General features: G+C 37.2%; 9 protein-coding genes and 3 pseudogenes across 15 annotated transcripts; 6 read left to right on the forward strand and 6 right to left on the reverse strand.

Moving 5' to 3' along the window:
- Positions 1-11,123: 11,123 nt before the first annotated feature.
- On the reverse strand, positions 11,124-12,295 carry LOC116134748 (annotated as a pseudogene).
- A 510-nt stretch (positions 12,296-12,805) lies between these two features.
- LOC116134749 lies at positions 12,806-13,612 on the forward strand. The gene is made up of 2 exons (XM_031420407.1): positions 12,806-13,291; positions 13,337-13,612. Exons 1-2 carry the CDS (start codon positions 12,806-12,808, stop codon positions 13,610-13,612), a joined length of 762 nt encoding a protein of 253 aa, XP_031276267.1.
- A 2,025-nt stretch (positions 13,613-15,637) lies between these two features.
- LOC116134750 lies at positions 15,638-16,739 on the reverse strand (annotated as a pseudogene).
- Positions 16,740-17,511: 772 nt separating this feature from the next.
- Positions 17,512-18,379, forward strand: LOC116134751. Its single transcript, XM_031420408.1, has 2 exons — positions 17,512-17,926; positions 18,027-18,379. Exons 1-2 carry the CDS (start codon positions 17,512-17,514, stop codon positions 18,377-18,379), a joined length of 768 nt encoding a protein of 255 aa, XP_031276268.1.
- Positions 18,380-22,479: 4,100 nt separating this feature from the next.
- Positions 22,480-23,537, forward strand: LOC116134713. The gene is made up of 2 exons (XM_031420375.1): positions 22,480-22,519; positions 22,821-23,537. The coding sequence occupies exons 1-2, from the start codon at positions 22,507-22,509 to the stop codon at positions 23,408-23,410; spliced, it is 603 nt and encodes a 200-aa protein (XP_031276235.1). The 5' UTR covers positions 22,480-22,506; the 3' UTR covers positions 23,411-23,537.
- Positions 23,538-25,076: 1,539 nt separating this feature from the next.
- Positions 25,077-28,399, forward strand: LOC116134791 (protein QUIRKY-like). Its single transcript, XM_031420436.1, has one exon. The coding sequence runs from the start codon at positions 25,132-25,134 to the stop codon at positions 28,210-28,212; it is 3,081 nt and encodes a 1,026-aa protein (XP_031276296.1). The 5' UTR covers positions 25,077-25,131; the 3' UTR covers positions 28,213-28,399.
- Positions 28,400-30,972: 2,573 nt separating this feature from the next.
- Positions 30,973-34,949, forward strand: LOC116134752 (mitochondrial outer membrane protein porin of 34 kDa-like). Its single transcript, XM_031420409.1, has 7 exons — positions 30,973-31,275; positions 32,939-32,999; positions 33,113-33,199; positions 33,342-33,403; positions 33,531-33,781; positions 33,906-34,091; positions 34,874-34,949. The coding sequence occupies exons 1-7, from the start codon at positions 30,973-30,975 to the stop codon at positions 34,947-34,949; spliced, it is 1,026 nt and encodes a 341-aa protein (XP_031276269.1).
- Positions 34,950-35,043: 94 nt separating this feature from the next.
- LOC116134753 lies at positions 35,044-37,859 on the reverse strand (annotated as a pseudogene).
- Positions 37,860-37,969: 110 nt separating this feature from the next.
- LOC116134809 (hypersensitive-induced response protein-like protein 1) lies at positions 37,970-41,954 on the reverse strand. 7 transcript variants are annotated; one of them, XM_031420456.1, is made up of 6 exons: positions 41,898-41,954; positions 39,816-40,014; positions 39,530-39,650; positions 39,319-39,410; positions 39,088-39,184; positions 37,970-38,430 (listed from the first exon to the last, which is right to left on the reverse strand). In XM_031420456.1, exons 2-6 carry the CDS (start codon positions 40,002-40,004, stop codon positions 38,072-38,074), a joined length of 858 nt encoding a protein of 285 aa, XP_031276316.1. In that variant the 5' UTR covers positions 40,005-40,014; positions 41,898-41,954; the 3' UTR covers positions 37,970-38,071. The 7 variants fall into 7 exon arrangements, with proteins under 7 accessions (XP_031276316.1, XP_031276319.1, XP_031276317.1 ...); XM_031420459.1 differs by having other exon boundaries at positions 39,816-40,004; positions 41,898-41,938; XM_031420457.1 differs by lacking the exon at positions 41,898-41,954 and adding an exon at positions 41,257-41,353.
- Positions 41,955-50,922: 8,968 nt separating this feature from the next.
- Positions 50,923-51,873, forward strand: LOC116134795. Its single transcript, XM_031420440.1, has 2 exons — positions 50,923-51,160; positions 51,252-51,873. The coding sequence occupies exons 1-2, from the start codon at positions 51,008-51,010 to the stop codon at positions 51,693-51,695; spliced, it is 597 nt and encodes a 198-aa protein (XP_031276300.1). The 5' UTR covers positions 50,923-51,007; the 3' UTR covers positions 51,696-51,873.
- Positions 51,874-52,461: 588 nt separating this feature from the next.
- LOC116134813 (protein NRT1/ PTR FAMILY 4.6-like) lies at positions 52,462-55,906 on the reverse strand. Its single transcript, XM_031420465.1, has 5 exons — positions 55,775-55,906; positions 55,555-55,660; positions 55,134-55,351; positions 53,765-54,205; positions 52,462-53,665 (listed from the first exon to the last, which is right to left on the reverse strand). The coding sequence occupies exons 1-5, from the start codon at positions 55,775-55,777 to the stop codon at positions 52,694-52,696; spliced, it is 1,740 nt and encodes a 579-aa protein (XP_031276325.1). The 5' UTR covers positions 55,778-55,906; the 3' UTR covers positions 52,462-52,693.
- A 4,910-nt stretch (positions 55,907-60,816) lies between these two features.
- LOC116134755 lies at positions 60,817-61,499 on the reverse strand. Its single transcript, XM_031420410.1, has 2 exons — positions 61,226-61,499; positions 60,817-61,106 (listed from the first exon to the last, which is right to left on the reverse strand). The coding sequence occupies exons 1-2, from the start codon at positions 61,497-61,499 to the stop codon at positions 60,817-60,819; spliced, it is 564 nt and encodes a 187-aa protein (XP_031276270.1).
- Between the last annotated feature and the right edge of the window lie 8,673 nt (positions 61,500-70,172).

The raw sequence follows: 70,172 nt of genomic DNA on the forward strand, positions 1-70,172 counted from the left end.
CGTAGTTATCGAAATCGCGGTAAAGGGTGTGTGAATGAAGGACCTTCTAACCCACCAAGTCTACGCCCCCTCCCTTGGATGAGCTAGAATCCGAGAAATTTACAGCAAGTTATGGCTGAAACTCAGGGGAGAGTTGTACCCCCGTTCAGGTACCGCCATTTACGCCTGTCGAAGAGGGCAACCGGTACCTCCCCCAATACGAACAGAGTTGAACCGATTTACGGTCTCTCTAGTCAGCATCAACCCTCAGAGTTTAAGGGTACTACAGATCCAGTGATAGCAGAAGAGTGGCTTGGGTCAGTAGAGCGAGCCGCGGGTTTATTTCCTATGTCAGACCGGGAAAGATCCGGTATGCGAGTTTCTTGTTTCGGGTGATGCCCGAATTTGGTGGGAATAATGGAAGAACTCTCATGATGCGACAGTAATGACATGGGAAGAGTTTAGGCAAGAGTTTGAGGCTGAGTATAGATCAGAAGACCAAGTTCATGAGAAGGTCCAAGAATTTATCAGTCTTCAGCAAGGGACTAGCGCTGTGAAAGAGTACTCAGTGAAGTTCAACGCTCTTGCAAGGTTTGCACCGGGAATAGTTAGCACTCCGCCCTTGAGAAGGGATAAGTTTGTGCATGGATTGAAGCGAGATAGCCCGGGATATATATGACAGACTCCAACCCTCCTCGGAATCCAGTGAGGCCTTGAGGCGGGCAATGAAGGCGGAGATTTTTGAGAATAAAATCTTCCCCTTAGGTCCTCGACGGGAGGACCAAAGGAGCTACCCTCTACTCCCCAAAGAGAAAAGCATGAGGGGGTAAAAGGCAAAGAAATGAAGAATCAGAAGAAAGAAGTTTCAGTATAAACAGAATAGAAAAGAGTGGAAGAATAAACACCTCGGACGGAGGGGTTTCCTCCTTGCCCTAAGTGTGGAAGAATCACCCGGGAGAATGTCTGAGGGATCAGAGAGTATCTATAGGTGCCGACAGCCAGGGCACATGATGAGGGATTGTAAAGCTCTTCTTCCACCAACCATTCAGGGTTCAGGGGGCACTGCGAATGCCAGAGTTTTCTGTGGCACAAGGGAAGCAGAGGCCAGCCCATCAGCCGTTACTGGTCATTATTATTTCATGCAGTCCCTTTATATGCTTTAATTGATTCGGGTGCTACCCATTCGTTTATATCTATGGGATGCTTGAGATTAGGTTTGAAACCTACTAGAGCGACTCAGCTCATTAGATAGAACTACCCGATGGGGTTAGTGTTGTGACTCAAGAGATTTTGTTAGAGAGTCCTTAGTGATCCAGGGTAGAGGTTAACAGTTGACTTAATAGTTTTTGTAGTCCCGATTTTGATGTGATTCTGGGTATGGACTTCCTAGGAGGTATGGATAGAGATTGACTGTCGGAAAAAGAAGGCGAGGTTTAACCTTGATTGGGAGATATTTTAGTTTTGGAGAAGCCATCAGTTGAGCATGCTGATTAGTAATGTGAAAGCCAGGAAGATGTTGAGAAGGGGTGTTCGGGTTATATTGCCCATGTAGTGCAGATGGTGATGTTCCACAGTTAGAGATTCAAGGGTGCCAGTAGTTCGAGACTTCCTAGATGTGTTTCGGAAGAGTTACCGGGTTTGCCTCCGAAAGGAGGTAGAATTTAGTATCGAACTAGCACCAGGACCAGCACCAATATCTAAAGCCCTTTATCGAATGGCCCCAGCTGAGCTCCAAGAATTAAAGAAGCAACTCCAAGAGCTTTAGATAAGGCTTCATCTGACCAAGTCATTCCCCTTGGGGAGCTCCAATCCTGTTTGTAAAAAGAAGGATGGATCACTAAGGATGTGTATCGATTATAGGGAGTTGAATAAAGTTACAGTGAAGAATAAGTACTCGCTACCCCGATAGATGACCTCTTTGATTAGTTGAAAGGGTGCACAGTGTTCTCCAAAATTTATTTGAGGTCCGGGTACCATCAGGTAAGAGTGGCTGGAGCAAGATGTGGCTAAAACGGCCTTCCGTACCAGGTACGGGCATTATGAATTTGTAGTAATGCCTTTTGGCTTGACTAATGCCCCAGCATTTTTTATGGACTTGATGAACAGGGTATTTCATGAGTACTTGGATCAGTTTATTGTTGTCTTCATCGACGACATTCTGATTTACTCAAAGTCAAGAGAAGAACATGAGAACACTTGGATTAGTATTGCAACGGCTGAGAGAAAAGAAGTTGTGTGCTAAGTTTTCCAAGTGTAGTTTTGGCTGAATCAAGTGATATTCTTGGGTCATACCGTGTCGAAGGAAGGATTTCGGTAGATCCAAGTAAAGTGCAGGCCATCCTGGAATGGCAGAAGCCGAGAACAGTGAAAGAATCAGGAGCTTCTTAGGCTTAGCAGGTTACACCGGCGATTTGTATCGGGATTCGCCCAGTTGGCTAAACCGTTGACAGCCCTTACTAACAGAAGACTTCTTTTATCTGGTCACCGCATGTGAAGAAAGCTTTCAAGAGTTGAAGAAGAGGTTAACATCAGCTCCTGTACTAGTGTTACCGCAGGAGGGTGTAGATTATGACATTTTTACAGACGCCTCTTTGCAGGGACTTGGAGCTATGTTGTGCAGTTAGGTAGGTTATAGCTTATGCTTCTCGTCAATTGAAGAGTACGAGACCAGATACCCTACACATGACCTAGAATTAGCAGCTGTGGTCTTGCTTTAAAAATATGGAGGCATTACCTTATGTTGTGAAGAGTAATATCTACACCGACCATAAGAGTCTAAAGTACTTCTTCACCAAAAGGAGTTGAATATGAGGCAGAGAAGGTGGTTAGAGCTGGTCAAGGATTATGATTGTGAGATCAAGTACCAACCAGGGAAAGCCAATGGTAGCCGAGTCTTGAGTAGAAAAGCTCATGTTTTCCGGCTTACCAGACAGAAAGTTATAGAAGAATTGTCTAAGGAACAGATTGAGGTGGTTCCGGGAAGAGTTGCCAGCCTAGAGGTACAGTCTTCTTTACTGGAGGAAATTAGAGAAAAGCAAATGGCTGATAGTGGTGTCAAATAGTTCAGCAAGTACATGAGGGCAAGACACAGAGTTCTTTGTGAAGATGGTGTCCTCTATTTCAGAAATCGGTTGTGCATTCCTCAAATGAGGAGTTGAAACAAAAATCCTCATAGAGGCTCATGACACACCATACACCGCTCATCCGGGAGCACCCAAGATGTATCAGATATCAAGAAAGGCTATTGGTGGTCAGGTATGAAGAAAGACATCGCCGAGTTTGTGCTAAATGTCTAACTTGTCAGCAGGTGAAAGCGAACATCAACGGCCGTCAGGGTTGCTTCAGCCATTGAGTGTTCCAGAATGGAAATGGGAGAGCATTTCAATGGATTTTATCACGGGTCTTCCCAGAGTGCAGAAAGATATAATGCAATATGGGTGATTGTGGATAGGTTAACCAAGTCAGCCCTTTTCTCCCAGTAAAGGAAAGTACCACTACAATCAGTTGGCTCGATTTACCTCAAGGAGATAGTCAATTGCATGGTTGCCCAAGACTAAGTATCAGATAGAGATTCCAGATTTGTTTCAGCCTTCTGGACAAGTTTACAGAGGTTTGGGTACCCGTTTAGCATTCAGTACTGCCTATCATCCTCAGACAGATGGCCAAACCGAGAGAACGAATCAGTGCTCGAGGATATGTTAGAGCCTGTTGCTGGATTATAGAGTATCCTGGCATGAGATGTTACCCTTAGTGGAATTTGCCTACAACATAGTATCAGTCTACAATTAGAATGGCGCCTTATGAGGCTTTGTATGGTAGACGATGTAGGTCTCCGCTTCATTGGATAAGTAGGCGAAAGAGATGAGTTGAGTACCGCTCTTGGGCCAGAGATGACTCAGAAACTAGTAGATATGGAGGTTAACAAAATAGAATGAAACAAGCCCAAGATCGACAGAAGAGTTATGCCGACTTGAAGAGGAAAGAGGTAGAATTCCAAGTGGGCGATAAAGTTTTTCTGAAAGTTTCCCCTTACAAGCGAGTCTGCGCTTCAGAAGCAAAGGAAGTTAGCGCCGAGGTATGTAGGTCCTTTTGAGATCTTGCAACGAGTAGGAAAAGTGGCTTATAGATTGCACACTACCACCTAGCATGGACAGGGGGCACGATGTCTTCCATGTCTCGATGCTACGAAATGTAGTGATCCCCTCCACATCTTGGCGTAGAAGACGTTGAAGTAACAGAGAATCTAGTATATGAAAACTCCAGTTTCAAATTTTAGATCGAAGGTTAAAGAGCTTCGGAACAAGAGTGTTCCGCTAGTGAAAGTCCTTTGGAGGAATCATAAAGTGGAAGAAGCCACTTGGGAAGTAGAACGGGACATGCAGAATCGTTTCCCAGAGTTATTTGTTTGAATTTCGGGGACGAAATTCTTTTAAGGGGGGAAAATTGTAACGCCCCGCTTGGGTACGTTGTTATTGTTTCCTCTTTCGCCCTTATCGGTTGGTTTTTGTTATTATTGTTTGTTTGAGTGTTATATTGAATGTTGCCCTGAAATTGGTTGAAAATAGAAGAATTTGAGTGTACCAAGCTTCGCCGGGGCGAAGAAGAATCTTCGCCGCGGCGAAGTGGGTTAACCAAGGGTGAAACTCTCTGGACAGTTTCGCCGCGGCGACAAAGGTTTCTTCGCCGCGGCGACGGCCGAATTTCATGTTGGTTGAGTTTTAGACTTTTCTTCCCTAAGGACAATTTGACCTTTCTACCCCTAATTAGCAGGAAAAGTGGGGAGTTAATTGTAAGGATTTTTCATGGAGAAGTGTTGATATGGGGGTGAGTTTGTAATGAATCAAAGGATTAGATGGAATTCCCAAAAGAGTAAGGCAAAATGGGAATGATTGTATTTATATTTCATTAAAGGAATTAGAATCAAGAAACCCTCATTCTTCTCCAAAAACGCAACCCTCCATTCTTCTCCTCTCAACTTCTCTTTTCTTTTGATCAAGGATTTCCAAGGGATTTTGAAGTGATTTGGGTATAGAAACACCCTAAGGCTTCCTAAGGTAAGGATTTCTCCTTAAGTTGTGTGGTTTGTAGATTTAGTTCATTTTGGTTTTTGAGGTTTTCATTCTTTTGGTTAAGAGTAGAGGAATAGTCAAGAAACCAAGTGGAAGAAGATTTGGTGAAGTCTCTCCATAGCAAGTAAGTAAAACCCAACCCAAGTTGAGATTTATGAAATTTCTTTATTAGGGTTTTGATAGACTTGATGTATGTATGTGATATACAGTAATATGGCATGTATGAAGGATTAATAGAGATTTCTATGCTTTGTGAATGTTATTACTTTGCAAATATGAGAATGGGTTGTTGGATTGGCAAGGTAGTTGAGATGGATTTGAAGGGTGTTATGGAACCCTTTTTGGAGTGTTTTATTTGACAGGTTATTATGGCTTTGGTAAGGGGTTTTTCCCCATTTTGGATGGTTAGGAAAAGTTTTAGATTCATGACTATGATAGAGTCTTATAGTGCACATGAGTTGTTTGATGAAATGCCTAATAGGGTTTGAGTGTGAGTAATGAACCTTAATTCTTGCAACATTGCATGTTGGCATTTCACAGTGCATTAGTAGAGATAAATCATCCATGTGCATTGCTATATGCATTGAAAAGTGACCTAAGAAGAGTAGGAAACTTTGTGTATAGAAATACCCTATGAGTAGAGAGCTTAGTGGGTAAAATTACTCTAAGGGTAGAGAGCATTGAAAAATGCTATAATAGAATGAGTTAGAAGAGTAGTTAAGTTGGGATGATGCTTTGTGATCATCACCCGACCGTTATGGAATCAGTTGAGCTTTGTGATCATCATCCGAATAGCCTTAGAGAGATGGGTCGATGCTTAGTGATCGTCACCCAATGAGTAATAGGAATGGGTAGATGCTTTGTGACCACTACCCGATTAGTTAAGAGATATGTAGGTTGATGCTTTGTGATCATCATCCAACGGCTAGTAGAACGGGCTGATGCTTTGTGATCATCACCCGATAGTGACTAGAGACGGTAAATGCTTGGTGATCATAACCCAAAATTCATGAGGACGGGTAGGTGCTAGGTGATCTCCACCCGATAGTTAGGAGGAACCGAGTTGGTGCCTTGTGATCCTCACTCGGTAGTCACTAAGAAAGGGTTGGTTCTGTGTGAATTCCACCCGATAGCCATATAGATGAGATGGTGCTGTGTGAACGCCATCCGGCCGTACCTCCGGTAAGATGAGGCCATGATGTTATTAGAAACAGAATAGAAAACGAATTAGAAAAGGAAAGAATTAAGAGTCACACACGGGACACGTTAGAGAGTTTTACTACTGAGCATTATTTGTGCTCACCCCGTTATTTTCCTTTGTGGATGCAGGTTCTAGTGTGATGCGGTTGGAGGGCGTCGCGCGCGAGGAGCAATAGCTAACACTGTTCCCCTATTTTGTCTTTTAAAATGCACTTTTGTAAACAGTAACCTTTGTGTATAAAAGACATGTGAATTGTAATGAAAAGAAACTTTTGGGGCGCCCAATTTTCCATTGTTAATTGCATGCATTGTACTAGTTTTCAGTAGGTGTTACACTTAGGATAGACAATAAGGATATTATCAAAATAACAACTATGCCAACTATGGCAAGTTGAGTTAAACATACCTAAAGGAATGTGGGATAGTATCAAAACTCACCTCTCAGTATATACCCTAGCATAATGGTGTGTTTGAAAGGATGAATATGATCTTACATGAAATGGTTAGGTCCATGATGAGTTGCCCACATCATTATGAGGTTATGCCCTAGAGACTGCGACTCATGTACTAAACCGTGTGCTGTCAAAGTCTGTAGATAAGACTCCATATGAACTATGGAGTTGGCAAAAGCCCAAATTGTCTTATTTAAGGATTTGGGGTTGTGAAGGTTTTGTCAAGAAATTGACTTCGAACAAGTTGGGCTTGAAATCTGACAAATGCATTTTTGTAGGGTATCCTAGGGAGACCAAAGGGTATAATTTCTAACAACTAGAAGAGCGCAAAATTTTTGTCGCTCATACTGGTTTCTTCTTAAATGGAATTTTTCCTAAGAAGTACTAGTGAGAGAAAAGTAGAACACAATGAAGTTCTAGAACCACAAAATGAATTAGACAAAGGATGGGAGGATGTGCCATAGAAAGTGGTTTAACATCGTGAGGAGGTCACTCCACAATCAGTGGATCAAAGTGAACCACCTCAAGTAGCACAGGAGCTATGTAGGTCTTAAAGAGTACGTCATGAGCCCGAGAGATATAGTTTTCTTATGATTCAACATGGCAACGTATTAGTCTACCAAGACAATGAATCCAGGACCTATGAAGACACTATATCAGATCCGGATTCCGCTAAATGGCTTGAAGCCATGAAATCTGAGATGGACTTCATGTATCAGAACCAGTTATGGTTTCTAGTGGATCCACCTTAACGGGTTAAAACCTATAGGGTGTAAATAGGTCTTCAAGAAGAAGACTGACATGGATGGCAAGGTGCATACCTATAAGGCACAACTTGTTGCCAAAGGTTTCAAACAAATTCATGGTATTAACCATGAAGAAACCTTTTCATCGGTTGCCATGATTAAATCCATCTAGATTGTGCTTATGATTGCTGCATATCATGACTATGAAATTTGGGAAATGGATGTCAAAATAGCTTTCCTGAATGAAAACCTTGAAAAGGATGTGTATATGACACAAACTGATGGTTTCATGCTTAATGGACAAGCTGATAAGGTATGCAAGTTGTAGAGGTCCATTTATGGACTCAAGCAAGCTTCAAGGAGCTAGAACATTCGTTTTGATGAAGCCGTAAAAGAATTCGATTTTATAAGAATGAAGATGAGCCTTATGTTTACAAGAAAGTAAGTGGGAGGGCAGTGGCATTCTTGGTATTATATGTTGACGACATACTTCTCATCGGGAGTGATATACCGAACTTACAGTTGGTAAAGACTTGGTTATCCAAGTGCTTCTCCATGAAAAACTTAGGAAAAACAGCCTACATCCTCGGAATAAAGATCTCTATTGATCGATCGCGTAGGTTGTTTGGCCTAAGTCAGAGTACATACATATACAAGGTACTGAAGAGATTCAGTATGGAAGAATCCAAGAAGGGATTTCTTCCAATGCCAGATGGTATCTATCTCTCCAAGGATATGTGTCCTAAAACACACGATGAGAGAGATAAAATGAAGAGGATCCCATATGCGTCAGCAATTGGATCCATCATGTATGCCATATTGTATGCTCGGGTTGATGGCTCATATGCATTAAGCACTTGCAAAAGATATCAATCAGATCCAAGTGAGCAATGTGATGTTGTGTACTCAGATTGATGTCTTATGTGCATTAAGCACTTGTAGAAGATATCAATCAGATCCTAGTGAGCGACACTGGATGGGTGTCAAGAACGTCCCTAAGTACTTGAAAAAGGACTAAGGATATGTTCTTGTTTTATGAAGGGAAAAATAAGCTCACTATAAGAGGATACTGTGATGCCAGTTCCCAAATGGATAAAGATGATTTTCGCTTGCAATCCGGGTTTATATTTTGTCTCAATAGAGCTGTAGTGAGCTAGAAGAGCTTGAAGCAAAGTATTGTAGTGGATTCTATGACTAATGCTAAGTATATCACATTATCTAATGTAGCCGTGTAGGTAGCTTGGATCAAGAAGTTCAATAATGAACTTGATGTGGTTCCAAGCATTACTGATCTGGTAAAGTTCTACTACGACAACAATGGAGCCATTGCTGTGGCTAATGAACCACGGTCTCACCAGTGATCCAAACACTTACTTAGTTGATTCAATCTGATTTAAGAAATAGATTAGAAAAGGGGATGTGCAGATTTGTAGAATACCTACTAACCCACAGTTAAAGTTTTTGTTGCAGTAGAAGCTTGATGGGCACTTAGGGTCATTCGATGTTGAGTACATGAATGATTGGCTATAGTGCAAGTGGGAGATGGTTAGATTAGGTGCCCAGGAGCTAATTAATTATTGTAGAATTGACTCTCTAAAATAATGTTTATTAATCAATAAAAGGCAATTTTCTTCTATATCATGTAAATCATAATTATGTGTATTGATATATGTCCTTAGGATGGTAGAACCGTGACGAGGGTATCAAGTGTTTCGAATCTTGATAGTGAGAACCCTATGATCACATATGGTGGCCATTCTAGAAATGTCTGTAGCTTCAGTATTATTCTGACCAAGGACACAGATAATACGGTAAGACTATCATAGTGTTGAACGACCCTGTCAAAAGACAGCGACTGATATCCCTTGTCAAGGTTGTTTGCCGACAACTTGTATGACACATGGGTGCTTGTTGTAGGCAAGTTCATTGGACAAACCCACCAGAGGATTCCATGTGGATGGTAACCCTAGTGTCTATGGAATAAATCCTCTAACGAATGGTAGTGCATGTGATCCTTAGACTTGTGCACCGATTGGTGTAGTTTGACACTAGCCCAACGCAGTTCTATTCAGAGATATCAATATGATAGTGATTGGCTACATCGAGGAGTGTATCAAGACTATGGTGGATCAAAAAAGGATTCATCACTCTCGGGTACGGGAGAAGTTATCTCATGGTGCAATTCAGTGAATGGCAATGACATTAAAGTTGTAGCCATAGTGGGATTGAGTTGTTGCTCTATTCAAATTACTATTCCAGTCATTAGTCTAGTAATTGAGTACAAAGATATCAAAGATAACTGAGGTTGACACTATTTTTGTACCTTAGCCTCAGTGAGATAACAGATGATGAAAGGATTGGATTGGATGGTAACCATATCATTGATAGGCAAGCTGTTTCGCTGAATCCGAATCTATCGGGTGGCCATGATGCCTTGTAGAGGCCAATCTTGGTATGTGTTTAGTGAGACGATTGATTGGTGTCAATTGCGAGACTACTCACTGTCGATGTGATGAGGAGCCTTCGAGTCACATGCATAGAAGACAGATTAAGGATAAATTGGTGAGAAAGGGTATTTTCGTCATTTGTGATGAAAGGGTATTTTTGTCATTTATGATGAAAAGGATATTTTCGTCTTTTGAGATGAAAGGGCATTTTGGTAATTTCACAATACAATTAAATTTGCTGAGGTTGTTGCCTATATTTAATTTCATATTGAAATTAAAATTAGTGAGATTATTTATTTAAATATATTCATATATTTAAATATTATATATATTATTTACTATTAATATTTGATGATATTAATATTAGTGAAGATAACATATATGAAATATGAAATTCATATTTGAATTTGAATAAGATGTCATGTGGATTATTACCTTGTTTGATAATGAGGATTTACTGTTCTAGTCATGGAATAAATTTATTCTTAACTAGATTAAGGTTTTAATTTTTGTTGCATATAAAAGGCAGCTTAAAATTAGAATAAAATGAGAGAACACATTAATTAAATCAAAGCCACTCACCTCACTCTCTCTCACGTTTTTCACTTGGTGGAGAAGAGATTTTTTCTTGAAGAAAAATTTTGCATCCTTTTTGCTAGTATGTCTTGGTAGCACTTGAGACCGCAAGTCGATCGCCATCCTATCTTCGTGTGGATACCGAGAGTTCACTCTTATTTTAGAGTAAGAGCAATTTGTATCAATTGAGGGAGCCTCCAAACGCTAGTATGAAATCTGGAAATTTTATATTCAATATCATTTCATATGTAAATAACGTAAATCGAGTATAAGGTTCTTGGGTTCAATGTTGTTGTTGGGGATTTTTTTTTTTTCTGTTTTCCGCTGCGTAAACCCCATTAGCGACTAACAAGATTCACGTTATCGTCAAGCATATGTTGGTAAATGAAGAGAGTTGGATGGCGGGTTGTGTCATGGCAACCAATTAAGTTTACAAGAGTTTTAAAATTACATGGTACTTATGCTTGAATAATTAAATAAATATATATTGTAGACTTGTAAACAAAATTTTTGCTCGTCATTTATAATGATCAAATCCTGTACTTCCCAATGCAGTTCAAATTTCTATAGGTAAAAATGTACGGTCGTATTGTGCAAAATTCTGCACTTCCCAAATTTCTTGAAATAAATTACAAGAAATATACCTTCATCTGATTATGAGGTATTACATTGATTAATAGACCGCAATTGTTTCTTCATAATATCTTCAAGAAGAAACCTACTGTTAAGGTGAGATGATCCCCTTCTTCTATTACTGATTTTGCTATCTTTCCAAGCTCTTTTGCTCTTTGTCTTCTCTCTTCTCCTTCTTTTCCTTTATCCATTGTCCTTTCCACATCATTCTTAACATCTTCTCACTTCACCAAAACTCCAATCTCTTTTTTCTCTCCCCACTTCATCGGATATTCTGCCCTAACCCTGACGCCAATTTTTAGTACTAGGATGACAAGTTTCTCGTTACAAAATTGGTCCCCGAAAAGTGACCAGGTTACCAATGGCAGGCCAGTGCACATGCCTTCTAGCGTTGAGTTCCAACCGCAATATGTTAAGAACCCACCAATTAAAGGGTGTGACAATATTAGAACTTGTGGTGCCCAACCCCTTATCACAAGTCCTCTCCTTTTATCCTCTCCTCAAAACCATCCTCTACCATCCATTTTTGTAACTCTTTGGATATATATCCTCCTCTTATGACCCAAATGAATGGCTTATTTGATGCTTCTAATCATATCCCAAGTTCTATCAACTATGCAGGAACTATATTGCAAAGGCTTCCAAGGCAAATGTAAATTACAGAGTTGGTATCTTGTGAATTTAGCCACTTCAGACATTGGGCATCATCAATGGCTGCTTTGTTACCTGGGTAAACCTTATCCAAGTAGTCTTTACTGCATAATGAAACTGGCCCGACGCACCAGACCTTGTTGTCTTTTACCTTACTGTATTCTTTAACATAAGCTAACTCTAATTCCTCGAAACTATTCACAATCACCCCATATGTAGCTCCATCAGCTTCAAGCATCATTTCCTCCACAAATTCTTTTAGATTTGGATCTATAGAATTTATCTACGGTTTAGTAAATTCAACTTTATCAGGCATATCTGACACAACAAAGTACTGTGTCTCTAAGGAGACACTCTCCATAACCTTGGAAACCTTTAACATTGTGGAAGGATAGAAGACGGAAGCAACATACTCCATGGAAACTAATCCTTGGAATATTAAATTTTCTAGCAATATGTGCTGTATACGGCAAGCACATATCACAGATTATGCAGCTTGGCTGTGGTTTTAGCTCCACAAACAATGTTTCTATTGGCTCTTTTAGTGTTCAAAGTAGTGATATTTTGCTTGAAACAATTATTTTGATTATGCTGGAGCTGGAAACTAGCAGCAAAATGGCAGAATTTGAAGTTGTGAAACTGGTCTGGAGCAGTTCACCATAGTTGGTCTGTAGGCATGCTGAAGTGATAGTTTTTGGTGAATTCACCTTGCATTTGGCTACCAACTTTATATCAACTTAATGTGATGTAATTAGAGTTGCTAAGGATGTATGGTTAAGATGTTATTTTGGACTAAAATATGTTTTATGTTAGGTACAACAATAAGTCTGCATGTATAAAACCCTGCTGTATTTTTTGTTGAATATATGAAAAATAAAAGTCCTTCTTCTCTCTTATCTTTTCCTTCCTTTTTCTCTCCCGTATAACCATCCTTACATGCTCAAATAACCAACAAGTGGTATCAGAGCCTCACTTTGATCTTAAGGGGCCTGCAAAAACCTTCATTTTGGCACTCACTCAGTCAGTCCTCACCACACCAAAAACCAAGCTTCATGGCAGCAAGTTCAGCCTCACTATTACCTCTAACCTTCAATAGGGAACAATACCATATGTGGGTTGTTAAGATGAAGGCTTACTTGAGAGGTCAGAGTCTATGGCAGTACATAGAAGAAGAGAAGCAGTCGCCACAGTTGGGGCCAAATCCAACCTTGAATCAAATAAGAATCCATGAAGAGGAGACTATTAAAGCTCTAAGAGCTCTATCCCACATACATGCAGTTGTTACGGATCAAGTCTTCACAAGGATAATGGCTTGTGAGACAGCAAATGAAGCTTGGGACAAACTTAAGGAAGAATTTGGAGGAAGTAGCCAAACCAAAAACATGCAAGTCTTGAACCTAAGGAGAGAGTTTGAGACATTGAAAATGCAAGAGGCTGAAGTGGTTAAGGAGTATGTAGATAGATTAATGAATATGGTTAACAAGATAAGGTTGCTAAGGGAAGAGATAACTAATAAAAGAATTGTAGAGAAGGTATTGGTAAGCCTACCTAAGAGGTTTGAATAAAAAATCTCCTCTTTGGAGGATTCCAAAGACTTGTCTCAAATTACCTTAACTGAACTTGTTCATGCACTTCGAGCTCAAGAGCAAAGAAGAAAGTTGAGGCAGGAGGACAGTGGCAAAGTTGCATTGGTTGTCCAGCAAAAGAGCAAGCCAACTCAGGGAGGAAACAAGAGGTTTATTGGAGATAAGAGAGGAAAGGAAAGAGCAAGCAGTCAGTGGAACAAACCAATAGGTTTCAGGAGTTTTGCACCATGTTCTCACTACAAAAAGAAGAACCATGCAGAGAGCAAGTGCTAGTTCAGACCATGTTCAATGTAGGGCATGTAAACAATTTGGCCACATTGAAAAGGTCTGGAAAAACAAACCACACCAGCTAGCACAGCAAACACAGATGGCTGAGGATATACAACAAACTACAGAATCAGAGCAGTTGTTTGTGGCATCCTGCTATGCAGTTCCGTTCAATGCTAGAGCTTGGCTGATTGATTGTGGATGTACAAATCATATGACAGTTGATCTGGAGAATTTTGTGAAGCTGGACCAAGCATACCAATCAAGTGTAAAGGTGGGGAATGGTGATTTTGTAAAGGTTAAAGGCAGAGGAGATGTGGCTCTGCAGACCTTGATAGTTACAAAAATCATTTCTACTGTGTTGTTTGTTCTTAAAATCAATAAAAATCTGCTTAGTATAGGACAAATGCTTGAAAGAAATTACATCCTACACTTTGAAAACAAATCCTACACAATATTAGATAATGAAGGAAATGTGATGATGCATGTTAAAACGGTGGGGAAGAGTTTCCCAGTTGAACTCAAAAAATAAGAATTTCAAGCTATGACAGTGAATTCAAATGACACAGACCTATGGCATAAAAGGTATGGTCATTATCACTTTGCTGGCCTTAGGCAAATGAAGCTTAAAAATATGGTGCATACCTTACCTGAAATGAAAGAGAAAGAGAGCTTGTGTAGAGTATGCCAAATAGGGAAGCTTAGCAAACCTGTCTTTCCAACAAACTAGGCCTGGAGAGCCACTGAAAAGCTCTAATTGGTACACACTGATGTGTGTGGACCAATGCAAACCCCATCCCTAAGTGGATCCAAATACTTTACCTTGTTTATTGATGATTATTCAAGAATAACTTGGATGTATTTTTTAAACAAAAGGGAGAAGTTGCCGCTGTGTTTAGGAGGTTTAAAGCTCAAGTTGAAAACCAAGCTGGTGTAAGGATAAAGGCTGTGAGAAGTGCTAATGGGGTGAATATACTTCATGGGAATTTGGCTCTACATGTAGGGATGCAGGAATATGGCATCAGTATAGTTGTCCTTACACTCCTCAACAACATGGAGTGAGTGAAAGGAAGAATAGGACAGTAATGGAGATGTCAAGGTGCATGCTAACTGAAAAAATCTGCCAAAGGAGTTATGGGCAGAATCTGTGAACTCTAGTGTGTATTTGTTGAATAGACTTCCAACCAAGGCTTTAAAAGATCTAACTCCATTTGAACATGGTATGGAGTCAAACCTCAAGTAGACCATCTTAGAATCTTTAGGAGTATATGTTATGTCCTCACACCAGCCATCAAAAGATCAAAGCTTGATGACAAAGCAAAGGCTGGAATTCTGGTTGGTTATAACCTCCAATCCAAGGCCTACAGAGTCTATATTCCAGAGTCAAAAAAGGTTGTGGTTTCAAGGGATGTAAAGGTTGATGAGAGGTCAATGTGGAATTAAGAGGAGAAGAAAATTCAGGATGATACACGGCCATAACAAAGAGAGCAAGTTGCTAACCAAGTTGATGGGGCAGATTCTGATACAGAAGAAGAAGACGTATCAGTAAGAGGAACCAGACCTTTTGCAGAGATTTATGGGAGATGCAATGTTGCAATGCTTGAACCAACATCCTATTGTGAAGCAGCCAAGTTAGAGGAATGAAGGATTGCTATGTAGGAAGAGTTTCCATGATAGAAAAGAATGGAACATGGAAGCTTGTAGACAGACCTGCCGAGAGAAAGGTGATCCAGGTAAAGTGGATCTTCAAGAAAAAATTGAACCCTGATGGTTCAGTTTTGGAGCACAAAGCTAGGTTAGTTGTAAACCCCGTGTTATTATTCCAATGCCTTAAGGTATGAAATTTACTTTTCAAGTAATTTTCTTTTTTTGAATGGAAGGATAAAATGGTCAATTTACATGTATTTCGAGATGTGGCCATTATTAAGTGTAAGGGGTGATGTCATTGAAGAGAAATGCGGGTAGAATGGTCATAAAGTTGATTGATATGGTTAAATGGCGTAAACAGTAACCAAGGGTATAGTGGTCTTTTCATACAAANCAATTCCATGACTTCCACACACTCTCAGGTGCATATTCCCTCTTCGTTATCTGTTTAGCAGCTTCTGTCAGAGGAGCAATGATACGGTTCCCCTGGCTTAATATTGTAGGATGTTGGCTACCACCAATTGCATACATAAGCCAATGACTGTAGTCGCTATTCACAACATGAACAAAACCCCATCTGCATCTCGGCATTCTTTGCAGTAATCCCTGCCCAAAGTGAAAGGTTATGGATGATAATATTTTTAGCATACTGGATAGTAATTTGAGCACCATTGTGAATATGAATATGAGCACCACGTGCATTCAATGGTCTTATTATCCGATATAATAAGTTCTTGGCTTAGCCTTAGCCTAATGATCATGTCATGAGCGAAAATGATCCACAGGGGCTTGTCTTGGATGACTGCATGGCGCAGAGTGCCTGGTTTGGGGTTGACAAGGTCATCATTGGCGTGGTTGGTTACGATAGAAGTCTCCAGCTTTGCCTCCGGTGGTGCCACGCCCAAAACCTAGCGCGCAATCAGCTAGCTTATTGGTTCTTAGCCCAGTTTGGCTCACATCTCCAGCACCGATCGATTGGGTTTGTGGCTAAGCATATCCCGTCCGTTTTTCTAAGGGTCCTTTTCAGATTCCTCCTCATGATTGTCCCACCTTCGAAAGACCTATGGATTGTAACAATGAGAGTCAAATGAGATATAAAACAAACTAAAGAGTCTAAATTGGAAGCAATATCCTTTAACATACACAGAAAACAAATGATTGTGAGACCAAGAATTTGCATGCAAATGTATTTATAGATATCATAGTACTAAAGATAACTTGGACTGTAAAAATAGCATGGAGAGATGATCGTGAATGAAAGTGACGAGAGAATTAATGAACATACTCGTGAGTCGTGAACGTGGTGGTTGAGATGTAGGATGACCTCGTGAGGATTTGGGTTATAGGCCTCTTGTGCAGCCTTCTTGGCTTCTTCAGCTCGCTTCTGCCACACCTCATCGAAATCGTTGATTTCAGCCTTTAGGGTCGGAAATATGACGAACAAACTAAATAAAGTCAATAATCCTGCAGCATTATCAGATCCCATACTGTAACTATTTAAGTTCCTCTTCCCAGCTTCATCGATCTTATTATTGTTATTTTTTTTCAATATAAAAAATAAAAATTTCTTTATATTATCTACAATTGTTGCTAAAGTCCAAAGTGTACTTAGTTCAAATCACCCTACGTGATGAGAGTTTACGCAACCTGTGCCATTGCATGAAGAGAGAATTGTTCAAAGTAGTGATATTTTGCTTGAAACAAATATTTTGATTATGCTGGAGCTGGAAACTGGCGATAGAAGGGCAGAATTTGAAGTTGTGAAGCTGGCCTGGAGCAGTTCACCGTAGCTGGTCTGTAGGCATGCTGAAGTGATAGTTTTTGGTGAATTCAGCTTGCATTTGGCTGCCAACTTTATATCAACTTAATGTGATGTAATTAGAGTTGCTAAGGATGTATGGTTAAGATGTGATTTTGGATTAAAATATGTTTTATGTTAGGTACAACAGTAAGTCTGCAATGTATAAAACTCTGCTGTATTTTTGTTGAATGATATGAAATATACAAGTCCTTCTTCTCTCTTATCTTTTTCCTTCCCTTTTTCTCTCCCGTATAACCATCCTTACATGCTCAAATAACCAACAAGTGGTATCAGAGCACCATTTTGATCTTAAGGGGCCTGCAAAAAAAAACCTTCACTTTGGCACTCACTGAGTCAGTCCTCACCACACCAAAAACCAAGCTTCATAGCAGCAAATTCAACCTCACTCTTACCTCCAACCTTCAATTAGGAACAATACCATATGTGGGTTGTTAAGATGAAGGGTTACTTGAGAGGTCAGAGTCTATGGCAGTACATAGAAGAAGAGAAGCAGCCGCCACAGTTGGGGCCATATCCAACCTTGAATCAAATAAGAATCCATGAAGAGGAGACTGCTAAAGCTCCAAGAGCTCTGTCCCATATACATGCAACTGTTACGGATCAAGTCTTCACAAGGATAATGGCTTGTGAGATAGCAAAGGAAGCTTGGGACAAACTTAAGGAAGAGTTTGGAGGAAGTAGCCAAACCAGAAACATGCAAGTCTTGAACCTAAGGAGAGAGTTTGAGACATTGAAAATGCAAGAGGCTGAAGTGGTTAAGGAGTATGTAGATAGATTAATAAATGTGGTTAACAAGATAAGGTTGCTAAGGGAAGAGATAATTGATAAAAAGAATTGTAGAGAAGGTATTGGTAAGCTTACCCCAGAGGTTTGAATCAAAAATCTCCTCTTTGGAGGATTCCAAAGACTTGTCTCAAATTACCTTAACTGAACTTGTTCATGCACTTCAAGCTCAAGAGCAAAGAAGAAAGCTGAGACATGAGGACAGTGGTGAAGCTGCATTGGTTGTCCAACAAAAGAGCAAGCCAACTCAAGAAGGAAACAAGAGGTTTATTGGAGATAAGAGAGGAAAGGAAACAGCAAGCAATCAGTGGAACAAACCAGCTGGTTTTAGGAGTTTTGCACCATGTTCTCACTGCAAAAAGAAGAACCATGTAGAGAGTAAGTGCTGGTTCAGACCAAATGTTCAATGTAGGGCATGTAAACAATTCAGTCACATTGAAAAGGTCTGCCAAAACAAACCACACCAGCCAGCACAGCAAGCACAGATGGCTGAGGATCTACAACAAACTACAGAATCATAGCAGTTGTTTGTGGCATCCTACTATGCAGTTCAATTCAATGCTGGAGCTTGGCTGATTGATAGTGGATGTACAAATCATATGACACCTGATCTGGAGAACTTTGTGAAGCTGGACCAAGCATAATATTAGATAATGAGGGAAATGTGATGATGTATGTTAAAATGGTGGGGACGAGCTTCCCAATTGAACTCAAAAAATCATAATTTCAAGCTATGACAGTGAATTCAGATGACACAAACCTATGGCATAAAAGGTATGGTCATTATCACTATGTTGGCCTTAGGCAAATGAAGCTTAAAAATATGGTGCATACCTTACCCAAAATGGAAGAGAAAAAGAGTTTGTGTAGAGTATGCCAAATAGGGAAGCTTAGCAATCCAACAAACCAGGCCTGGAGAGCTACTGAAAAGCTCCAATTGGTACACATTGATGTGTGTGGACCAATGCAGACCCCATCCCTAAGTGGATCCCAATACTTTACCTTGTTTATTGATGATTATTCAAGAATGACTTGGGTGTACTTTTTTAAAACAAAAAGGAGAAGTTGCTGTTGTGTTTAGGAGATTTAAAGCTCAAGTTGAAAACCAAGCTGGTGTAAGGATAAAGGCTGTGAGAAGTGACAATGGGGGTGAATATACTTCATAGGAATTTGAATCTATATGCAAGGATGCAGGAATATGGCATCAGTATAGCTGTCCTTACACTCCTCAACAAAATGGAATGAGTGAAAGGAAGAATAGGACAGTGATGGAGATGTCAAGATGCATGCTAACTGAAAAAAAAAATCTGCCAAATGAGTTATGGGCAGAATTTGTGAACTCTAGTGTGTATTTGTTGAATAGGCTTCCAACCAAGGCTTTAAAAGATCAAACTCCATTTGAAGCATAGTATGGAATCAAGCCTCAAGTGGACCATCTTAGAATCTTTGGGAGTATATATTATGTCCTCATACTAGCCATCAAAAGATCAAAGCTTGATGACAAAGCAAAGGCTGAAATTTTGGTTGGTTATAGCCTCCAGTCCAAGGCATACAAAGTCTATATTCCGAAGTCTAAGAAGGTTGTGATTTCAAGGGATGTAAAGGTTGAGGTCATTGTGGAACTGGGAGGAGAAGAAAATTCAGGATGATACACGGCCATAGCAAAGAGAGAAAGTTGCTGACCAAGTTGATGGGGCAGATTTTGATACAAAAGAAAAAGTATCAGTTAGGGGAATTAGATCTCTTACTAAGATCTATGGGAGATGCAATGTTGCAATGCTTGAACCAACATCTTATTATGAAGCAGCCAAGTTAGAGGAATGGATGATTGCTATGCATAAGGGGTTGTCCATGATAGAAAAGAATGGAACGTGGAAGCTTATGGACAAACCTGTTGAAAGAAAAGTGATCCAGGTAAAGTGGATCTTCAAGAAAAAATTGAACCCTGATGTTTCAGTTCTGAAGCACAAAGCTAGGCTAGTTGTGAAAGACTTTGCACAACAACATGGTGTAGACTTTCAAGACACATTTGCACCTATTGCTAGGCATGATACAATCAGGTTAGTCCTTGCTTTGGCAATTCAATTCAAGTGGAAAGTTTACCAAATGGATGTCAAGTTAGCCTTCTTGAATGGTTGGCTGGATGAAAAGATATTTATTGAACAACCTGAGGGACACGAAGTCAAGGGGAAAGACGACAAGGTCTATTTGCTGAGGAAGGTCTTATATGACCTAAAACAAGCTCCAAGAGCTTGATACAGCAGAATCAATGACTACCTGGTCAGCCTAGGTTATGCAAGGAGTCTAAATGAGCATACTTTTTATGTGAAGAAAGTCAATGAAGATGTGATCATGGTTTCCTTGTATGTAGATGATTTGCTGGTGACAGGAAACAATGCTATTCAAGTTGAAGAGTTTAAGAAGGCAATGCACAAAAAGTTTGAGATGACTGACTTGGGAGAAATGACCTATTTTCTTGGAATGAAAATCTATCAATCTCAAGATGTCATTTTTATATGTCAAAGGAGATATGCTAATGAGATGCTGAAGAAGTTTGGGATGGATGAATGTAAGTCGGTTGGCACACCTTTAGTGCAAAATCAAAGGTTGTGCAAAGAGGACGGAGCAGCCCCGGTGGATGAAACAAATTATAGAAGGTTGACTAGGAGTTTGCTATATTTGACAGCAACAAGACCTGATCTAATGTTTCCCACTAGTCTCCTATCAAGATTTATGAGCAAACCAAGTGAGGAGCATCTTAAAGCAACCAAGAGAGTGCTGAGGTTCATCAGAGGAACAACAGATCATGGAATCTGGTTCAGGAAGTCTGAAAATTTCATATTGGTAAGCTATGCAGACAGTGATTGGGGAGGTTCTTGTGATGACATGCGAAGCACATCAGGGTATGTTTTCCTGCTGAATTATGGAGCTTTTAGCTAGTCTTCCAAGAAGCAAGAAACAGTGGCTCAATCCACTGCAGAGGCTAAATACATATCAGCTGCTGCTACAGTAAATCAAGCCATATGGTTGAGGAATATGTTGAATGATATGGAGGTAAAACAGTGTAAGCCTACTGAAATTTGTTGTGATAATCAATCGGCTATTGCTATGGCAAAGAATCCAGTCATGCATGGGAACTAAGCACATAAAAATCAAGTTTCATGCAGTGAGGGAGGCTGAGTAATGCAGGGAAATCAAATTGACTCATTGCAGGGGAGAAGTTCAATTGGTTGACATCTTTACAAAGTCTTTATGTAAGTCCAAGTTTGAAGATCTTAAACTTAAACTCGGTGTCTCAAGTAAAAATATCAAGGAGGAGTGTTCAAAGTAGTGATATTTTGCTTGAAACAAATATTTTGATTATGCTGGAGTTGGAAACTAACGGCAAAAGGGCAGAATTTGAAGTTGTGAAACTGGCCTAGAGCAGTTCACCGTAGTTGGTCTATAGGCATGCTGAAGTGATAGTTTTTGGTGAATTCAACTTGCATTTGGCTACCAACTTTATATCAACTTAATGTGATGTAATTAGAGTTGCTAAGGATGTATGGTTAAGATGTTATTTTGGATTGAAATATGTTTTATGTTAGGTACAACAGTAAGTTTGCAATGTATAAAACTCTGCTGTATTTTTGTTGAATGATATGCAATATACAAGTCCTTCTTCTCTCTTATCTTTTTCCTTCCTCTTTTCTCTCTCGTATAACCATCCTTACATGCTCAAATAACCAACAAGAATAAAAATATTGCTTAACGTTCTTATTATTTTTGAAATGTTTTGTGTTTTGTTGCTTCCAGATAGGATGGAAAATGTATATGTATCAGTTATAATTAATGATCTAAACTAAGAAAAGAAATTAGATAAGAAGTCGGGAGGGAAGGGAGGGGAGCCTCTCTTACTAAAACAATCAACAGTTTAGGCTTTTCTTTTATTTGAGATCAATCAGCTTAACTACAAGATGTTTGCAGATCTAATATCGTTTAATTTGGGAAAAGAATTTGATTTCATTTCAGAGCTTCTCATCTGGGCAAAGTGACGGTTAGATTTTATATTTATAAGATTATACTAATTGCATGTGAGATGGGAATCGTAAGGGTCAGCTTTCTTGGCCACGGTGAATCATATAATGTTCTTGTGCTTGAAGCAATATTCTAGGTTAATTAATGTTGATACGTGCATTATTTTCACGGCGGCTGGCATCCCTCTCTACGTACTCCTCCACCGAAATATTTTGTTACACAAGACAAGCAAAGAATATATAGTTTCTTTCCTCTCCTATTCAAATTGTTAACTTCTACAAACTAACTCAAACAACCCACCCGACACATCACGTTTAGAATAATTATATGCCTCCTGAAAAGCTGTGTGAAGTTCATCAGGTTTTGATCACACACGAAAACGATTGCCACATTGATCCATCGGTTTCCATTTCTATAAATACAATTATAAGCTCACCCCATATCAACAATCACAAAAACATCATTAATTTGGGAAGTTCAGCTGCTAAACTGATTAATTTAGCTCATCATCATGGCATACGTTGGAGGAAGAAGGTGGCCTGGAGAAAGAAGTTATTCGCATAAGCCAATAATTCAAGATTTTGTACCTTCTTCAACTTGGAATGAGGACGCCAATGGCCATTATCTCCTGATGGATCTTCCTGGTACGGAAAAAAGTTATATTTAGTGATGAATATATAGGATATACAGCCTTCTAAAATTATTAAAATCTCCTTAAATATAACGTAATGCAATATATAATATATATATATAGTCTACAATAGCTGAAGAGGTGCATGGAAATATGTAATATGATTTTCTATGTCGATATTAATTGAATACTAAATGAAGAGCAATTTCATTTTTTTTTTTTTTCCTTGTGGAAATATTTATATGAAGATTTACTGCTCAAATGGATATACGAGGAACATGGTATTAACTATTGTGAATTGTATTATGTTTTAGACTTCCAAAAGGAACAGGTGAAGCTCCATGCTGACCCTTCTGGCAGTATAATGGTTAGCGGAGAAAGACTGACGAATGATAAAAGTAGAATAATACGCTTCGAGCAGACCTTTAAACTGCCACCAAATTCAGATATCGATCAGATCACCGGAAAATTTGACGGTGAGATTCTCTATGTAACTGTGCCAAAACTAGTCGAAGCAGAGAAGCAGCAGGAAGTTCCCGAGAGAGAAACCGAAAACATGAGCAGCAGCAGCAATATTACGGAAGAAATCAAAGAGGAAAGCAGTCATCATCATCATCACAATGATGAAAATGTAAACCGCGGTCATGCAGAAGTGCATGGCAAAGAAGAACATGAGCGCCAGTCTGACAAGAAACAAATGTGTTCCTCCCGGGTTGATAGTTTCCATAAAGAGGACGTAGAGAAGTGGGCAAAACAGCCGAGTCAGTTGGATTGGGCTATGAAGATACTAAGGAAAAACAAGGGAATTGTTGTTACGGCCGTGATAGCGTTCTCACTGGGGGTTTACGTTTCTCGCAAGTTCGGACCTGCTGCTGCGGTACTCGAGGCTGCGCCATTTGATTAATTAGTTTGCACGATTGTCCACCAGTAATGCTAAACGATTACAAAATTATGTTGACCATCTACCGTTGTATATAGAATAATATTAGACAAATTCCTTGTGTGAAATTGCAAATAATAAATTATCCATTCCGTCTTTATGATGCTGATTCATTCACTGTGTTTTAATTCATAACGCAAAATTAACAATTCCCTCGTTGTTGTTGGACTGTTTCTTGAATCTATTATTTCTTTGAAACTAAGGAGAAAATTAAAAATTAATGTTGATGATAAAATCAAAAAAAGGAAAATTGCAGCTGGACCACACAATTATCAGGGTGAATCAGAATAAGATGAATTTCAAAAGTAAGTTTGATAGTGATGGAGTGAATGAATGAGACATGGAAGGCAAATTTTTTTTTTTTTTTTTAATCATCAGGAGGTCCGGATCAGTTTGCGCGCACCTTAACTAATCTTCTAAGGTCTTAGAAGTCCGATCGAGTAACCCTCCAGTGACCACCTCTATTAGGGTCTGGACGGACTCAAACTCAGGAGCTTAGGAAAACTCCTTTTATTCTTTGACCACTAGGCTACCAATTTCTATGTCTGTTGAAGGTAATATGCCAAAATGTTTGTTACAACTTACATCCCAACATCTTATGATAAAAAATTAAATTAAATTAAAATGGGTGTTACGACAAATATTACAGAATTAATTTTTAATTTGTAGTCACGAGCATGTCGTATAAAATAGACTACAGAATCATCATGGAGAGATTGGTGTGTTTGAGTAATATCAAACTCTAGACTGATTGTATTATACACAACAAGATTGTGAATTGTGATGGCTACAAGGTCCCTTTAGAAAGGGGGATGAGATGTACAAAATTTGATTGGATGCTAAATAGATAAATAAAAGGAATGGGCATCTAATCAAATATATTCTAGGGTGTATATGAAGCTTTTGCAATATAGCATTGAAATCTGTTGGAAAAATATTATGCCAAAAACAAAACAGCATCTGACCAAAATTTACTTTATCCTTTGGGATCAGATTCACCTCCACCAATTCAAAAGCCAACCCCCGAAGGGAGAAGCTTCTTCGTTATGAGTGCCAAAAGTTGTTACCACCAATCCACAATGTTCAGAATACGTTACTGGAGATTTGTTTTACAAGAATGAAAAAGGGAAATTAAATAATAAATGTAAGGTGTGAGTAGAAAAAGGCAAAGGATATTGGTCTTTTAGGTTTGTTGACAAGAGAAACAGATAGAAGAAGAATAATAAGAGTCCGAAACAATAAAATAAAGGTAGATGCTTTTGTGGCTAAACTTTATTCAAAATGTGTGTGCTTTTGACATAAAGGAGAGGCCCAAGTTTGGGAGGAGGAATCATCATCTGCCTTGCAGTTACCTTACCTACATTCTATGAAGCGTCACCGTTTTCTTCAAGCTACCTATATTCATACAAATCCATTAAAAATAAATAAGATGAGGTGGGTAAAGGAACCTGTCAAGTTGGAAACTAAAACCTTGACGAGAGAGCATGGAATATTTATTCTTTTCCATTTTCTTTCATAATAATAATAATAATAATAAATCACAATTTCAAAAGGCCACCTTAAAAACCACCTCATCTCACTCTCTTAATTTCCCTTCCGCTATCAACGCTTTCTCTGTCCATCCAAAAAAACAAAACAATCCAGTATTTCTTTCAACAAAAATAAATAATAACAAACATGAGAGTATGACAACCCCGCCGTCTCAACCACCGCCACAAAATACCGTCCGTAAACTTGTGGTGGAAGTAGTCGATGCACGTGACTTGCTTCCAAAGGACGGCCAGGGAAGTTCCAGTCCCTACGTCATCGCTGACTTTGACGGCCAAAGAAAGCGAACCTCCACAAAGTTTCGGGAGCTCAATCCAGTATGGAACGAGCCATTGGAGTTCATTGTGTCGGACCCCAAAAACATGGACTATGAAGAGCTGGATATCGAGGTATACAACGATAAAAAGTACTGCAATGGCAGTGGCCGTAAGAACCACTTCTTGGGAAGGGTTAAGTTGTACGGTAGCCAATTCTCAAAGCGTGGAGACGAAGGGTTGATGTATCTTCCTTTGGAGAAGAAAAGTGTTTTCAGCTGGATTAGAGGAGAGATCGGCTTGAGAATTTGTTACTACGATGAGTTGGTTGAAGAGGAGCAGCCACCGCCAGAGGGTCAACCGCCGCCAAATCAACCTCCTCCAGAAGAACCGTCGCAGAACACACCCGCGGTTGTTGTCGTTGAGGAAGGTCGAGCTTTCGAGGTTCCTGGACACGGGCAGACTTGTCATCCTGTTCCAGAGCACTACCATTGTCAACCGCCTCCGGTTACCATAATCGAGGAATCTCCACCGCACGTGGTGCAAGTACCACCGGATCCACCTCATTATGCGCCGCCAGATGAGCCGATTCCGACGGTGGAGGTGATGAAGATGCAGAGCGCAGGTGTTGAAAGAGTTAAAGTTTTGAAAAGACGATATGGAGAATTTTCACCGAGGGTGATCACTACTGGTAAAGCTTCCGGAGAAACTGCAACAGCAGAGATGGTCCATCCATACAATCTGGTTGAGCCGATGATGTATCTATTTGTGAAAATCGTAAAGGCGCGTGGCTTAGCTCCAAACGAGAGTCCATATGTGAAAATCAGAACGTCCAATCATTTCCGGAAATCCGAACCGGCATTTCATCGGCCCGGTGAGCCAACCGACTCCCCCGAGTGGAACCAGGTATTCGCACTGGGTTATAATAAGAATGACTCCGCCAACGCGCTTCTGGAAATCTCCGTGTGGGACTCTCATTCGGAAAATTTCCTCGGCGGTCTTTGTTTCGATCTTTCCGATGTTCCGGTGCGGGACCCACCAGATAGTCCGCTGGCCCCACAGTGGTATCGCCTCGAGAGCGGACCTCCAGAACAAGGGAATAGAATATCCGGTGACCTTCAGCTGGCCGTATGGATTGGGACTCAAGCTGATGACGCGTTTCCCGAAGCGAGGAGCTCGGATGCGCCCTACGTGGCACACACGCGCTCTAAGGTTTATCAATCGCCTAAACTCTGGTATTTGAGAGTTACCGTGATTGAAGCTCAGGACCTTCACATTGCTCATAATTTACCTCCGTTGACGGCACCGCAGATTAGAGTGAAAGCGCAGTTGGGGTGTCAGTCTGTACGGACGAAGCGTGCGTCTATGAACAATCACAGCTCGTCGTTTCACTGGAATGAGGACTTATTCTTCGTCGCCGGAGAGCCGTTCGAAGACTCCTTGATTTTGTTGGTCCAGGACCGTACAAGCAATGAAGCAATGCTCCTGGGACACATCATGATTCCAGTGAGCTCGATCGAACAACGAATCGACGAGCGACACGTGGCGAGCAAATGGATTGCCTTGGAGGGAAGAAGCGAAGGTGGCTGTAGCTGTGGGCCCTACTGCGGGAGAATTCAGCTACGATTATGTTTGGAGGGTGGATATCACGTGCTTGATGAAGCGGCGCACGTGTGTAGTGATTTTAGACCCACGGCTAAGCAGCTTTGGAAGCCAGTTATTGGAATTTTGGAGCTGGGGATTCTAGGCGCACGCGGCTTGTTGCCAATGAAAACCAAAAATGGAGGTAAAGGCTCTACTGATGCTTATTGTGTGGCCAAGTACGGTAAAAAGTGGGTGCGCACCAGAACCATCACTGACAGCTTTGATCCACGCTGGAATGAGCAGTACACGTGGCAAGTGTACGATCCGTGTACTGTTCTTACTATTGCAGTGTTCGACAACTGGCGGATGTTTGCTGATGTATCAGAAGACAAACCCGATTGGCGTATTGGGAAAATACGTATTCGCGTATCTACTCTGGAGAACAACAAAGTGTATACAACTTCGTATCCTTTGTTGGTACTGACGCGTTCCGGGTTGAAGAAAATGGGCGAGATTGAATTGGCCGTTCGGTTTGCCTGCCCGTCAATGTTACCGGATACTTGCTCAGTTTATGGGCAGCCACTGCTTCCTAGAATGCATTACTTACGGCCACTAGGCGTGGCCCAGCAGGAAGCGTTGCGTGGGGCTGCAACCAAAATGGTGGCCGCATGGCTGGGCCGGTCTGAACCCCCATTGGGCCCAGAGGTTGTGAGGTACATGTTGGATGCGGATTCTCATGCATGGAGCATGAGAAAGAGTAAAGCAAATTGGTTTCGGATCGTTGCGGTTCTTGCGTGGGCTATCGGGTTGGCTAAATGGTTGTATGATATTAGAAGGTGGAAGAATCCGGTGACTACAGTTTTAGTGCATGTGTTGTATTTGGTTCTTGTTTGGTACCCAGATTTGGTAGTACCAACTGGGTTTCTATACGTTGTGTTAATTGGAGTGTGGTATTATAGGTTCAGGCCCAAGACACCTTCGGGCATGGATACAAGATTATCACAGGCAGAAGCGGTTGACCCGGATGAGCTAGATGAAGAATTCGATTCAATACCCAGTTCAAAACCACCGGACATAGTTAGGATGAGGTATGATCGGTTACGGATGTTGGCTGCAAGGGTCCAAACAGTTTTGGGTGATTTTGCGACCCAAGGAGAGAGGGTTCAAGCTTTGGTAAGTTGGAGAGATCCAAGGGCCACTAAATTGTTCATTGGGGTTTGTTTAGTCATTACATTGGTACTGTACGCGGTCCCACCCAAAATGGTGGCTGTGGCACTAGGATTTTACTATTTAAGGCATCCCATGTTTAGAGACCCCATGCCGCCGGCTAGCTTGAACTTCTTCCGGCGGTTGCCCAGTTTATCGGACCGATTGATGTAGAGTTGAAGAGTAGATTAGGAATTAATAGTAAATTTTTAGGCAGCAAGTGGAAAGTGGTGGGGAAGAGGGTGGAACAAAGTTTACTGTTTGTGTTGAAAAGTTGTTCCTTAGTAACATTGTAAGGAGTGAAAAAAAAAAAAAAAGAGGGCGGGATTAAAAGGGAAAGTGGCTAGTTGTCATTATTGTCTTTTCTTTTTTTTTTTAATTAATTTTTTTTTATTTTTGTATTTGAATTCAATTGACTGTATTGAAAACTTGAAATAAGAAAAAGGAGAGAAAGAATTGAGTGAGAGAGGTTTCAATGATCCAGAAATTACTGTAAAAATGTCGCAAAAAGTATCGACACTGAGCTGCTTTCTGACATACAAAAATGCATTCACATCTAGTGTTGAGGTGAATAATAAGCTACCACTTCATTAAATCCCGGGAATTACTGATTAACTGAATGATATCCACACGAGCTCAACCATACTATAAAGTAACAGAGAGAGAGAGGATTCATTATTACTTTTTATAAGTAAGAATTCAATTATAAGTCAAGAAGTATGGCTGGCACTTGGCAGCTTTTAAGACATTTTTTCAAAAAAAATTGACTTGAGAATGTAATAATTTCTTCTGAGTGCTTAGACTACAGTTTTGAGAATCATTTGGCGCTACATAACACGGTAGCCTGATACTTTTTTTTTTTTTTTTCAATATTTGATTTACAATTTTGGAAGTTGGATTGTGCTCAGAAGTCAGATTGCATCTCCACTCTCCGATCTACATCTGGGAGACCAGACCATTTCTCCTTTATCCGATTTTAATCAAACAAAACAAGGAAATTATTAACCCATTATATATATATAATTAATATCTCCAAACTAGTTTACACACATTTATGGAGTTATCCCACAATATCGTATCTTTATATAAATCATGGATAAAAATATTATCTTTACATCGAATAGAGAATCGAGAATGAAATTTTTAAAAAAATCTCTAATTTATTATTATATCCTCAGTACTTTTAATAATTACAACCACCCCCTCAAATAATTAAACTTAAAAAAAATTAAATCAAATAATTAAATTTAAACCCAGAAACAAACTGAATGAAGTTTAGATTATAAATAAGGTCTATCTAATACAAATTTAATTACATAATTAACAATTAAGCCAGAAACAAATTAAACAAAAATTTAGATTATAAATAAATAAAATGCATTTTTATACAAACTTCATAAATTAAGGTCTTGATATACTATAACAAATTATTTATTAGTTTATGAATCATATAGGAAAATTATCAATGTTTTAAAACCTGGCCTAGCCCAACCTATTGAACCGATTCAACCGGGACTTGGGGCCTTCATTGGGTTGAGTTAGCAATTTTCATATTCACCAAAAACCCTAGAAATTGGAAAGGTGATCGGCGAATAATTGAAGGTCGGGATGTTGGGGCTTTTGAAGAGGAAGGGCCGATGAGTGCAATGGTGACGGCGGAGGTGATTTCCAGTGAGTGAATTTACCATAAATCAAAAAAACCCACAGTAGCAACAGTCGACTCTTCTGGCGATTGGTGAGGCGAACAGGGGTGGGGTGAGATGAGTTTTGGTCAAGAGGCTGAAGGAAGTATTTTCATGGTGATGGGAAGAGTTGACGCCGACAGTGGTGAGATTTAGCTTGGGTTGTCGATTTTGGCCAGGTCTTGGGTAGATTTTTTGGTGAATGGCTCAGGAGATGATTAGGATTGCATTTGGTGTGTTGCCCCCGCCAACCAGTCGACCACTAATTTTTATTTATGGTATGTTTGCTAAATTTCAAACATGTAGAGACTCAATTGTAATTTTTAAGGATGTATTTGCTGAATTTTAAACTTTTGGTCACACGGTCTGACTGCCCAATCAAACCAGTTAAACCGATCAACTTGAAACCCGACATCTTTGCCGAGTTTCACCCCAGATTGGTTATTAAAACATTGAAAATTATAATGGTATATAAATATTAAAGTTTTAATATTTATCAGTTGGAAATATTTTTAATTTCGCCCTCCTCATTTCAAAGTTCAAACTTCAAATCCTGGCTCGCCACTGGCCCACTGGTTATGAGTGGAGGTAATTAGGGAGAGAATATCTCTGGATCATTGAACTCTATCTCAGTGGGAGGCTAAGCGTGAAAAGTAGCAAAAAAACACAAAGTAAGACCTTTGGATTGAGAACAAATTTCGTGTGGATATTCACAATTCTCGCATAAAATAAACACAACCGTTAGCCATTAGTTAAGTGCATTAAAGCTTAAACATAGGAATACCAAAATAATAGGATGCGGATTAGAGAATAAAAAGGGTAAATATTGCATTATGCTTTACATTAATTAAACATTCAAGGCTTGGAAACCACATTCCAGCCCACCTTCAACAGCCTCAGAGGATTGGGTTTCCAGGTCTGTAATTCATTTGGCACTTTTACTGTTTCCTTTTTGTATTTTGGGTTGGGCAATCAACAATGGAGGGTTATGATTGTTGATCAAAACGTGAACTTTCAAAATATTGCACGTTGATTGGCAAAAACATGTGTACAATGAACATGACCACACATCATCAAAATAGTGATTGGAATGAAAATTAATATTGACCAAAAATGCATACTAGCATCGTTAATTAATTAACACGATTAAGATGACGGTTAATAATGCTTTATTGATTGAAATATGTTTGATATTTGGTTTGCAGAAGAAGCTCAATAACCAAGAATCTGGTGAATCAAGGTTAAAGTTAATATGGGAGAGACAGAAAAATCAGAAAAGAATGACAGTAAAGCCGAAGAGAAGGACAAGCATGAAAAGAAAGAGAAACACGAGGGTAAGGAGAATAAGGAGGAGGGAGATGATGAGAAAACTAAAGATAAGAAGAAGAAGAAGGACAAAGAATGTAAAGATAAGGAGGATAAAGAAGATGGTGGAAAGGAGAAGAAGAAAAAGAACCCTGGAGATAAAAAGGATCCAACGAAACTGAGGGCTAAGCTCGAAAAGATCGATGCCAAGATGCAGGAACTTGCTGCAAAGAAAGAAGAAGTTTTGAAAGTGCTTAATGAAGTCGAAAAAACTCCCACAAATCAAACCGGATGATGATCCTGCAGCTGCACCTAGCTTCCTCCCTCGCCCATCTCAGGTTACACTTGTTGTATGAAATGAATATATGCAAAAGCTTCAAGGACTTTTTGCATGCATATGCAGATATAGTTTATTATAGGAAACTGATGTATTTATATAATAAACACGAAAATAAAATATGTATCTTTGAATGATAAATGGTCAGAAGTTTGCAAAAGCAAAGGCAATTAAAAGTCTCTAGAGTGTATGATAATTCGATAACTTATGTGGGGAATGAAGCCTGGTCCGGGAGCATTGCAAGTATATAGGCAGAAAATTTTGCAATGATCCTCGACCAATCTTCATTCCAAACATTACAATTATCATGTATGCATACTTGCTTTCACTGAAGTATTTGATGCAAACAGTTTGCGAAGAGAAGGAAAATTGGGTGAAGCAAGAGATATTTTATACGGGAGCCCACTTATATTTAATATTGATAGCTAATCAAGATTGACTTCCAGGGAAAGGTGCATTATTTTTTCGTAGTTTTTTGCATGTTTCATACACAACTAATTAATGTTATCTTGATTAGAAAAAGAATAATTAGAATGACGAAAAATTCTATGATTGATGTGTAATAAAGTGATGAAATTTCACCTAATTTTATTAGCCAATCCAAGAAGATGATATTACTTGCTTAGTAAAGTTAGATGCAGATCATGCAGTGTCAAGTTTTTCTGAAAAAAGACAAGGCAAGATAATTGCTCAGTTTTCATGTATTATCCTGAACCGAATGAACCAGGGCACTTAATGTCTATAATCATATTATTATTACATGAAATTTAAAATTAATCATTTCTCACATGAAAAACAGTTTACTCAACTACCTCTGGGTGATCGAGTCGTTTGATAAGGATTCTTGGGTGTATTAATTAAGAGGTTTTGAGTTTGAATCACTCCTTGATTGCTAATAAGGGTAGACATGGGAGCTCTTATCCGGCCGATAGGTACTTCTAAAGTCCCAAGAGATTAATTCAAATATGTGTAAGATGTCTAGACACCCCGGCCAAAAAAAAAAAAAAAATTTCAGTTTACTCTATTTAGGAATGCTTAATTAGAACTTGCATGTATGCACAGGTCACATGGTTTCCTTTTATCGCGAGCGTATAAACATTTATCAGAGAAGTAATCCAATTGATCTGCACCAGTACTACTTGGAAGCTTTCTTGACGTACTTACAAACAAATTGAATGGAGTATCTTTACTTGTTTAATCTGGTTAAGTTCATCTAAGCTGTTTAAAGAATTATCTGATGTAAATTTTAAGCAAGTGGCAATTAAGCTCTCAGTACAATTTCAGCAGAGATGTATGACTTCACTTCCCTTCAATTTTTGCTTAAAGTTTCATCATCAATACGTCCATCTTGGAGCTACATGTGGGAACTATGACAAAAGTATATGGTGAATGGGTGTTGATGGGGCTTGCAATGAGCTGAAGATGAATGAATTCTTGGAAATTTCCCTTTATATGGTTGGTCCTACATCAGGAAACTTCCTCTTCGGCTTATTCTATCCATTCTCAATAAATTAAACCTCGTTGCCAACAAATCATAATAGGTTAAAATATAAGTGTGGTCTTTACTGTTTTTAAGTTTAAACCTGAAATGAGCAGTTCTCCCGGTTTATACTTCCACATTGGCAAAAAAGCCACAGGTTGTATCATTCTTTACATCTTCCCATTTTTTTAATTTTAATGCTTTTGATTTTTACTTCACGTTACAATTGATTGATATTTGCTAATACTTTGCTTGTTCTCATTTTTTTAGATCTTCTTTACAAGGGTTATGCTCAGCAACCACCATTTCACTTCAGTTACCAATGGGTCGACTGGAATGTTGATCTCTCCTGTCAAAGTAATTGATCTACCATCAATCTGATATATAATGAAATTGAAATTTCTCTTTCAGTGTCTCATTTTCCATGTAATTGTAAACTCTGCTTGCATATTGTGTCAATGAGAGGCATCATGTAATTATATTTTTAACTTCAATACAGTGGAAAGTATTGTGCCTGGACTGCAAACGGCTTTAAGATTTACCATTCCTGATTCTGGAAAGGTATGAACATTATTATCTCCTTTTTGACAATTCTATCAGAACTTTTCCATGACGAATAGTTAAAATGTGATGCAATAAGTCCACACATGCTCAGTATTAGAACAAATATAATTGAAATTAATTGCAGGTGGAACTACGATTCTTGCACGACTATGTTGGGATTACTGCAGGCTCTGGATTGAAGATGAGCAACCACCACTCTATAGGAAATGAACCCTCTATAGGACTCGACCCTGTCGTTAATTTTTCAGGTGTAATTGGAACCGATTTAGTCTCCCTTGGGACTGATATCGCCTTTGACATGTCAGCAAGCACATTCAACAAAATCAATGCCGGTTTAACCTTCAATAGTCCTTTCCTTGTTGCTTCATTGACCTTGTGAGCAACCCTATGAGAAAAGTCGAAAAGACTAAACCAAGATTCTTTGTTTTCCTTAATTCAACCTTTAAAATTTGTTACCTGATTTTCAAGGAACTAATGCTAAGCCTTTATAATAATGCAGGAATGATAAACTTGACACTTTAAAAGCTTCCTATTACCAACCACTGAACCCCCTGTCCAGGAGTGCCATTGCTGCGGAATTGAAGCATAGTTTTTTTATTGAAAGGACGACCATCTTGACAGTTGGTGGCCAGCATTGCACTGTCTCCTTCTACATGGTGAAGGCTCGTATGGACGTAACGGCAAGGTGGGTGCTCTTATTCAGCAAGGTTTCTGGCAAAGTTCTTCCTATCATTGCTGGAGAATGATTTTAAGGACAACGACAGGAGGCGTCCCAAGATCGGTCTTCTGCGGCTCTCGCGCTTAAAGTAATATACTATATAGAAGATGTTTTATGTTCAGAAGACACTAATAACAACAGCATCTAATGATTGTAATTTCACTGGTGCGTTAGTTATATGAGTAAAACTACACTTACAAAAAAAAAATATAAGATCTTTATACAAAGTGATGTGACAAAAATGAATTAAATAATAAATTTAATAAGTTTGACTTTTGTTTTTACTCTTTCATTTATTTTTTGTCACCTCACTTGTTATAGAAATTTTTGTAAGATTTCTTTGTAAGTATAGTATTATGTAATTATATCTTCGTATCTTCAATCAAGCATGTAATGGGGGAAATTATTCTCTTGGTTAACCTGTAGTACCTTGATGGAGCATTGGAAATATGTATTCAGCTTTTCATAAAGAATGATAAATAATAACAAAAAAATTTATTCCTCTGCGTTTTCATCAGGAAAATTTAGGATTGGTTTGACAATGCATTTGAACTGCAAGCTGCTAATACTTTTTTATAATATAAACCTAAACCCTGAACCCTAGAAAAGAAATGAAATTTGTCAGTAAATGGCGAAATTTCAGATATTTAGAGATTTTTTATCAAATCATGTTGCAGACCTTTAAAGTGCAGCTGCTACTGTTTATCTGTAAATGCTGTGACCGAATGTAACAAGTGAACAAATTGCAGAAGGCCTCTTCATGAAGCAGACATAACTGGTGCTGTCATGACGCAGAGGTTTAACTATACGGGTTTGTCACTTTGATATTCAAGCAGTTTTTATATAGCTAGCTTGAGAACTAATTGACAATCATAATAACAACAGAAAACATGGAAAATTAAACGAAAAAGAAATACCCTTACTTGTCCAGAATATAACCCAAGTTAAGCCTTGATTTTAACAAATACGGGTGGCTAACCTGAAGAAGGCCATCACGGATGTGCAGCTACATTACGAACAGCACCAGGTCCAGGGGAATGAAGATAGTGAGGACTTAGAAGCAGCACCAATTTCCTTCACGGTGTCAAAGTATTGGGACCCTGTCCATGACATCCTCTGAAGTGGTTCCTGGCACATTCATGAAGAATCCTAGCACACGTCTCAAGCAATACCAAGCCCTGTGCAATACCAAGCCCTGCAGATATTTGGCCTCAGCTTCACTTCAGCTCTCTTGATATGTAAAAGTTTCTCTGCCTCTGCCTTTTCACTCGCTGCCACTCTCAGTCTTGCAGCTGAGAGAGTACAAAACAGTTAGAAAATTTCATTTGAACAAAATGTAGGAGTGTTAAACATGTGTGCCTGGCAAATCAGGAAGTTTTGTCAGTTATTTGAGGAAAACAAAGAAAGAAAATAGTATAGAAAAATTTATACTTACAACTGAGTTATACAAAAAACAAACAAAAAACAAATGACAAAATAGTATTTACATGGATTTTGTGTAATTTTTATCTGTTTGTATGATTCAGTTATAAGCAAAACATTATTAAATAGTATAATTCCTTATAACACGCGAAGAGAAGAAAAAGGATATTTGGTGTATTTTCACCTATGTAATTTCCTAGACCAAATTAGTACATAAATTGACAATACTGTCAGAGGAAAAGAGATTCGACCCATATGGAACCATGGAAAGGAACTTTCCCTAAAGAACCGCTATTTTATATGTACAGTTAAGCAAGATGCTATGCAACAACCTATGATTGAGGGAAAAATCAAAGAGTTTTACACTTACCAGTTTATGTTGGAACTAGATAATTTACCAGCGCTAATGTCATCCGCCCCCCTTCACATGCTTACTGGTTCAATCTCAACAATGAGTGTTTGAACGATCTCATACCCGTAAGCAGACATAACCTGTGAGAAAAATGAGAAAACATTATAAACACTATCTCACATAAGCTCCCCAATAAACAGAAACTAATGAAGGTTGTCCTCCACAACATTCATAAAATCACTTGATTACCTTTTCAAGTTCATCTTCCACAGCTTTTGCAATTTCTTTCTTTTTTTGGTTCGAAAGCATCATCCAGATTTAGCCTCAGAACACTTGCCCTAATCACGAACAATTGGATAGAGGATGATATATATATATATATGCACACCTTACAAGAACATACATGTGATTGTGTGTATAATTAAAAGCACAAAATGTAACTCAAATGGTAGATTATTTTGTACCATCAAATCATATGCCTGAATTTGTGACTTTGTGTTGCTGAGTTTGTAGAATGTATCACTGGCCTTATCTACCAGGGCACGATATTGAACAAATGCAACAACACTGATGAAGACATTGCCCTGGTAAATAATTCCAGCAATGTTACATATGCAATAAAGATAATGACATAACCAACTGAGGTGAAAATAAATCTATAATGAGTTATACAGACGGACATACCTTGTTTTGGTTTTACAGCGCACATCTAACTGCCTCTACCTAAGAGACAGATGACCAGCCATCTGATGTCCAAGGATCCATGGTAAGCAATGGAATCCAGGTTCAAGTACCTCCTAAACTTGCCAAATCTCTCCTTAATAACTCCTGGGACTGCTCAGCTTGTATGCGCACAACAGATTACCCATGTTCAATTCAACACAAAAATGACGATTTGGAAGAGGAGACTTACAAAAGATACGAGGAGCAAAGCACAAATGAGTGACAGAGTATATGAGTAACAACTCTAAATATGACCAGACACTGGCCGAGGAAAGGAAACGTCTCAAATATATCTTGCTTATATGAAAATTTGCAATATGAATATCCAACAAAGGCAAGTCTATCATTTGATGGAACTTTTACAAGATAGAAGAGATATCAAAATTTAATATCTGAGCTGCAGCACAAGACCAGACTTAGTGAAAGCTATGAATGAGAAGAATTATTATTGATGAAGTATTAAATAAACCTCAAAATTAGGGCCTTAGTAGTGTTAAAAAACAAACGTACAGAACTAGAACAGTAAATTTTCTGTCAACATACAATTAACGGGTAACATGATTAGAAATACTAAACAACAATTCTGAAATGTATACATTTACAGGGGATTGTCAACCTTTAGATAATGATCACTAACCTAATAAAGGCCTAAAATGACGAAGAAAAATGAAGATGTTTATTAATTTAAAATAGGATTTGCTTGATGTTTCCTCTGAGACACATGTCATAATAGGATAGTATTTACTCATAATTTATGTGGAAGTGAGCCATCAATCTGGTATTATTGAATATAAATTCCCATCAATCACAAGATATTTGGGAATTTGTATGGCTGTATACCACCAATCCATCTGTTTCGGTTACTATGATTCTAAAAGCATTCACATGTTTCATCTCATAAATAACTCGAAGCAATTCAATTTCCACATAAATAGCAAACAGTTTATACCCGGCTGCATCCTTGTTTCACAGCAATTTTCCACTGAAGTCTTTGATAGATCAATAACCAGAGAGTTTTAAGTGATTCTGGTAAAAGAATGAAGAAAATATATGAAATTGTGTGTCATATTTTGTGATGGTTATTTCTCATGCCATATTGTGCCGTGTGTTATATGACATTATGGTGCAGAACTTTCTGATAAGGATACTGGCATTTGAAGAGCACCAGCAAGCTCCTGTTGAAATGCATAATTGGTGTGATAAAATGTATGCAGATAATAAGAATGAGGCATCAGCATGGTCCCTTTATAAGTCAAAGTTACTATAATCTATTACCAAGTACGCACATTATCTTCATAGAGCAGAATAACTTGCTTAATATCATATGCACGCTAGTAGCTGTAATAGATTGTCAATTAACAAAACCAGACGCATGAAAACTTGATGGAAATCACAAATGCATGACTGTTATCCAAACATCAACGCCATATATGCCTTGATAAGTAGCAAATTACTGTTGAGAAGCAGCCTGAAGAAGTCCATCACGGATCTGGGTAGCTACATCACGAACAGCACCAGGTCCATGGGGAATGAAGACAGCAGAGGATTTTGAAGCAGCACCAATTTCCTTCATTGTGTCAAAGTATTGGGTGACCAGGACCATGTCCATCACATCCTTTGCAGTAGTCCCTGGAACATTGATAGAGAACCCCAGCACACTATCTCTCAATCCATCTACAATTGCTTGTCTCTGGCGGGCAATACCAAGCCCTGAGAGATATTTGGACTCTGCTTCACCTTCAGCTCTTTTGATTTGTAAAATTTTCTCTGCCTCAGCTTTTTCATTCGCCGCCACCCTCAGTCTTGCAGCTGAAAGAGTAAAAAACAATAAGAACATTTCATTGAACAAAATCATACTTTGAGATTTCAAATTTCTCTGAAAAATGAACATTATATAATGAAATGGCAGGATCATAGGCAATGACTAATTGGTATATCACCATCCAAGAGCTATGTCATGCTTCTGATATGAATACAGTGGACAACAAATTTATCTGCATCGAGATATTTTTCCCCTTTAGCGTTGCAACAGTTCTGAGAAGCTAGTATCTTCCTGCAACGTTAGTGAAATATACTAATATAACGTCCCCGGGCAACTCATATAGAAAATGTTTTTTTTTTTTCATTCGGAGAAAAGTTATCGATATACATAAACTTAATTCTTTGTTAAAAACACGAAGGCCACAAGAACAAGAATGTCTGTTTGATATGTTTTCATCTCAATAATTCCTAAGCTAAAATCAAGTGCTTATAAAAATGACATCAGAGTCTGAGAACATGAAATTCTGCCCATCAGAGTTCAAGATAAAATGTAGGAAGACATTGGTAAAGGGGGTATGCCCCTCAGAAATCTGCCACTGTCTAATGTGCAGAATACAGTTAAACTAGTTGCTCATCTAAATCAGAGGACAATTTAAAAAAAGTTTTGTACTCATCAACTTAGTGGAGATAAATAAAATACTTTACCAGCATTAATTTCATTCATTGCCCGCTTCACATGCTCATCTGGTTCAATGTCAACAATGAGTGTTTGCACTATCTCATACCCATAAGCAGACATAGCCTGTGGGAAATAATGGAGAAAACAGTACAAACACATAAGCTTCACTATTTAAACCAACTAGTGGTCATGTACCACAAGAAAATGAAGTTTGGCTCTCACAATAACAGCTATGCATATAGAATAATATTGATTACCTTTTCGAGTTCATCTTCCACAGCTTTAGCTATTTCATTTTTTTGTTCAAAAGCATCATCCAGATTTAGCTTGGGAACACTTGCCCTAATCACTAAACAATTGGGTGGAAGATGATAAATAACATACAAGTACATCCTTGTGATGCTGTGTTGTGTGAGTGAAAGCACTACACGTATTTCAAATGGCGTTAAGTAAAGATTTAATTTGTACCATCAAATACATATGCCTGAATTTGGAGCCTTGTGTTGCTGAGTTTGTAGAAAGCATCACTTGCATTATCTGCCAGGGCACGATATTGAATAGACGCAACAACATTGACAAAAACATTGTCCTGGTTAATTGCCAAAAAGATTTATTTGTCTCAGTGGTAGTGTCTCTATTTCTCCCAACCCCCACATATAGAGATAATAATAATTTCAAGATAAGTTACAGATGCCAAAAAGAGTGTGACATAACTGAGGTTAAATTATATTTATAAAGAGTTATATAGACAGACCTTTGTTTTGGTTTCACAACGCACATCTAACTGCTGCAACCTCAGAGACAAGTGGCCGGCAATCTGATGTCCGAGGAACCATGGTAGGCAATGGCATCCAGGTTCAAGGACGTCATCAAACTTGCCAAATTTCTCCTTAATCAGTACTGTGGACTGGTCAACTTGTACACAACAGAACAGATTCCCCATCTGCTTAATACTGTAATATGTTAAAAAATGCAGAAGTCAAATATGTTTAATTTAAGAATTGTATGTTTCAATTCATTGATTTCTACTACAAGGTTACAAACATTACATAGGAAGAGCTCACATAATTAAGAGATTACAAAATATCAAGAGTATCCTACAATATATTGACATAATTAAGTATCCTACAATATACTAACATAAATAGGAGATTACAAAATTTTCAGTAAATCTCAACACTCGCTCTCAAGTTGGTGCGTATATGTTACACATGCCCAATTTGTCTAAAACTTATGAGAATATACGTGAATGGTAACTTAACATGGTATCAGAGTCAAAGATCTTAAGTTCGAATCTCCACATATAAGCTGGATAAAGAAAAATGACAAAAAATCCAAAGTTTGATGTGAGGGAGCCTATTGATCTAATATATGTTGAGCCCTCAGCTACTAGCTTAAGTTTTTAGGTGGAATGGCAAGTTAACAAAATAGAAAGGATTGAAAAAAGAAAACGATAATTATTACTCTATGCTATGTGGTCATAGTGAGATAGACGAAGTAACCTAAGCCAGTAAAGATCAACAGAATGAACAGTGAGAAAAACAGAAGAATTCTGGAAATTTTAGTGATGAGAATTACTGCAGATTTTGCTGTGAAGCTTAGTTTATATACACTTTACAATAACAGCAAGTAACAGACTTCCTAGATATACGGGCTCACGCTAAAAACCCTCTAACTTCTCTGCTCTGCACCGACTAGTGACTAATACAGTCCACCTCGGCAACCAAGTCATGGTTACTTGGCACAGATTTTACAAGACCAGCATTAGCTTAACATATCAGCGAAGCAATATATAATTTTTCAAAAGATACATCAGTGTATCTAAAATCTGTCACAATTTGATCATTACTCATTATGAAGGAACACAGAAATAGATAATAACCACAGAAGAAAGATGCACATAACAAAGTATTCGTACTAAAAACTTGTGTCACTTAGAAACCCAGAAACCCAATTCCTAGTGTCACTTAGAGGTGGTAAACCGGAACAAATAAACAACAACAACAACAACCAAGAAGAGCCTTTCAGTTCGATTCAACCCCCAAAAATTAGTAAGAGAAAGATGGGAATTAACATTCAAATGAGAAGTAGGAGACTTACAATACTCCGTAGGAGAAGAATGCAATGAAATGACTGATAGAAAGATAAGAATGACAACCATAAGAAAGGGACTTAAATATAACCTAGAGCCTTGCCTAGGAAACCTCTTCAAAATTGTTACGATACTGCAAAATATCGAGAGTTTGTCTTTAATTCAAAAGAGGATTGCAGCAATTAAGCACCGAATATGGTTCTAAGTCTACCAATAAAGGGAAGTCGAGTCAACCACTACAAACTTTCACTGTGTTGTTCTATGAATAGAAATCCAGGAAAGCTCTAAGAAGTTTCGCCACATGAAAGGAATATTAATGCATAGGATTACGCCAACCCTTAAGGAATAATAAACAGCAATGAACAAGACGTAATGATATGATACAATCTAAGGGTAACATTAAGAAATGATAAGATTAAGGAATAATGAACAACAATGAACAAGATGTAATGAGAAAATGACAAATAAAAACGAAAGATGCTTTGACAATGTAATTATAAAAATATGAAAACTATTGGTTTGCCGTCCCAATTAAGCAAGATACAACTAAGCTTCGTACTGTTGTTTTCTTAATTTTCATTGGTAAAATCATTAATTGATAATGACAAATTAGATATCAATATGAATGGATTTGAACAGCAAGCAACCATGAAAAGGAAAGTGTAAAGAAAAAAAAAAAGTTAACAGTAACAGAAATGGACCCAGAAATGGTTTCAGAGAGACTTAAAAGTAGAAGAAACTCACCTTTAAAATTCTTCACATGCAAAACTTGGTCAGTTTTTCTTAGATATATAATAAAAGGTAAAAACGAGTATAGCATGATAGCATCAGCATCCACCGGTAAAGAAGAAGAAACTGTGGGCATAAAACAGAAACGAAGAACGCGGATTCCCATATCTATAAACATTTTGCCATTTATATTCATCTAATAATATATCTCTATAAATAAACATGGTTATTGCTGTATATTTGTGAAATAAAAAGTTTGTAATTTGGTTATACTTTGATATTGGATTCTTTTTGGATTTTTTATTAATATTAAAATTCAATACATACTGTTCTTGCTACGTGGGTATAGATAAAGATGTTGACTTTATTTGGAAGTGAATAAGTTAAAGCATTGGAGACAAGGTGATGATTCGAAATCCTTTGCATTCGCAGAAATAATAATACAATATTTTATAATTTATATAATATAACATTAAAGCTGGTCAAGATCAAGCCCCAATGAAATTTCTGAAGTACAAGTGTAAAAAGTTACACTATAAAGGAGAAATAGGGATATGAAATAAGTTACACCATCAGGAACAAAAATAAGGATATGAAATAAGAATAATACTCTACTTATAAAGAAATTTTATAAAGATCTTTATATAAAATGATGTAATAAAAAATGAATGGATATAAAGAAATCTTATAAGGATCTTCATACAAAATAATGTGATAAAAAATAAATAGTTTTTTGTTTCACTCTTTTATTTATTTTTTGTCACCTTACTTTGTATGGAAATCTTTGTAAGATTTCTCTGTAATTATAGTATTATTGATGAAATAAATAAGAGTTTGCCTTAAAAGAATCTTTCCTCAAAAAGTTTTAAAATACCACTTTCCCACCCAAAGTTTATATTTCGCTAATATTGAAAATACACTTCCCTTTTTTAGCCGACGTTCAACAAGTTACCAAGAGTCAGGGTAAGAGGGGTTTAGTAGAGTCGATTGAATGGTGGTGACCGATTAAATATTCTGTTAGGGTAGGTGCACTAGAGCTAATAATATTACATTTGTAATAATATTATTGAATATCAATAAAGGCATAACTTCTATATCATAGCATTAATTTATATATTCGTATACATATTGATATATGTCCTTAGAAGGGTTGAACCATAACAAGGGACTTAAGTATTCTAAATCTTAATTGTGATGACCCTATGATCACATATGGTGTCATTTTTAGAACTATCTGTAGCCTTAGTATTAATCTAACCAAGGACACAGATTATACGGTAAGGTTATCATAGCGTTGAACGACTCTACCGAAAGGTAGTGATAGTTTTCACATGTCAAGGTTGTTAGGTGACAACCTAGTGCGAAGCATGGGTGCCTATTAATGACAAGTTCACTGAACCGACCCACCGGAGGATTCCATATAAGATGGTGATAGCAATGTCTGTGAAATATATCCACCAAAAGATGGTGGTGCATGTGATCCCTCGACTTGAGATCACCAGAGCGTCGTGTGTAATTATTGATGTAATTTGACACTAGTCTAACGTAATCCTATTTAGAGTTATCAGTATGGTAGTCGTTGGTTACATCGAGAAGTACACTATGGCTATGGTGGATCAACAAAGAATTCATCACTCCTAGTTACAGGAGAAATTATCTCGCTAAGATATTCAGTTAGGAACTACGACCGCAAAATCTGTAGCCACAGTGGAATTGAGTTAGTGCTCGAATCCAATTTATATGACCGTTGATTCGACAACCGAATATAAACATATCAAGGTAAATTCATTGAAGTTGACACTACTTCTGTACTTTAAACCTTAATGAGATAAATAATGATGAAATAATTGAATTGCATGGTAACCATACTGTTGAAATGTAACTACTTCACTGAGTCTTTATTTGTTGGGTAATCATGATGTCTTACTAGAGGTCAATCTTGATTAGTGTACGGAACACTAATTAGTTGATGATTAATTAAAAATCCGGTCATTGTCAACATAATAAAGAGCCTACAAGTCACACACATTAAAGACAGTTTTATTGAGAATGAATATGGAAGGGTAATTTCGTCTTTTAGATAAAAAAATGTATTTTGGTAATTCTGCTGTGCAATTAAATTCGCTGAAGGTCGTTGCCCAAATTCAATAATTATATTGAGGCTAATTTAGCAAAATTATAATTGTATTAATATTAATATAAAACATTAATATTAATGTGGATTAAATATATAGAATAAATATATTTAATTATATTAAATATATTTTATATCCCATTAATTAAATATATGGATAAATAAATATTCATATCTATTTATTAGGAATATATATTTAAATTGGGAATTATCCTATTTTAAAATATTAATATATATTTAATTGGGAAATATCCTATTCCAAAATAGGAATAGAAATATTCCTGTTCTTAGTGGGGAATATTTTATTCCCCACTATAAAAGAAAAGGGATAGGAGAGTTCATTATTTTCTCCCAAAGGAAAACCCTAGCCACCCATTAAGTTTTTTACAGAGAAATTCTTTCTCCCAAATTTGCGTCTTCTCTCTTATTACACCCAAGGATTCTAGCAAACTTCCCTGCGTGTGGATTAGCCTTCTTGCCTTTGTGTGGACTTCTTAGGAGCGATTCCATCTTGAATCGAATAGCAAAAAGTAAATCAAAGAACCCGAAGGAGCCTCCAAACGCAAGTAATAACAACAAAACTTATATGGGTTGTTTTTATTTTATAAACGGATTGCGTATATCAATCTTGATCGTGGGATTAATAGGTTAAATTGAATAAATTTTGTTTTATATTTCACGTATAATTCAATAAAAACCTTACAAACCGTCGGAATCAGCCGAAAATCAGTTGAAAACAGAAAACTCTAGCTTTGCAGTGGCTAGCAATCGACGAGAAATCAAGTGTCGAAGCGAGAGGGGTTTTGTAAAGAAGAAACCAGAGGTTCAAATGGTAGTGACAAAGAGAATTTTTGCCACCGACGTCAGCTTTAGGAATTAATGGAATATAAACTTTGGATTGAAATGTGGTATTTTGAAAACTCTTTGGGTGGGAAAGTGTCATTAAGGCAAACCTTGGGTGGAAAAAAGCCGTTCACTTCATGAAATAATTTTATCTTAAGTCCAATATAATAAACATATGTACTGTATCAAATCCACAGGATCACAAAGTATATAACTTATAGAGGTGGGAATTTGGGTCTTGGCCCAATGGGATGCCCAAAAAACGCACCCAAGACCAGCCTTTAGGAGGACTCATCCTATAGGGCCTGGGCCCAGACCTAGGCCCAAAAGGAGGGACTGGTCCTTAGGTTGGTCCCTCCTCCAAGGCTCGGGCCTAAAACCAATCCCAAGCCCGGGCCCAAACCCCCACCCTTTTTTTCTTATACACCCTTGGCAAATATCAAAACCCCCTGTTTTATGTTGAATTGATAATAAATATAAGGGTTAAACTAAAAATTTACAATATATATATTCGACCGTTGAGCCAACGGTCATGGGGGGGGAAGTTTTTTTTCTTTCACTTTCCTCCCAAACCTAAACTATAAATAACCCCATTTTCCTCCATTTTCCTCACAACTCACAACCATAAATCTCTCATTCTCTCTTCTCCAATTCTCAAACTCTCTTCAATTTATATTTATATTTATTCATTTATTATTTATTTTATTCAATTTCTTCCATTTTTCAATTTCATCTATTATTCATATTATTCAATTTCTTCCATTTTAGTTATTTATTATTTTATCATAAATTCATAATGGATTCCCGAAATTATGCATTTAAAAGATCATCCCCAAATGAGTATTATGTTCCATCCACCAAAGAAATAGAAGAGTTCGATCAATTTTTCACCTTTTCTAGAGGCAGCAATTCCACAACCAAAAACAATTGGGACTGCGTGCAGCCAAACACAAGTGAGTTGCGACACCACGAGCATGACAAGACCGTCAAAGAGGGTTATGTCCGGGGTATGACAATACTTCATCAAATCAAAACAGGCAAAGCCAAATGGGGAGGGGGAAGAAACTTGCGGTGTATGTAATTTTTTTGCAATCATTATCGACATTGAGTACGGGACTTCGATGATGCGGCAGCACCTAGAGAAGAAGCACCCCCAATATATGCAGTCAAGACCATATGGTTCAACTTCAATGACACCTAGTAAGCAAATTCAAACTCAACTTAATTTTAATCCACAATCCTCAACTCTCTCAACCCGGCAATACAATGCACACAAAGCACGAGAGGCAATAGCAAGATACATAGTTGCTACGGACTCTCATCTTTCTTTATTTGAAAATCCTTATTTTGTTGAAATGATTAAAGATGTTTTTTGTCCAGCATATAGCCTTGTTAGTAGAGATATAAGTAGAAGAGACATACTAAAACTTTATAATAAAATAAGAGATCAACTTAAAAGAGAATTTGTAAATTTTAGGAATATATTTATTGCACTTACTTCAGACATATGGACTGCTTGATCAAAAACATATTTTTTTAGTGTCACAATACATTAACTAGATTATAGTTGGCATTTACAACAAAAATTGATAGGTTTTAAACCATTATATGCAAAACATAGTGCTGTGATAATTTATTTTACAATTATTGAAAATTTGCAAGATTATTTATTAACAGAGAGAGTTATGGCGCTAACGTTTGATAATGCAGCAGCCAACACCGCGACAATTTCTTTATTTGAAAAGAGATTGGGTCCACATGGTGACAAATTTTTTTTTCACTAGATATGTGCTTGTCACATCATCAATTTAATTGTTAAAGTAGGTTTAAAAGCTATACATTCGAGGATTGAAAGTTGCGTATGACTATCAGATTCATCGCTAGTAGCAATACAAGATGGACGAAGCATGTAAAATATTATTGCCAAGAGGAGTTGTCAAATCGACCAAAGAAGTTATGTACGGACATGTCTATCTGTTGGAACTCCATGTACTTGATGTTGTAAAGAGTTATGCCAACCGCAAGACAAATTACAGAGTTTATCAACCGGAAGAACTATCCGGACTGTAACACCTACTGAAAACTGTACAATGCATGCATAATAACAATAGAAAAGTTGGGCCCAAAGTTTTCTTTTCATTACAATTCATGTGTCTTTTACTTACATAAAGAGTATTGTTTACAAAAATGTATTTTAAAAGACAAAACAGGGGAAACAGTGTAGCTATTCCTCATTGCTTGCCGACGCCCCTCCGACCGCAACATCACCTAGAACCTGCATCCACAAAGGAAAATAACGGGGTGAGCACAAAATAATGCTCAGTAAGTAAAACTCTCTATCTGTCTGTCCCCGTATGAATAACTCTTAATTCTTTCCTTATGCTATCTCTGATTCTATTTCTGTTTCTAATAACATCATGGCCTCATCTTACCGGAGGTACGGCCGGATGGCGTTCACACAGCACCATCTCACTCTCTATGGCTATCGGGTGGAATTCACACAGTACCAACCCGTTCTTAGTGACTACCGAGTGAGGATCACAAAGCACCAACTCGGTTCTTTCTAACTATCGGGTGGAGATCACCTAGCGCCTACCCGTTCCTCATGAATTTTGGGTAACGATCACCAAGCATTTACCCGTCTCTAGTCACTATCGGGTGATGGTCACAAAGCATCAACCCGTTTCTACTAAATATCGGATGATGATCACAAAGCATCAACCTACTTATCTATCACTAACCGGGTAGCGGTCACAAAGCATCTACCCATCTCTACTACTCATCGGGTGACGATCACAAAGCATCGACCCATCACTCTAAGGGCTATTCGGATGATGATCACCAAGCATCAATCCGATTCCCATAACGGTCGGGTGATGATCACAAAGCATCATCCCAACTATACTACTCTTCTAATTCATTCTATTGTAGCATTTTTCAATGCTCTCTACTCTTAGAGTAATTTTACCCACTAAGCTCTCTACTCATAGGGTAATTGCATAAACCATTTCCTTACACTTTCTTAGGTCACTTTTCCATGTACAACTAGTGCCTATGGATGGTTCATCTTCACCAATGCACTTATGAGATGCCAACATGCAATGTTGCAAGAATTAAGGTTCATTTCTCACACTCAAACCTCTATTAGGCATTTCATCAAACAACTCATGTGCACTACAAAACTCTATCATAGCCATGATTCTAAAACTTTTCTTAACCATCCAAAATGGGGAAAAACCCCTTCACAAAGCCACAAAACCTGCCATAGAAAACACTTCCAAAAAGGGAATACATAATACCCCTTAAATTCCATCTCAACTACCTTGCCAAACCAACAACCCATTTCTCAAATTTGCAAGGTATAAACAATCACAAAGCATAGAAATCTCTATTTAATCCTTCATACATGCTATATTACATGCACATCACATACATACATCATTTCTATCAAAACCCTAATCAAGAAAATTCATAAATCTCAACTTGGGTTGGGTTTTACTTACCTTGTTAAGGAGAGACTTCACAAACTCTTCCTTTCACTTGTTTAGCTTGACTTCTCCTCTAATCTTAACCAAAAGAATGAAAACCCTCAAACTTCAATATGGGTTAAAACTCCCAAATCACACAACTTAAGAAGAAATCCTTACCTTAGGAAGCCTTAGGTTGCTTTTCTACCCCAAATCCCTTCAAAAATCCCTTGAAAATCCTTGATCAAAAGAAAAGAGAAGTTGAGAGGAGAAGAATGAAGAGTCACGTTTGAGAAGAAGAAATGAGGGGTTTCTTTGATTCTAATTCCTTTTAATGAAATATTAACACACTCATTCCCATTTTGCCCTTGTTCTACTTTGGGAATTCCATCCATATCCTTTGATTCATTACAAACTCACCCCTATCTCAACCTATTCTCCATGAAATATCCTTACAATTAACTCCCCACTTTTCCTGCTAATTAGGGGTAGAAAGGTCAAATTGTCCTTAAGGAAGAAAATATCTAAAACTCAATCAACCTTTTATTCGGCCCGTCGCCGCGGCGAAGAAACCTCTGTCGCCGCGGCGAAACTGTCCAGGGAGTTCCCCTTGTTTTCAACACATCTTCGCCGCAGCGAAGCTTCTTCTTCGCCCCGGCGAAGCACGGCAGACTGAACTTCTTCTGTTTTCATCCAATTTTCAGGGCAAACATTCAACACAACACTCAAACAAATAATAATAACAAAAACCAACTCGATTAAGGGAAAAAGAGGAAACAATAACAACGTACCTCAAGCGGGGCGTTACACGGACGAAGTCATCAATGATGATGACTAAACATTTTGCAATGTTTTTCATTCATTTCTTAAAGTTTTTTACGATTCCACTAATACATTAAGTGGTATTTACTAATGTAGAGTTATATATTTTACTTCATATTTCTAAAATTTTTGCTAAACATAGATATGATGCAAAGTTAAGTGACATTATTTTAAAAATGGAAACAAAATACCAAAAATATTGGTTAGATATTCTTTTCTTATATGGATTAGGTTTTATTGTAGATCCTAGGTTTAAATTAAACGTATTTAAATGTATGGTTACTGAGATAGGCTAACATTTAGATCATGACTATAGTTCTTATTCGATAGACTTTAACAGAAAATTAAAAGCTTTTTTTCTTTATATCATACTAGGTACAATGGAACGCCCAACGCTTGCAGAGACGACCAACAGGAGACATTTATCAATAAGGATCTAGCATGTGGACGTATATGAAACTCAATAGCGATGGTGGTGGAAGTAGCAACTCCAACTCGTACAAGCATGGACCAAATGAATTTTATCAGTACCTACAAATAGACATGTCCTACATAATGAAGAAGGAGAAACGTGAGATGAGTCTGCTTCAATGGTAAAGCCAAAATACAAGTTGATTCCCCATTGTAGCCTAAATGACACGTGACATTTTATCTGTGCCAGTTTCGATAATGACATCCAAGTCAACATTCTCAATTAGTGGCCGTATTGTTGAAGACAAAAGATGCTCTTTAACCAATGAGTTGGTTGAAGTCATAACACGTTGACGGGATTGGACTCATATAGACTAAAGACTATAGCATCACCCTGAAGATCTCGAACTACTAGACCTCTTCAGAAACACAGATTTGGATTATGTAAATTAATTTAATAAAAACAAATTTGTTTAATTGTTTATTTGTGAAGTGTGACTATTATATTCATCTTTAAATTAAATTATCTCTTTAAAGTTTACATTAAAAACACCCTAAATTTTTAACCAATTACCATTCATTTATATTTATTTACTAATTAATTAAAAAATTCACAAATCACCCCCTAAAAAATTACATAAACCCCTACATAACTTTCGATTTAGCAAATATAAAAAAAATTAAAGAGGTATTGGTAATTTTCTAGGCCTATAGGACTTGTCCTATGGGTCTAAGGACCGGTCTAGGCCTTGATATTTCTCATGAGCCTAGGACCGATCCCAAGTCCATGAGAATGGTCCTTGCTTGAAGGACTGGTCCCATTTTGGGACCAGTCCTTCAAGGCCCAATCTTGGGCCCGATTGGGACTGGGCTCTAATAACTTAATACACTTTTATGGACATCAAGAGGTGTTTGATTAGACTTTGGGCAAATATCAAGGGTTTAATAGAATTGAATAATACTAAGTCCACAACCTTCCCTCACAATCCTAACGTAACAACTCGTAATTGGTTAACTCACAAATAAGTCTCACCTGCTTGCTATGAGTCATGCCTACTCATTTGTCAACTAACCAATTACAAGTTGCCACGTCGGGGGTTATGAGAGAAGGTTGTAGATCTAGTATTACTCATACAAATTTTTTCTTTTTCTTAATTATTATAAAAAGCTATTATAATTACTCTTTTACCCCTTCTAAACAATAGGCATAGGACAAATCTCATGGGGCTTAAAAGTAATTGTATTGTTAAAAATATTGGTAAGATAAAAAAAAAAAAAAAAAAAAGATTTCTGTTTTCTTATGATAAAATATGATTTCCCAAGATAAAGCTGTGAGTCTGTGACCAATTTGATTGGCTGACATTACACAGAAAATCCTACGTGTCATTTAGATTCACAAACCAAAACCCATCCCCGCGAGGATGAATATTAGCCAATTCTGATCATCAATGGCGCTCTCTTCACCCACTGCACTCTCACTTGCTCATCTTCATCCTCATGGACTCCATCGGAACAACTTACTCTCCTCCAAACCTCGCTTTGGCCGTCTCTTTCCCGCCAAAAATGGCTCAAGAATCGTCGCCATGGCACCCCAAAAAAAGGTACTTCATCAATTTTGATAACCTTTCAACTACCTCATATCATAATTCTCTTTTTTTGCTGTGTCAATGAAAGTTTTATCATTCATGACAGGTAAACAAGTACGATGAAAACTGGGAAAAGCAATGGTTCGGTGCTGGAATTTTCTACGAAGGAAGCGAAGAGGTTGAAGTTGATGTTTTTAAGAAACTTGAAAAACGTAAAGTGTTGAGCAACGTTGAAAAAGCAGGTCTTTTATCAAAAGCCGAGGAGTTTGGTGTCACTCTATCATCTATTGAGAAGTTAGGTTTGTTCTCTAAAGCTGAGGAGTTGGGTTTATTGAGTTTGTTGGAGAAGGTAGCTAGTGTTTCACCATCCACTCTGGCGTCCGCCTCTTTGCCCATATTTCTGGCCGCCGTGGCGGCGATAGTGGTGATTCCTGATGACTCCGTAGGGTTGGTGGTGGTGCAAGCGGTGGTGGCTGGTGCTCTTGGAGTGGGTGCTACTGGTTTGTTTGTTGGGTCTGTTGTTTTGGATGGTTTACAAGAAGCTGACTGAATAATTTTTATTTGATTTTGTTGATTTTATTTTTTTAGGAAATTAAAAATAAATAAACATTTTCTTGGGGTAAAGTACTTGCAAATGTTGTAAATTACAGAGGAGAAGATATCTTTTCTACTTTGTTGAGTTTGGATTAAAGAAGATAATTAAAATGGAATTGATGTCGTTGTGTAAATGAAGATCAGAATCTTTCTGTTTGCCATTTTTTTCCTTTCATTTTGACCGTTTGATTTTTTCGTTAATTCGGGCAGGATTGAGTTGAGTTTTAACAAATAATTAATTGATATTTGACACTTTTCCCATCCCCTGCGCAAAGGCAAACGTGCTTTTATTTTCAGTTCACAGTTCTGAGCAAGTAATTTTCCAGAAGCAAACACCTTTTTCCCTTTCTTCTGTCTAGTAGTACTTAAGCATTGTATTTGCATTTTTTAATCTGATGGCTTGGTCTCTGTTTGGTTGCCAAGAAATTGTAGTACAAAAAAAATATTTTTTTCTTCACTGGGACGAGAAGATGCCCTCTTGGCTCTTGTGCATTTGTGCTATTCTGAGATTAACTAGTGATAAGATTATTAAATTTTGTTTATTCTGTTCCTCTCATATTGGCATCAAGAAAACAGAGAGAGTTTCAGTCTCAGTTGTGGTGAAGTCCCTGATTATTAACTATGATGTACCAGTCTAGTTAACAATTTTGCTTGATTTTTCCTCAATACAACTTAGTGATAAGATAGTTCTACTTTTCGTGTTGAGGATTCTGGAATTTGAAATGACTCTAGTTACAACTGAAGTAAGATAAATACTGCTGTATCAATATTTAAAGTAGTATCATACATGTGAATCTAATTCTATATCAAACTAGTCCAAGATATAATTAGGACCATTAATAGAAATACTATAGCTAACTAATCTAGATTGATACAAAGATAATCAATCACTAGAGGCTTGAGCAAGTAGAAATATGGCAATCTCTTTCTAATTCAATGATGTTGAATCACTTCTCAAGGCCCTGTTGATCTGTACTTGTAGCGGTTTGCCCAGAAAAAATAATGCAGGAAGTTTAAGCCACTTAGGATGCACATCAACCAGTAAAACCTTTCTAGGTGATAGTGATTCAAGTTGCTACCAAAGAGCCAGGGCGTGTGGCGATAAGCACCGGTGACATTGTTGATTATTGATACAAGCACTGAACTGAAGTAGTACCCCATGGCCAGCGAGGCCCAGGAGAGAGATGTGGCCAAAGATCTCATACTTATGGGGGCCTCTGAGAAGAAGAATTCCATCATGCCAGCTAATGTGAAAAGATCAGCTGATCCAAGAAACAAGTATTGCAAGGCCACCCAGAGGAATGTGATGGGGAGAGGTTCAGATGAATTCAGTCGACCTGAATCAACTGCTACTCTCTTTCGCTTTGTTTCCACTAGAGCTGCCACAGCCATGGCTACAATAGAGAGTATTAGTCCTGTCCCAATTCGTTGTAGATGAGTGACCCCCATTTCCGTTTTGGTTGTTTTTCTGGCAAGTGGAATGATCACATGATTATAGAGTGGTGCAAGAATCATGATGAACATGACAGGGAAGACTGGAAGAGACGCCGGTGGGACTTTAAAGGAGCCTAGCTTGGTATTCATGGTGGCAGCTTGTTGAATCGAAAAAGTGGAGAGCTGAGCAAGACAACAGTTTAAGATTATCGTGGACATGAAGATGGGGAAAATCTTTAGGACTATCCTGACCTCCTCTACCTCCTTTTCCGTGCAATGAAAAACAGAGTGGCCAGAGTTGTTGATTAATGCTCTATCTAGAAACTTGAGACTCTCTGTTGGAATTTGACTTGGCTCCTCCTTTGTAGTATGACTATATTCATCCTCCGTGGATTCAGAATTAGTCATACAGGAAGGATTTGAGTGAACTCCCATGATGGCATTGCTGGAATTCTTACATTTGTAGGTGTTATAAATTGCAGCAGTTAGCACCTGTCGGACAAAAATGAAAGAGGTTTTATTTAGCTCTATGCTGCGAGCTAGCTTTGGCAAATCACAGTGCTTTATTGACTGATTTCAACCAAATTCTACCTTGAATATAGTGGTGATGGGGCTTCCAATGGGAATTTTGGTCCTGTAGAAAGGAGAGCCAAGGAGGAAGGCTGGAATGGAGAGCAATATCGTTGCAGTGGAGATCCCAAAACCCCACTGCCAGCCTTTGTTGTCTTCAACCCAGACCACAAAAGTGACTGCAATTAAAGCTCCAGAAGCGAGACAGAACACAAAGTAATTGAAGAATGCTGATCTCTGCTTCCTTCCTTGTTGGGTAGTCTCATCAAATTGCTCAGCTCCATGAGGAGCAAGTGAACCTTTTATTCCTCCCACACCCAGTGCCACAAGATAGAGACCCGCAAACAACATCACTGCTTTCCCGCCTTCAACTTCCTGGCATGAAGTGTTGGTGTCCGCCAAAGCACAGGTTGGTGGTCTCAATGAAGGCACTTGAGCTTGGACCGTTAGTAATAACAGACCCTAAGCCAGTAATTATAATTAATAAGAAACATATAACAAGACAAAACAATTGATAATATATTAATCAGAAGAAAATTATATTAGAATCCGATTCTTAAGTCTACTCATTATGCAACTCAATTAATCAGGATGTGACTGAAGATCAGATATTTTGAAGTTGCTTTGTTGAGAGTTTGGATGTTACATGCATCACTATTGTCACATGGTATGACATGACCAAAACCTACCGTCTTTTGAAGTGCATTTAAATGTCAAGAGGAAATTCAATGGCAGAAAAATCAGCGGGACCTAGCCAGGTCACCATGAGATATGATTGGACAATACTACTGTTAGTATAAGACAAAAACTAACACTTTCGATATACATTTTTTCCCTTTCTCAATTCTCATGTATTTATTGTTAGGTAGCTTTTCTACGTTCCTATTGGTGACAAAGGTCATTTTATTCCGAGGACATTGATATTACGTTCATTTCAACACCGAAAGCTATTGGTGGGGCTGGATTCCTAATAAATCAACATAGTAGCCATAAGATTGGCACATGTTTTGGAGGGATGACACATTGTGTGGTTCCTTCTGCAAAAAAATAGCCAAGAGATTTCATAGTGGTGAGTCCTGCACGCTTCCGGTCTCTGTTCTAATAATGACCTCAAAGGGGACCTGTCAAAACCAAGAAGGCGCTTTCTTGCAAAACTTGTAGTGATAGTTGGAGATGGCTACTGTGCAATTTGAATATCAAATTAATTGGCAGTCCTGGAATTTATGTTCACAAATCTGTAGATAATATTGGGTCATATTAAGTTCTTGGTCTATATCATCTCTATAAAGCATGATGGTTGTATTATAAATGGACAACTCCAGCTTGTTATGTGATATTTATATAAATAATATAAAAATATTCAGAAGTTTAATCCTTGAGAGGATCTTACCATGAATTCTATTACAGCACTGATCACATAGATGTTGTAGGTGGTGAAGAAGGCATCTGCCAAAAAGCCACCAAGGAGAGCAAGGAGGAAGGCTGTTCCCATGAAATTAGTCACCGTGTTTGCGGCGCTTGATGGAGAAAAATGCAAGAACTTTGAGAGGTAAAGTACAAGGTTGCTTGCATTGGCCAGAAATGCTAGATTCTCCAGTACCTCCACAACTAAGTATTGCAGCATAAGAAAATCTCACAAATAAGTGTCACGTTTTCAAAACTAATCTATACTGATTACATGTAAATATAGTATTTCTTGTGATATATATAAGTTCCGAAGGTTTTCCAGCAACCTAGTTTTATATGATGGTTAGCTTATGGTAAAGAAAGAAATGAAAATGTGCTTTAATCATTAAGCTATGCATACTGACCCAAGACGAAAGAGGCAGCAAGCATGCCACCGTGACGCCCTCGCAAGGCAGGTTTGTTCCTCCAGTCCACATATCCCTCCCATGTGTTTAATTGCTGCAACTCATCCTACAAAGACGAACAAAAGAATTTATGAAAACTTGCCAGGGAAATTAAGAGGTGAAAAGAAGAGACAAAAAAAGGAAATGTGAATACAAGAACAGAGAAGTTCCAGTATCCTACCATTATAATATAAATTTATTAAAACTTATATTGAAACTCAGGTAAAAGAAGACTTTAATTCAGTGGGGAAGTACTTTCTTGAACCAGCGAGGTAGTAGCAAGCGGAGTCTTATATATATACAGACTGGGCAAATGGTGGCCCGAGCAGTAGAGAAAGGTCTAGACTCAATGACAATGACCATTCATTCTCTCTTAGTTCAATTTTCAAGATTTACAGTTTGTACATATCTGAGAAAGAGCCAAATAGGTAGGGCTTTGATCTTATTTAGGATTCACTTGGTTCTAACTTACGAGGAAATAAAAAATTAAAACTAAAGAATGTCTAAATCCTTCTACATGTGTGAGCTTAATTATTTGTTCTCCTGTATGTACTCTTATTAATTTAAGCATTTGGTTTAATACTAGTCTAAAATAACAATAATTTCTGGGGTAAGAATGTTATCATTTTACAGCCTGAGTAAATAGAATTGTGGTGTTAGATGATTTACTGGAGAATACGTGCAACATGTAGTTGTCAACAGACATGAACTGTGATGACAAGAGGAGATATAAAATGTAAAGAAACAAGTGGACTAGATTAAATGAGGCTCCATAATAGTATTTGCTTGTGCTGGAAGATTGGAGGTAAAGTTTCTAGCTTTTCATACATGCCCCACACCCACACAAAAAACAATCACTCAATCTCAGTAGTGGGAAGAGCACTGGATATTAAAGCTAATGTCAAGAGATCAATGATTTATCTACTTGCACTAACTTTGAATTATCTTATTATGACCATTCCTATCCTGAAAAATTCATGATTTATCTTACGTAATCCTAACCGTATATGCAGATTTAACTGCTTTGATTGAGTTTTGACCATTTTCTTCTGTGAAATCAAGGGCCTCTCATATTTTATCATTTTATTGCCCATTCATCTTAAATTGTGTTAGCTTCTTACTAGTAGAATCATCTATTCCGCCAAAGCCGATGCCGGGTGGAATAGGTATCCTTTCTGAGCCACCTGTAATTCCTTGTTTTCCTTTTTCAATAATTGAAAGAATGTGATAGTCCAGATAGATTTGGGTACCTGAAATCTCTCCAAAATGAGTGGCTAAGAGTCTTAATATAATGGGTCCTACTAATCCGCCATTTTCTTCCATGCATTGCCATCCTACACTAGTTTGTTTACCTCTTATTCATTTCAATCAAAGCGTGATTAAAACTGAAACATAAACCCGCCTCATTTGTGTAATTTTTTGTGCGGTAAGATTTGTAAAACACGACTATACAAAACTTCTGGAGAGTGAGGAAGAGGCCAGTGTCATTGTCATGGGGCGGTGGCACATGCAAATGCAGAAACAGGGATGTTTATCAGATAAATTATTGAAATCAATTGTGTGCATGGATTGTTGGTGATACTATTGGAATGAGGGAATACTAACTGTAGTTTTCGAGTTGCCAGCAGTTCACATTCTGTATAGCCTTACTGTAGTAAAGACCCTATGTGTTATTTTCATATATTTTCTCCACTCAATTTGAGAAAAGTTTGAGTTGTAGTGACTTGGTTCTTAAAGCAGTTTATAATCTGATTCTCCCTTTCTTGTAGATAGTTGGATCTCCTAGATTAGATTACCCCTGTTGGATGGAAGAAGAATATAAGAATGCTTATCATATCAGATTATTCCTGAGATAAACAATCTTTTTCATTTGGCTGGTGGACTAATAATTTGAGTTTACAGAAAAAGTTCGAGTCTTCCTACTTGCTTACTAGTGCTATGACAGGAGAACACTGTACCTAATCACAATCTCTAAATTGAATAATTATCAGAACAGGAAAAGATGGATATAAATAACTAATTCTGGAGAAGGATGAAATAAAAAGAAGATGTTTCTATCGAACATTGTTTGTGCTCTAAATATCTGACCATATATCCCAGAAATTTGTATGGTTCAAGTAAAATTAGAATTTGTTCCTCCAACTTTAACTCTCGAATGTTGAATACCTTGCGTATATACATATTCTACATTATCTACTAATCAAACGTCAATTATATATATATATCTTAACTTATAATTTTAATCCTAAAAAGATCACATTTTCAGGCTGAGGCCGGCTGCTTAAATTTAATCTTTACACATGCTGGACTCATCTTTAAAAATTCTTTCTCACCACCAGGATTAAGTAAACAGTACAGATATTTCAGTCATTTGGGCATATGCATGCCTTTTAATTGAGCAGGTGGGCTGACAAGTGAGGTGGTGGAGTGGAACTATTGAAGTGGCAGGCAAAGAAGGGATGCTGCACGAGGCCCAAAAAATAAATTTGTGTTGGCAACATTGAGCAGTTGTCGTGGTTACCAGAATCTCCAGATTGTGACCACAACATTTTGCAGATTAATGCCACCGACCATTTGGTTGTGAAATGAAATGAAGACTACTAAAATTAGTTACCAATAATTCATGAGCAGTTTGTTTCAAATAACTATAAATGGGTAAAGATTGAAAATGGGTTCAATCCGGTTGTTGGTTGGCAACCATGAAATGACTAGAAGCAATTTAATCCAGTCTTTGTGCTCCATATTCAGTACTAATGTCCTCTGTAGATTCGGACTTTGTGGGAATTGGAATCACCATTAACATAGTTGACACATTTGCTAGTAGGAAATTTATAACTATCCAATCGCTTGTGTTAGAACCCGGATAATGACTACCAACTTCAAGGCGTGTATCAATGCCACTTCCCTAAAGAAAATTTCGCCGTTTTACAGTGCAAATAGGATCAGCGAATTTCTTTAAGTTACAATGAAGAACCTGCTTGTGTTATGCACAAAACAGAAGTAAACTAGAGAGAGTTTTGATTATAATAGAATTGTAGTTTTCTTTGTTATGTACTTTTATAGAAAATCTTATTTCTTATATATGATTGTTGGTACCTTTTAAAGAGAAGGTACCTTTTGAAAAACCCTTGAGATATGGGCACAACCTTTTGAAGGTATATGATCTTTTAAAGGTATATGACCTTTTGAAGATACATGACCTTTTGATAATAGACATGCCCAATTAGGAAAATGTCTCACAATCCCCCGCCATTTTTCTAATTTGATAATACATGCTAGGTCCAATAACAATTCTATAAGTAATATGCATAAATAATGGTATTTTGCAATTTGAACCATTACATAGTGAAAGTTCATTACAACAAATCTGAATAATATGGTAGACAAGCTTTGAACCATACAATCTTTTTGTCAAGTTGTATAAAAGTTCACATATATCACTTTGATGCCAAAACATCTCAATCGTGGTTGACACGTAAAAGGTTATGTGTCTGTATCATTCATGAGAGATTTTAGAGCCAAGCCTTTAAGCTCCTAAAAGCAACACCACTTCACTCTCATATAGGTAGACTCTATCAAAAGTGTCCCCGCTATTTTAGCACTTCGATGAAAAACCATCAATAGGTCTATTAAGTGTAAATTACTCAATCTTCCTTTTAAGACTACGGGAACCAAGTACTATTTTTTGCTTTGGGATGTTAGAGAAAATTTATAGTACTTCTAACCACTCTAATAATGTACTTTGACTCATTGAACTCAAAACTTGACGTTGTACCAAGCATTAAGTTGAGTTTCCATTATTGGTGATTATATTCAATAGGCTTGAGACCCATCCCCTTTGATGTTTTATTTATCAAATCTCTTGCTAATCCCTTTGTTAAAGGATCAGCTAGATTCAGACTTGATTTGACATAGTTAATTGTGATTACTCCATTTGAGATTAAATCTCTTACATAACTATGTCTAAGTCCAATGTGTCTTGACTTTCCATTATATACATGGTCTCTTGACAAAGTAGCTTCACTATCACAATGTATATAAATTAGTGCTATTGGTTTTGGCCACAATGGTACCTCATATAACAAATCTCGTATCCATTCTGTTTCTTTGCTTGTAAAAGCTAGTGCTACAAATTCAGCAGCCTTGGTGGAGTTAGTTATGCATGTCTGTCTCTTTGAACCCTAAGAAATTGCACCACCTCCAAGCATAAAAATCCACCCGTTTGTCTGAGGCATGATCCTCTCTATCAATAATCCAACTTGCATCAGAGTAACATTCCAAAACAAAAGGATACCCTCCATATTTATGCTCAGTTTTTGTTTTCTTTAAGTACCTAGTATCTTTTAAAACCATGCTACTGTAAATTACTTGCATTACTGGTGTACCTACTAGATTTTGTTCCTTTAATCTGTATCTAATTTAACCATGCCATACAATCTTCTAAAATTCAAATGTCCAGTCTATAATGCCAAAAAAATTAGACTCAACAATATAAGCAAAAACAACTTTTATTATTATCAGTCATACCAATATTGGCAATATTAAGTTTGAACATGTCATCACACAAGTAACCCTTCCCACAAACATCCCCCTTGGACAGAACAAAATTATCTGCCTCAATACAAGTTTGAACCCAATTTGTTCAATAAACTACCAGATGCAAGATTCTTCTAACCTCTGTACATAATACACTTGTTTAATGTTAATTTCTCAACAGATTTAAATTCTAACTCTACTTTTCCTATTCCCTTGACTTGGGCAGTTAAGGAGTTTCCCATGAACAATACCATGTACTGGTTCAACGGATTTGAAAAAATCCTTGTTCTTGCAGACATGTCTTGTCGCACCAGAATCAACCCACCATGCAGAATTATCTTCTAGTAAATTGATCTCATAAATCATTGCTACTAGTTCTCATTTTCCACACTAGTATAGTACTTCTCCTTCTTCTTTTTCCAGAATTTGAAAAAAATCCTTGTTCTTGTAGACATGTCTTGTCGCACCAGAATCAACCCGCCATGCATAATTATCTTCTAGTAGATTGATCTCATAAATTATTGCTACCAGTTTCTCATTTTCCGTACTAGTAAGTGCTTCTCTTTTTCTTTTTCCAAATCGACAATCCTTCTTGAAGTGGCCATGTTTTCCACAAAAGAAACATTTTGCTTCTTTCTCTGGTTTCTTGCTTTTATGTCCACACCAGGACCAAAACCCTCTTATTTGCTACTTGGAAGTTTCTTCCACCATATGATTTTGGAATCGTGGAACGGATGGTTCCTTTGGTTCATCCTGCAAATGAAATTCTTCTTCCACACGCAAAGATTTAGCCAAATCATCAAGTGATATGTCATCCTTTTTATGTTTGAGACTTCTTCTGAAATCTCTCCATGTTGGGGGTAATTTATCAATTATTGAAGAGACAATTATGGTTTCATCTATATGCATTTCATGCATTTTGAAATGATTCAGAGTTCTTTCAATTTCATTAAGTTGTTCCATAACAGGTCTATTATCTACCATTTTATAGGAATTAAAATGAGAGACAAGAAATTTCTTACTTGTAGCATCCTCTTGCATGTGCTCTGTCTCTAGTTTTTCCCACAATTCTTTTGCAGTAGACACTCCTTGATACCTTGATAAATGTCAAATAATGCATCTGACATTGCATTCAGCATGTGTCCCCTGCAGATTTCATCATCATGTTCAAATTTGTGCCGCTTCCTTGTTTCAACAATGGTTTCATTCTCCATTTCCTCAGGTTTTGGAGTGTTCAGCACATAAGCAACTTGCAGAGACACCAAAAGAAAATGAATCCTTCTCTGACATCGAATGAAATTTCCTCCATCAAACCTCTCTAACTTCACGAAGTCAGTAGTCATCTCCCTTTGAGTATGAAGTGCAGCCATCTTGTTGCAAATAGAAGTAACCGAAAAATTTCCTTTAGATTGTTAGAACCGGGATAGTGACTGCCAACTTCAAGGCGTGTATCAATGCCACTTCCCTAAAGAAAATTTTGCCCCTTTATATTGCAAATATGATCAGCGAATTTCTTTAGGATATAATGAAGAACCTGCTTATATTATGCATAAAACAGAAGCAAACTAGAGAGAGTTTTTATTATAATAGAATTGTAGTTTTCTTTGTTATGTACATTTATAGAAAATCTTACTTTTTATATAGGATTGTTGGTACCTTTTGAAAAACATTTTGAGATATGGGTACAACCTTTTGAAGGTACATGACATTTTGAAGATACATGACCTTTTGATAATAGACATGCCTAATTAGGAAAATATCTCACAGCTTGTACATACACCGATTTTGGTGGTCGTGATTGGTCAGAATTTCACTTGGGAAGGGCGGCTGTGCAAACCTTAATCGCTTAATTACCGGTAATTGTCGGGTCGGCCAGAGTAAAGTTTGAGAGGGTTTTGGTAAGTAATAATTGGGAAAGAGAACGGTGACAGTGTGGGGTCGCAACGATTTCTGAATCGGTCAATGATTAGCAAAGTCGACGGAATGATTTTGAATTTTTAAATTGATTTTTGAAAAAGTAAAAAATAATCCCTTTTCAACTTCTCCATCGTATTCAAATTTTTTGATTAAATTCAAATATGATTTTTCATATCCTCGTATTTCTTTTTAATAGGCCAATCCAAATATGTTAGTTCTTAAACTTGAAGTTATAAACTAATCCAATTAAAAAACAAAACAAAACAAAAAAACTAACTAACTAACTAACTTCCCATTTAATAGATAATCCCACTTACAGGATGGAGTGACAGAAGTTAATACATAACTTTGTACTTAACAATTGTAGAAAATCTGATTAAGAAAACAAAACCTTGAGTTTAGGAGACTTAGAAGAGAAAAACATTAAATATATAGATACTTACCAAGTTATATTATAGTTGGCATATTTCAGTAGACAAAATAAAATATGGGATGATATACTTAATAATGGAGGCTAAAAATCATGTCTAGGAGTAATATTAACATTTGCCAACAAATGGGCTTCTCTCAACGAGATACGGGACACGAGACTTTAGCCAGTGCATTGGACCCAATAAAACTTCTTCGAGCCCACTAAAACATGATGCAGTATGACACTGCACCATTTATAAAGTTATGGTGAGCTTCATTGTTTAGCTCGGGAAAGGAAGAAAATAAAATATTTCTATTTTTAATTTACCTGGGTCACATATAATTTATGTTAAAATTTCATGGAATGGAAACCTAACTAAACTATAATTCTAAAAAACTCAAAACAATTTCTACCACCGTACATCAAATTCATACGGGCTTAATCTCTCGTAAGTTACAAAGCCCATGCTCTGCTATAAGTAAGGCCTGAAAGTAAAAAACCCAGAATATCTAGACTTTTGACCATCTCCACCACATTGAAAATTATTGGGATGAATCAAACTTAAAAGTTAAAATCTCTCAAACAATATATTTAAAAGTCTCGATTAATCCTGGACCATTCGACCATGGATATGGAGTGAACCAAGAATAGCTTGGCTTTTGTGGGGGGGCAAACCCACGAGAAAGAATTTTAAGGAAATGAAGTGAATGTAGTTTAGACAATGACAACACTCAGATAAATCACATCCCTCTTTTTAGTGTGGTCCAGCGAGTTCATACTTCATACCCAACTTTAACATATTCTTCTTGAACACTTTTGAATTTTTGTGCTTGGTTTGGACTTTGCAACGGATGCAAACATCCCCCTTGGACAGAACAAATTATCTCCTCAATACAAGTTTGAACCCAATTTGTTCAATAAACTACCAGATGCAAGATTCTTCTAACCTCTGTACATAATACACATTGTTAATGTTAATTTCTCAACAGATTAAATTCTAACTCTACTTTTCCTATTCCCTTGACTTGGGCAGTTAAGGAGTTTCCCATGAACAATACCATGTACTGGTTCAACGGATTTGAAAAAATCCTTGTTCTTGCAGACATGTCTTGTCGCACCAGAATCAACCCACCATGCAGAATTATCTTCTAGTAAATTGATCTCATAAATCATTGCTACTAGTTCTCATTTTCCACACTAGTATAGTACTTCTCCTTCTTCTTTTTCCAGAATTTGAAAAAATCCTTGTTCTTGTAGACATGTCTTGTCGCACCAGAATCAACCCGCCATGCATAATTATCTTCTAGTAGATTGATCTCATAAATTATTGCTACCAGTTTCTCATTTTCCGTACTAGTAAGTGCTTCTCTTTTTCTTTTTCCAAATCGACAATCCTTCTTGAAGTGGCCATGTTTTCCACAAAAGAACATTTTGCTTCTTTCTCTGGTTTCTTGCTTTTATGTCCAACACCAGGACCGGAAAACCCTCTTATTTGCATACTTGGAAGTTTCTTCCACCATATGATTTTGGAATCGTGGAACGGATGCCAGAAATTTGTATGGTTCAAGTAAAATTAGAATTTGTTCCTCCAACTTTAACTCTCGAATGTTGAATACCTTGCGTATATACATATTCTACATTATCTACTAATCAAACGTCAATTATATATATATATCTTAACTTATAATTTTAATCCTAAAAAGATCACATTTTCAGGCTGAGGCCGGCTGCTTAAATTTAATCTTTACACATGCTGGACTCATCTTTAAAAATTCTTTCTCACCACCAGGATTAAGTAAACAGTACAGATATTTCAGTCATTTGGGCATATGCATGCCTTTTAATTGAGCAGGTGGGCTGACAAGTGAGGTGGTGGAGTGGAACTATTGAAGTGGCAGGCAAAGAAGGGATGCTGCACGAGGCCCAAAAAATAAATTTGTGTTGGCAACATTGAGCAGTTGTCGTGGTTACCAGAATCTCCAGATTGTGACCACAACATTTTGCAGATTAATGCCACCGACCATTTGGTTGTGAAATGAAATGAAGACTACTAAAATTAGTTACCAATAATTCATGAGCAGTTTGTTTCAAATAAATATAAATGGGTATAGATTGAAAATGGGTTCAATCCGGTTGTTGGTTGGCAACCATGAAATGACTAGAAGCAATTTAATCCAGTCTTTGTGCTCCATATTCAGTACGAATGTCCTCTGTAGATTCGGACTTTGTGGGAATTGGAATCACCATTAACATAGTTGACACATTTGCTAGTAGGAAATTTATAACTATCCAATCGCTTGTGTTAGAACCCGGATAATGACTACCAACTTCAAGGCGTGTATCAATGCCACTTCCCTAAAGAAAATTTCGCCGTTTTACAGTGCAAATAGGATCAGCGAATTTCTTTAAGTTACAATGAAGAACCTGCTTGTGTTATGCACAAAACAGAAGTAAACTAGAGAGAGTTTTGATTATAATAGAATTGTAGTTTTCTTTGTTATGTACTTTTATAGAAAATCTTATTTCTTATATATGATTGTTGGTACCTTTTAAAGAGAAGGTACCTTTTGAAAAACCCTTGAGATATGGGCACAACCTTTTGAAGGTATATGATCTTTTAAAGGTATATGACCTTTTGAAGATACATGACCTTTTGATAATAGACATGCCCAATTAGGAAAATGTCTCACAATCCCCCGCCATTTTTCTAATTTGATAATACATGCTAGGTCCAATAACAATTCTATAAGTAATATGCATAAATAATGGTATTTTGCAATTTGAACCATTACATAGTGAAAGTTCATTACAACAAATCTGAATAATATGGTAGACAAGCTTTGAACCATACAATCTTTTTGTCAAGTTGTATAAAAGTTCACATATATCACTTTGATGCCAAAACATCTCAATCGTGGTTGACACGTAAAAGGTTATGTGTCTGTATCATTCATGAGAGATTTTAGAGCCAAGCCTTTAAGCTCCTAAAAGCAACACCACTTCACTCTCATATAGGTAGACTCTATCAAAAGTGTCCCCGCTATTTTAACACTTCGATGAAAAACCATCAATAGGTCTATTAAGTGTAAATTACTCAATCTTCCTTTTAAGACTACGGGAACCAAGTACTATTTTTTGCTTTGGGATGTTAGAGAAAATTTATAGTACTTCTAACCACTCTAATAATGTACTTTGACTCATTGAACTCAAAACTTGACGTTGTACCAAGCATTAAGTTGAGTTTCCATTATTGGTGATTATATTCAATAGGCTTGAGACCCATTCCCTTTGATGTTTTATTTATCAAATCTCTTGCTAATCCCTTTGTTAAAGTATCGGCTAGATTCAGACTTGATTTGACATAGTTAATTGTGATTACTCCATTTGAGATTAAATCTCTTACATAACTATGTCTAAGTCCAATGTGTCTTGACTTTCCATTATATACATGGTCTCTTGACAAAGTAGCTTCACTATCACAATGTATATAAATTAGTGCTATTGGTTTTGGCCACAATGGTACCTCATATAACAAATCTCGTATCCATTCTGTTTCTTTGCTTGTAAAAGCTAGTGCTACAAATTCAGCAGCCTTGGTGGAGTTAGTTATGCATGTCTGTCTCTTTGAACCCTAAGAAATTGCACCACCTCCAAGCATAAAAATCCACCCGTTTGTCTGAGGCATGATCCTCTCTATCAATAATCCAACTTGCATCAGAGTAACATTCCAAAACAAAAGGATACCCTCCATAGTTTATGCCATAGTTTATTGTTTTCTTTAAGTACCTTAGTATTCTTTTAAAACCATGCTACTGTAAATTACTTGCATTACTGGTGTACCTACTTAGATTTTGTTCCTTTAATCTGTAGATCTAATTTAACCATGCCATACAATCTTCTAAAATTCAAATGTCCAAGTCTATAATGCCAAAAAAAATTAGACTCAACAATATAAGCAAAAACAACTTTATTATTATTATCAGTCATACCAATATTGGCAATATTAAGTTTGAACATGTCATCACACAAGTAACCCTTCCCAACAAACATGCCCCCTTTGGACAGAACAAAATTATCTGCCTCAAATACAAGTTTGAACCCAAATTTGTTCAATAAACTACCAGATGCAAGATTCTTCTAACCTCTGGTACATAATACACATTGGTTAATGTTAATTTCTCAACAGATGTAAATTCTAACTCTACTTTTCCTATTCCCTTGACTTGGGCAGTTAAGGAGTTTCCCATGAACAATACCATGTACTGGTTCAACGGATTTGAAAAAATCCTTGTTCTTGCAGACATGTCTTGTCGCACCAGAATCAACCCACCATGCAGAATTATCTTCTAGTAAATTGATCTCATAAATCATTGCTACTAGGTTCTCATTTTCCACACNATGGGGCCACTGGGAGAGCGCCAAATGTCTCATCTTCTCGAAGGACAATGCTCTTTTATTTTCCAGATTTCCTACCGACCATCTAAAACCCACATTGATGGGGTTTCGAGGAAAGCCATACACGTGTACGAGTGTGATGGAAAACTGTAAAAAAAAGAAAGAAAGCCTATTCTCGTCAAAGAAACATCACCATCAAGACAGCGTCCACCACCAAGCAAACTCCAATGGAATCTCCGACTGCAGATGGGCCCCCCCCCAGAAGACGTGAACATTGAATGCAACGTGGCATGTGATCTGCGATCTAATGGTTGAGATCAGGTCAAAAAGAGTAGGACCCACCACTGATGGTTATTTTATTTAAAAATAAAAGTTTGTTCTCTTATAAGAAATACAGATAAGCATTGGGATGGGAAGGTGGGGCCCAGTCGACAGCAACAGCAGGATGATGTCACACGTGAAGTAGCTTTCTTTGGGCCCACAGTACACGTGCTTATCAGGTGTCCATGTCGTAGCTTTTTAAAATATCGCCCACAAGAACCCTTTGTAAATTTTAGTACCACTAGACTGGACTGCTTTTATTTATATTTTATAAAAGAGTAAACGACTTTTTCTCACCGGAATGGTTTATGACGTACTTTTTAAATATCTTTTAATTATTTAAATTTTTTATTCTAATATCGGTCTTACGCTATAATTATTCTCTGTTTTTAATCATTACTCATTAAAACTCTTTAAATCCTATTCTCGTTGACTTTATCAATCGTCGATAATCAAATGATTAGAGTTTTCGTAACTCTCTCTCCCAAATTAAATTCTGATCAATCTCAATCATCAAAATCCAATATTTTACATCAAAAGATTCATCGACTTCTTATCTTCAAAAACCTTAATAGTATAGATCGAATTTACTTTTTATTTGCCGTCAGAATATAAATTTAGATAATAAAATAGTATTTTAAAAGTGAATAAGTGAAAAAATGTCATTAAACTATTATTTGGATAGAAAAAAGTCGTTAACTCTTTATCAAATTTAATTTCCTTCTTAAAACCTTTTAATTTAATTTTGAACATGTCTTGTTGGGGAAAATCTACAATTGTAGTTGAAATTGGGTTAAGATGGTTGGTGTTTGGTAGAGTTTCAATTAGATTACGGATCTTTAATGCTCCAATCAACTTCTCTAATGTTCTATCAAAATGTTGAGGTCACATTTCACACCTTGGATTTTGATAGAATTATAAAATATCATAAATAGTTTGATATATATTTTCAAAGGAATTTTGTAAGCTTTTGAAGACAAACAGGTTCTAAACGTGTACTTCGTTAAAAACACTATGGATTTGGGTCCATGAATGGTAGGGACGATTGATTCTCAATTTTACTTAGAAATTCGGGAATTACAACCAGATTTTCAGCAAAAGTAAGTCCACCCAGTAAAAGTAACATCATTGTGAATGCCATTCCAAGGCTCTAAAGTGTCTGTCCCTAAACCCTCAAACTACAATATTGTTTCTTTACTTTCCCCATTATCACAACCTAACCAAGAACCACGATTATTTAATGGCCAAGGATCTTTCATAAACAATAAACAATAATATATATTTACCGGCCAACCGGGGTTGGTAAATTGATAATACTGAAAAGGTACTTAGTCGCCCTCCAGCGTGCTGCAGATGAGGCCTAATTTGGAAGATCCGCAAGTCGCTTTTATGACTAAACAATGAAGCCTTTCAAGATTCAAAATTTCAAGTTCTCCTTCAAGTAACTTACCACCTCTTGCTGCACCAGTTCAAAGANACATGCTTTGCTACCAGAAAAGAAACTTTATTAGTACATTGTACATCCATTTCTGCAGTTAATCTGATGGTAATGGAGGAGGATGCGCACTTAAGAAGCATTTTTTTTTAATGTAAAAGAGAGAAATGAAAACAACTAAGAAGGAGAGAACATCTCGAGATTATGATTAACTAATTCCTGTCTTAATCATATTAGACAGGTGTTTATAAACTTAAGGCGTCAACTTCTCTTTGGGTTTTAGGTAATTAAATTAGTGGGATTCTGGAAGATGATGCTAAAAACAAGATTAAAATATTGAAGAAATGCTCTCAACTTTTCTACATGTCCTGATCCTCCTATAGGCTCTGCTGCAGCTGGCTCTTTCTCTAGCTTTGTTTTATGAATTTAGTAAGAATTGGGGTGTGGGTATTATTTTTTTGAATTAAATTAATGGAAAAAGAAATGTACAGATCCAATGGACAGAGAATCCAAGAGAGATATTAGAATAAAATAGTAAGGGGAAAAGGAAGAGGAACCCACATTACATTGACGTGGGCCAATGAAGTCCAGACGTGTAGGAAACCCAGGCGCGTGAGTGGTGGTGGGACTGGGACTCGCCCTTAAATTTCGAGCTCGTCACCTAAAAGAAAGCGACTGATTGGACTGGATTCTTTTGTTTTTTTCTCTCCCTTTGCTTCGTTGTCCTCTCTTATCCCCCTTCCACTTACCATTTTACCCCCACCCTCCCTTTCTAACCTTTTATTATTTCCTTAATTTAAAAACATATTTTAATAATTATAAAAATTCTCATAAAAATACCACAAAAGTTTCTTAAATAAAATATCACATACCCTCTACAAATATTACATAATATTTTTTTTTTATCGGATATCCGAGCTAACTTACATATACTTTAATTAATCCTTATAAACTATTCTTATTAAAATTCAAAATCTCTTAAATAATATATCAAAATATCTTTACCAAATTATTTAATCATCAAGAAATAATTAATTACTAGGTAAATTGAGCATGATTGTTGTATGACCAATTTTATGTGAAATAATACATCTTTAGTCTATGTCCCACGTTTAGAAATTGCACTAATCAATTAGTACCATTTCTTATATATTAATTAGCGTGGCATAACAAAAAGTCAAAATAATAAATGAAGATGAATTAAATATCAAAAAGTGAATCTGCATTGTTTGTATAAAAGTTTGTATGCATAATTTATGCTTACCCACTTTTGGATGAAACTAATCAATATATAATATTTTACTTGTGAATTTAAAATTAAAATAAAAAATAGATCCAAGGTATTATTTATGTGAAAATAACTCCTAAGTTTTAGATAACTCACTTACTAGTAATATTCTAATTGCTTGATTTAAGATTTAAAAATAATTTTAAAACTAAATATAATTTAAAATTTAAAATTTAGAGTTATATTTCAATATTTTAAAAATCCTAAATTAATAAAAAAATATTAAACTTTTTTCTCTTTTATGTATTCCCGATTTTTCAAAATCGAACTTGATA

The sequence above is a fragment of the Pistacia vera genome, unplaced genomic scaffold, assembly GCF_008641045.1.
Source record: "Pistacia vera cultivar Batoury unplaced genomic scaffold, PisVer_v2 Contig291, whole genome shotgun sequence".
Taxonomy (NCBI): Eukaryota; Viridiplantae; Streptophyta; class Magnoliopsida; order Sapindales; family Anacardiaceae; genus Pistacia; species Pistacia vera.

What these genes read in the sequence shown, in the direction of transcription:
- LOC116134749 (XM_031420407.1), top strand. Translation starts at nt 12,806, where the DNA reads ATGGCAGCAAGTTCAGCCTCACTATTACCTCTAACCTTCAATAGGGAA. An exon ending in GAATTGTAGAGAAGGTATTG is followed by an intron (nt 13,292 to 13,336) that starts GTAAGCCTACCT and finishes TCCTCTTTGGAG; the next exon opens with GATTCCAAAGACTTGTCTCA.
- LOC116134751 (XM_031420408.1), top strand. Translation starts at nt 17,512, where the DNA reads ATGAAGGGTTACTTGAGAGGTCAGAGTCTATGGCAGTACATAGAAGAA. An exon ending in GAATTGTAGAGAAGGTATTG is followed by an intron (nt 17,927 to 18,026) that starts GTAAGCTTACCC and finishes ATGCACTTCAAG; the next exon opens with CTCAAGAGCAAAGAAGAAAG.
- LOC116134791 (XM_031420436.1), top strand. Translation starts at nt 25,132, where the DNA reads ATGACAACCCCGCCGTCTCAACCACCGCCACAAAATACCGTCCGTAAA.
- LOC116134752 (XM_031420409.1), top strand. Translation starts at nt 30,973, where the DNA reads ATGGGAGAGACAGAAAAATCAGAAAAGAATGACAGTAAAGCCGAAGAG. An exon ending in AGAAAGAAGAAGTTTTGAAA is followed by an intron (nt 31,276 to 32,938) that starts GTGCTTAATGAA and finishes ACTGTTTTTAAG; the next exon opens with TTTAAACCTGAAATGAGCAG. An exon ending in CATTGGCAAAAAAGCCACAG is followed by an intron (nt 33,000 to 33,112) that starts GTTGTATCATTC and finishes TCATTTTTTTAG; the next exon opens with ATCTTCTTTACAAGGGTTAT.
- LOC116134809 (XM_031420456.1), bottom strand. Translation starts at nt 40,004, where the DNA reads ATGGGGAATCTGTTCTGTTGTGTACAAGTTGACCAGTCCACAGTACTG. An exon ending in GTTGTGAAACCAAAACAAAG is followed by an intron (nt 39,651 to 39,815) that starts GTCTGTCTATAT and finishes GCAATTAACCAG; the next exon opens with GACAATGTTTTTGTCAATGT. An exon ending in TGGAAGATGAACTCGAAAAG is followed by an intron (nt 39,185 to 39,318) that starts GTAATCAATATT and finishes TATTTCCCACAG; the next exon opens with GCTATGTCTGCTTATGGGTA.
- LOC116134795 (XM_031420440.1), top strand. Translation starts at nt 51,008, where the DNA reads ATGGCGCTCTCTTCACCCACTGCACTCTCACTTGCTCATCTTCATCCT. An exon ending in CCATGGCACCCCAAAAAAAG is followed by an intron (nt 51,161 to 51,251) that starts GTACTTCATCAA and finishes CATTCATGACAG; the next exon opens with GTAAACAAGTACGATGAAAA.
- LOC116134813 (XM_031420465.1), bottom strand. An exon ending in GTGCTGTAATAGAATTCATG is followed by an intron (nt 54,206 to 55,133) that starts GTAAGATCCTCT and finishes TTACTGGCTTAG; the next exon opens with GGTCTGTTATTACTAACGGT. An exon ending in CCATCACCACTATATTCAAG is followed by an intron (nt 53,666 to 53,764) that starts GTAGAATTTGGT and finishes TTTGTCCGACAG; the next exon opens with GTGCTAACTGCTGCAATTTA.
- LOC116134755 (XM_031420410.1), bottom strand. Translation starts at nt 61,499, where the DNA reads ATGGCTGCACTTCATACTCAAAGGGAGATGACTACTGACTTCGTGAAG. An exon ending in ATTATTTGACATTTATCAAG is followed by an intron (nt 61,107 to 61,225) that starts GTATCAAGGAGT and finishes ATAAAATGGTAG; the next exon opens with ATAATAGACCTGTTATGGAA.